Raw genomic sequence first — 72,089 nt, 5'->3', positions numbered from 1 at the left:
TTATAGCTCACCACAAAAATTCAAGCCAAAGGATTAACATCTTCTCCTTTCTCACTTAGGTAACTGCGCATGATGCCTTAGACTGGACCGGATAGGACGCGACGGGTGCAGGAACTACGTCGGCTGGACCGGAGGGGACGCGACCAGGACCGTACAGCGCAACAAATATTGTCATATTTAATCAAATGTACATGTAATTTATTGTAAAAGGCATACTTGTATGTCTTCTAGGAATATGGGTAGAGACCCAAACAAGATGTATTTCTTGTAAATCAATAAATCTAAAATAAAAAAAACACTAGGCACTTCTCTTTGCGTTGGGATCCACAGACTTCAGTTTTCTTCAGAACGTCATCCAAGCCGTCCATTCGCTGAAGTGTGTGTGTGTGTGTGTGTGTGTGTGTGTGTGTGTGTGTGTTGTGCCGCCCCTTAACATTGCTAAAATATCTACGTCAAGTAGTATTCGACCAACCCAGTTTACCACCCCATTGAAGACCCTGCAACCAATAAAGAATTCAACAAACATCTACGTGATTCCCATCCACAAGACAAAATTACAGCAGAATTGCTATCCACTCTGGAGGTAGTCGACAAACTCCTGTAATTATATCATATGATTGAAGTGTGTAGTTGTGCGCACATTTCATATACGCATTTCTGCAAATACGTCAGTGCCACGTGACTCGTTGTCATGTCACATGTATTGGATCAAATGTAAAATTCGAACTTCAGGGCTTATCGGAGCCTGAATTCTACATTTGAAAGAAATTATGGTCTTAATTCTACATAAAAATAATATAACCAATCAAATCTATTTGTATATTTGCATAGAAAAGTTCATCAAATTAAATGTTGTTAAGGACGTCAGTCCATTTTATACATACATATACCAAAGGCTTTTCCCCCTTACAAGAGAGGTAGCAAAAAAATAAAAAAAAATAAAAAAAAAAATCCACCCATTCCATCCCTCACATACTCCACTCCCATCCACCCCCACTTCCCTCCCTCTTATCTTGGCACCTGGATGACGGGTCATCCCTGCATCTTGTCTACTGCCCTGGGCCAGAAGCAGTGTCGCAAGACACAGCACATCTACAACAAGGCCGCTTCATTAAATCGGCGACCCCACCTCTCCGTCCACTCATGCAGAAATGGGGAAGACGGGGAGAAATCACTTCGGGCTGCGTCAATTTATTTTTCACACATACTCACTCCACCCCCCATCCCCCACCCACTCCCCCTCATTTATCACAGCATCATCCATACACAACCATTCTCACTGTTTCCATGTATTCTATGGCAGAAGTGGCGCTTGTGTCAACCAAACCAAAAACCCATACTGGCAGTGTGAAAAGTATAATTAATCTATTCCAACAAGTGTCAGGACCTCCAAGTTCTACTGGATTCTGTACAAAATAATTGAAACATACCTCACAAAAAAACTATATACATCCACAACAGTCTTTTCTGAAATATTTGGCTGACTCATAGCTAGTTTTTGAGAGATGTGTTTACTCCAAAGTGTACATTCAACACCATAGTCTTTTCTACGGAACAAAGAAACAAGCAAAGATTCTGGTGCCCAGGTACTAATGGTAAAGATTGTTGTCTTGAGTTTCCCAGACTGGATTCCTGGAGCGCCACAGCGGATGGAAATGGTCCTAGGGTCTCCCATAGATCTCCCTGAGAACAGAATTTGGATTCTTGTCTGGATTGTAATAATGTAGGTGGGGCAATTTCTATGGCACCGATTTATAGAATAAGGAGGAGGGGAGCAGTCGATGCCTGTCAGTTCTCCTTACGTGAGAAGGTGGATTATATACAGTTGAAACTGATAGATTTTTGTCCCATTGTCAGCCCACAGGGGTTGCGCCTTCAAAAGGACGTGAGGGTGTTGACGGATTTTGGAGAAGTGCAAGGAGGGAGGTGATCCTCTTTGACGTCTATCTCGTACGGCCACCACTTGCAAGTATCACCCATCCAGGTGTGAAGGGGTCAGCAAAGGATTTCCTTGCAAGGAGGTTCATTGTCAGTGAGAGGGAAATAAAGACCAGAGCAAATGAATTCCACTAAACACCTAGAAAGGCTTTGAAAACAGATTGGATTATATTTAAGCAGATCATTCCCTGGTGAGAAATATAAATTAGTTACCAAATATATTATTTACCTGGATGGTATCAAGTAAGAAAATTAAAGGATATCGTAAGGTAGTTTTGTAAATAAGCCTTCAGCAGAACCCTGCAGGAATCGTAAGTTCGAGAAAAAAGGGAATCCTTAAGAATGTGTACGATTATGCTAATGAATTTACCTGTAACATGGAATTACTCGTTCCCAAGAAAGTTTTATCATTGAAGTGCAGTAGAAGTTGAAATATATGACTGAAATAAGTCTGATTATATGTGGATTTGCATTTTCTTTTCGTCGGATTCCAATTCTATTCAAGTAACTGAACAGGGTAACAGATAAAATTCAATGTCAAGTGATAGAAATGTAGTACAAACGTCACAATTTGTTGGTCCGTCACTGAGTTTCAGGTGATCTGAAAGACTAGCTGACGACTGCATGTGGATGTTAGGGGTCTGTCTACTCAAATGCCCTTTAAAATGATCTCTCTCTCCACACGAACAACAGGTTGGTCTGTTCCACTTTAATTTCGTGATTGTCGTCTCGCCAGACTGCTCGCAGAATCGAATCCGGCCATTGACTTTCCCGCCATCAGAATACTGGTTTGCCCTAACGTCATCTTCAGTCTACTCTCGCACACCATGAGACACTAATGAACCAGAGAGATTTTCTGCAGACGTGAGCAGGGGAGGAAGGAAGCCCTTAGTGGGAGGTCCTTCTGCCGCTGGCAGCAACATATAATGGCTAGTTGTGCATCGCAAACGTTCAAACGAAAGTGAATGTCATTATGGAGATTGGAGAACATACACATGGGCGAATGGCAGGAAGAACACAGTAAGCCTTCGGGGCGAACAAGGAGCGGGGGATCCCTGCCTCTGCGTGGGTTTGGTGCAGAAAGAAGAGTAGGAGGACGAGGACGAAGAGGAAGAGGAGGAGAAGGCGAGTGTGTGGGTATCGATGCTCTCCCCATGCGCGACCCACAGCTGCCCCCCGCTGCGGCTGCGACCCCTCCAAATGGAGTGAGGGCGGTTTCCCTTAGCTTAGATCAGTGGTTCTTAAACCTTTTCAACGCCCGTACCCCTTGATAATTCAGAGGAAAAAAATTCTCGTAACCCCATCCAATAAAAATACAATGCAAAAATATGAAAAGGGTTAGTGATACAAACCTTTCTTTGCTTTCTCATTGTAAATATACAGTACCATGCACTGGCTATCATGTCTCGTACCCCCCAAGATTGAGATTTCGTGCCTCTTTGGGGTACAGGGACTCCAGGATAAGAACCACTGCCTTAGATCAATGAAGCCAACTAATGATGGGCAGAGTGATATATACGACACGATACTGAGGGGGAGGCTACCGCTTGGCTGAGTGAGATCACCCGACCAGTCAGTCACATGATTCAGCCATGAATTATCATTAACCCTTCTGCTGGACTGGGCTTTTCCATCGGCAGAATGCAGATCACTTAGTGGTATCCAGAACAAACGCACGTATGCCGTAAACAACATTGTGTGAGACTGAGAAATAAAGTTGACGGTACCCAAAAGTTTCCCCCAGCGAAACGACCGCTCCTCCTCACTCACTCTCCTTGTCGGCGTCGTAGCTTCTTGTCCTCAGATCGGAGCAGTTCATCTGCCACGGTCACAGTGGCGGCGCCAGGGGAGGGGGCTTAGGGGGGCTTTAGCCCCCCAAAAAGTGGCCAGCCCCCCCATTAGCCCCCCCAACTGAAATGAGCAAATTGAACATTTAAAACACTCATTGAAATAATTTTATTAAGTGGAATTTTTAATTGCCAGGGCTAAAGATTTGTCAGCCATCAGTGCTAGCCCTACCATTAACCCCCTCCCCTTCTGAAATGAGGATAATATATGTGTATTATCATATTACTATTAGCCCCCCAAAAATTTGCTCAGTCCCCCCTTAGCCTCCCCAACTAAAAATTCCTGGCGCCGCCGCTGCACGGTCACGGTCTAATATTAATAAGCCAGCAATAAATTAATCAAATATGTCATCTTGATTAAATAACTCAGCCGCTATACTAGTGACAGAGGCTGGGATCTACTTGCCTTGACCCCGATGACCCGTACAATTCTCAGACAACTCACAGGTCAAAGGTGAATTGGTGCGATTAACACAACTGACGCATACTGCAGGGATTATTTCATTCCTAACTTTAATTGGCCTGTATATATAGATTACCAATTATATTTGTGAGATGCTTTTCCGTCCCCACTTATCAAACACTAGATTCATTTAGGTAGTTGGCCTGGACTTTCCTTCTAATATGCTGTGTGTGTGTGTATATATATATATATATATATATATATATATATATATATATATATATATATATATATATATAATATATATATATATATATATATATATATATATATATATATATATATATATATATATATTGTGATGGCCCACCATACTCCATGTATTTAAAATGTCTGTATATGTATCATACTCTGTACTTATTGGATAATTATGTATGTACTGTAAATTGCTTGTATACGTGTTGTCGTTTCTACTCATTACTCGTCCGACAGACTTAAACTAGTTCTGTCCGGTTCATCTTTCTCCTTCCTCCCGTCCTCGCCAACACTATATATAATACGTTCCGCCAGCTTCCAGGGCCAGTGGTGGCGCCAGTGGGGGTCTTGGGGAGGCATTAGCCCCCCCAACTGAAATGAGCAAATTGAAAATTTAAAACACTCATTGAAATAATTTTATAAAGTGGAATTTTTAATTGCCAGGGCTAGAGATTTGTCAGCCATCAGTGCTAGCCCTACCATTAACCCCCTCCCTTTCTGAAGTGAGGATAATATATGTGTATTATCATATTACTATTAGCCCCCCCAAAAAATTGTTCAGCCCCCCCTTAGCCTCCCTAACTAAAAATTCCTGGCGCCGCCGCTGTTCCAGGCGGACAATTTTCGTTGGCTATCGAGGCGTAACTACCCTCCCACATCGCTTTCGCTCTAATCCCGTTGTGTTCCCACGTAACTGTAATCCCATGACTTGGTTTCGGTTCAGGTTGAGGAATTAATTGTCTATTGATTAATTTTGTTGTTGTAAAGATATTATATTTGTTTTGTTGACTTTTTGTTATAAATTAAATTAGTTATTTTTGTAAACTTCCTTTTGGATTTGCCTTAACCACATTAAGGCCACAACGTGCGAACCCCTCCTAGACATAATTCCTTATATCCTTGCGGAAGGCATAACATGGAATGGGGGCCCGTCGGAATCCTCTTACCCGAACAAAAACTATGAAGGTGTGAGATATACGAGCGGAACGTAATACATAAGTTACACTTGCATTCCCACAACCATCGAAATTGTCCATCTGTTCGGTAAACTTGTAACTCAGTACTCAAGTAAAGTAATAATTGGTCCAAGAGTGATCAGTCAGTTAATCGTAAATACGCCATTGCACATGACCACGTTAAACTCTTTCAGCTGTAAATTTCGTAAGAGTACTGAAGTACGATCCGTTTAGGATACGTGTGGCAACGATAATTCTATCCTACTTACGGCATGTAGTTTTGGTTAATGTATTCTGTCCTAAAGATTTATGATATTCGTGGGAGTCGAGTATTATAATTCTATTTGTATTTCTTGTCCGGTATATGTTAGCGAACCACGCGCAGTACCTTGCTTAGTAGCAACTGTTAGCGAGTAAAAATTTCGCGATGTCAGAACTGAATATCGAAAACTTTGTTGAGAACCCCTCGGTGGAAGAACTGATAATTCAGAACCCAAATAAAGAATGTCTGAAAGAAATAGCAACAAGATGGGACTTAACTTATCCAGCGAACATTAGTAGAACTGAATTAATCCAAGTAATATCGAGTCATATAGATCAGTTAAAGAAAACGGAAGACGAAGGCAGAGAATTTGAACTTTTAGAACAAACAGTTGCAGCCAAATTAGACAGTAGTCCCACGAAGGAGATTCAATAAGACCAACTAGAATATCAGATACTTGAAAGGATGATGAAGCATGAAATTCAAATTAAGAAACTCGAAGTGCAGCGTGAAAGAGAGCAAAGACAGCATGATAAAGACCAAAAACAGTTTCAAAGACAGCACGAACTCGAACTAAAAAGGTTCTAACTATCGACCCCAAGTCAACAAGTGGTTTCAAATTCAAGAAAGTTAGATCTCTTACAGTACACCAAACATATTCCCTCCTTCTCAGACAAGAATCCAACCTTATTTTTTCGAGAATTTGAGGAAGCAAGTAAACATTTTGCAATTCCCCAAGCAGACTGGATATGGCTCATTAAGCCAAAGCTGTCACCTAAAGGGTTACAAGTATGTAACAATCTGGAAAATAACACTGACTACGAAACGGTCAAACAGACAATTCTTTCCGCTTATGAAATTTTCACCGAAGGTTATCGACAAGCCTTTCGAAATTCTAACAAACTTAACTATCAGATATATATGGAATTCGCGTCAGAGAAACTCCGAGCATTAAGAAAGTGGATTAAATCAGCATCAGCCGATAATCTTGAGAAAGTAGTAAACTTGATCGCGTTAGAAGAATTCGTGCGTAAAATTCCTCACTACTTAAAAATTAACATTGTTGACAGGGAGGAATTTGACCTTATGAAAGCAGCCAAATTGATACCCTCTCATTGATTCACAAAAATGTCGGAAAGGACAGTAACCGCCAACAATCTCATGTAAAACTAACTAGTGGTAGTAAAGAGGGGAAAATTGATAACTCTAGTTTCCCTGTTTGTTTCTTCTGTAAGAAACCAGGACACATACTTAAAAATTGCCCAGACCCAAAATATAAAGTAGCTCAAAAGAATATAAAATCAGTAGCTTCCTTTAACCATTCTACTGCCAATTCTGTATATCCTTTTCAGCCTTTCCGTTCAACGGGAACAGTATCGCTTGGTCCAGACCACGTAGAACACCACCTCCGAATAGTACGGGACACAGAAGCAGCACAGTCATTGCTACTTCAGTCAGCGCTGCCGGGAGTCCAACGTAATTATACAGGAGAACATGTATACTTGCAGGACTTCCACAACCCCTTCTCAGTACCTCTGGCAAAGGTGCACCTGAACTGTGGACTCATCAAGGATACTGTCTCCGTAGGAGTAAGTGAAACGGCAACCCTACCTGTCCCTGAAGCAGATTTTATACTAGGTAACGATCTAGCAGGAGAACTAGTCCATCCTCCTTTAATTGTTTCTACTTCTCCTCTACCATATAACCCAACTTCTACCATAGAGCAAACCCAACCCATCCTATTTCCAACCTGTGTTATTACACGATCCCAAGCAAAAGTTAACCAACCAACTCTTACCTCTCCAACCACCCCAACCACCCTGCTTACTCTACCCTCTGAGCTGAGCATCAAAGAGGCTCAACAGAACGACCCTTCCTTAGCTCCCTTGTTTAACAGAGCTATTCCCAAGGAGGATATCCTACATACTCCCTCCTTTTATTTGCACGAAGGGATACTTATGAGATTGTATAAACCTCGTCACCTTTCTGATGATGATACCTGGGCAGAGTGTCACCAAATTGTTCTACCTGTTAACTTGAGGACTCGGGTAATAAAGATTGCTCATACAGGACACTCAGGACACTTAGGTATTAAGAAAAATTATTTACGACTCTTGTCAGAATTCTTTTGGCCTGGTATGAAAACAGAGGTAAGTAGATTCGTTAAATGTTGCCACACTTGCCAACTAGTAGGCAAGTCAAACGAGTCTATTCCTCCATATCCCCTTCAACCCATTAAAGTACCTAGTGAACCTTTTCAGAAATTAGTGATTGACATAGTAGGCCCGTTGCCCAAGACCAAGAAGGGTTACCAGTACAATTTAACAGTTCTTTGTCCCACTACCAGGTACCCTGAAGCTTTTCCTTTAAAGAATATTTCTGCTAAGAGTGTAATTAAGTGTTTAACTCACATGTTTACTTCTTTTGGTATTCCTCAGGAAATAGTCAGATAGAGGTTCCAATTTCACTAGCAAACTCTTTACCCAAGTTCTCAAGGAACTAAATGTTAAACAGTCTCTGTCTACAGCGTACCACCCCGCCAGTCAGGGAGTTCTAGAACGATGTCATCAAACGTTAAAGAATATGCTACGTAAGTTCTGTTACGAGGAAGACCGTGACTGGGATGAGGGATTGCCTTTCCTCCTATTTACGCTCCGTGAAACACCATCCGAAGCTCTGGGTGTTTCTCCCTTTGAATTGTTATATGGAAGGAAGGTAAGGGGACCCCTCAAGGTAATCAAGGACCATATCATATCTTCTTCTACCTCACCTTTACAGTCTGTTGACCAGTATATTGTTTCCCTTAAGGATAACCTAGCCAGAATTCATTCCTTTGCCCTGAAGAACCTTGAGCATGCACAGAGTAAAATGAAGGTTAATTTTGATCAGAAATCTCGTAAGAGAGAATTCAAGGAAGGAGATATGGCTCTTGCGTACATTCCCATCTCTGGACAACCTCTTCAAGCTAAATACCATGGTCCTTATAAAGTTCAGAAAAAGATGTCAGAATATAATTACGTACTAGAAACCCCTGACAGACGCAAAACTACTCAACTTGTTCATGTTAACTTGCTCAAGCCATACCTTGCCAAAATACCACTAGACAGTTCAGTCAAACCATTGCTTTCGCTAAATCACGGTACCAATAAAATACCTATGTCAACCGACCGTCCACTGGTCCAAGAACCGACGTTGCCACATTTCGATCCTCCCACAGTCGGCAACAACAGCGACATCTTGAACAACCTACTTTTGTACCTTAACCACTTGAATCCTGACCAAGCTAAGGAGATTTCTGAAATTATTTCTAGTCACAGATCCTTGTTCCGAGATAATCCTGGCCGTTGTAACCTGACGTCCCATGAGATTCAACTGTATCCAGGAACTTCTCCCAGCCACCAACACCCGTACCGACTACATCCCCAGAAGAAGATGATAATGAAGAAAGAGGTCGAATATCTCGTGCAGCACGGCTTAGCAGTTCCAAGTAATTCTCCGTGGGCTGCTCCGTGTGTCCTAGTCCCCAAAGAAAACGGACAAACTCGACTGTGCACGGACTACCGACGAGTGAATGCAGTTACCGTCCGTGACGCCTATCCTCTTCCCCGCGTCGACGATTTAAGTGACAAGGTGGGACAGTCCAAGTTTATTACTAAAATTGACCTCACTAAAGGGTATTACCAAATTCCTTTGGCTCGACAAGCTCGTCCCATCTCTGCATTCATCACTCCCTTTGGACTCTATGAATACACCGTCATGCCGTTTGGGTACGGCTACGTTCCAACGTACCATGAGTTGCCTATTACAGGACATTGATGGGGTAGCTGTATATTTAGATGATATAATAATATATTCTCCTAATTGGCAGAACCATGTACAACTACTAGATGTCGTAATGTCCCGAATGGAAGAAGCCAACCTCACCGTCCAACTTCCCAAAACCATCTTCGCCCAAGCTACAGTGACGTACTTGGGACACGAGGTGGGACAAGGCGTCGTCCGGCCGAAACGAGCCAACATCTCGGCCATTCTCGACTACCCGGCTCCCGCTACTCGAAAAGCACTTAGGCGTTTTTTTGGGTATGGCCGGATACTATAGGAAGTTCTGTCCAAACTTAGAGGGAGCCTTACCCCTTACCGAATGACAAGCTGCTCCATACCTTACTCCTGGACTCCGGAATGTCAGAACGCTTTCCTGCTCCTAAAAACCTTCCTCACACATGATCCAGTTCTGTGTTCACCTAACTTCGACGTCCCCTTCGTTCTACAGACGGACGCAAGTGATCAAGCCGTCGGAGCTGTTCTTCTCCAAGAAAATGATAGGATATTGCATCCTGTCGCGTACCACTCGGCTCAACTAGATCAACACCAAAGGCGGTATTCGACCACCGAGAAGGAGCTACTGTCCATCATCTCTGCCCTGCGGATGTTCGAATGCTACGTACCACCCAGCTCGATCCCTTTACGGATATTCACGGACCACAATCCATTAATATTCCTTGAACGGAACAAGAACAGTAATAGGAGGCTGTTACGTTGGTCCTTGTTCCTCCAACAATACCTCCTCGACATAAAATATGTCAAGGGTTCTGAGAATATTCTTGCTGATACCCTTAGCCGTCCTGATTAGAACTCCCAACTCATCTGTTCTCCTGAGTTGATGAGTTCTAGGGGATGTGTGTGATGGCCCACCATCCTCCATGTATTTAAAATGTCTGTATATGTATAATACTCTGTACTTATTGGATAATTATGTATGTACTGTAAATTGCTTGTATACGTGTGGTCGTTTCTACTCATTACTCTTCCGACAGACTTAAACTAGTTCTGTCCGGCTCATCCTTCTCCTTCCTCCCGTCCTCGCCAACACTATATATAATACGTTCCGCCGGCTTCCAGGCGGACAATTTTCGTTGGCTATCGAGGCGTAACTTCCCTCCCACATCGCTTTCGCTCTAATCCCGTTGTGTACCCACGTAACTGTAATCTCATGACTTGGTTTCGGTTCAGGTTGAGGAATTAATTGTCTATTGATTAATTTTGTTGTAAAGATATTATATTTGTTTTGTTGACTTTTTGTTATAAATTAAATTAGTTATTTATGTAAACTTCCGTTTGGATTTGCCTTAACCACATCAAGGCCACAAAGTACGAACCCCTCCTAGACATAATTCCTTATATCCTTGCGGAGGGCATAACAATATATATATATATATACATTTACCAAAGACTTTTTCCTCTTCATAAGAGAGGTAGCCGAAAAAAAGCAAAAACCACTCCCATCTACCCCCACTCCCCTCCCTCTTATCTTGACTTCTCCTGGATGACGGGTCATCCCTACATCTCGTCCACTGCCCTGGGTCAGAAGCAGTGTCGCAAGACACAGCACATCTACAGCAAGGCCGCTTCATTAAATCGGCGACCCCACTTCTCCATCCCCTCATACAGAAATGGGGAAGACGGGGAGAAATCACTTCGGGCTGCGTCAATTTATTTTTCACACACACTCCTTCACCCCCCACCCCCACCCACTCCCCCTCATTTATCACAGCATCATCCATGCACAACAATTCTCCATTCACCCCTATCTTTTGTCCTCTCCCATCCTTCCTCAACAGACATTCCCCCTTTTTTCCAACGCCCCTTGTACCCCCATCCATCTATCCATCTCATCCTTGGTCGCCCCCACATGTTCACTCCTTCCACCTCTCCCTTCCATACTTGCTTTTCTCAATCTACATTCTACCTCCACCTCCACTCTTTCCCGAAACATTCGCACCTAGTTATCTAAAACTGCCTACTTCCTCAGTCTCTCTCCCATAACACTCACTTCCAGTCTGCTGCCACTTTCTCCCCTTGTACATCTCATAACCTTACTTTTACCCGCATTTATCTTCAACTTCCTTCTTTCACACACCCTCCCAATCTCTGTCACTAACTTCCTCAGTCCCTCCTCTGTTCCTGCTACAAGCGCAGTGTCGTCTGCAAACAACAACTGACTTATCTTCCACTTTTCTCCATTTTCTTTAACCATCTCCAATCCTGGACCCACTTGAACTTGACTCAGTGTTGGGCTATATTGAACGAGCACAGCTAAGATGGTATGGGCATGTAAAAATAATGGAACCAGAAAAATAGTCCTGTAGGAAAACCGCGAATGAGGTGCAGGACAAACATAGAGAGGGCCATCGAGAAGAGAGACACCACCATGGAAGAAGTTGAGAGAACAAACGCATACGAAGACAGAACCCAATGGAGAAGATTCCTCTGGCGCAATAACTGACAGATCGTAGCAGTCTAACAGGAGGAGGGTGAGAGGTGAGATATATATGTGTATACATACATACATACATATATATATATATATATATATATATATATATATATATATATATATATGTATATATTGTCTGTAATGCAACTGGGAGAGGACCTTGGAGGTAATCACACTACATTAATCATGACAAATTGTCAAACGTGCACAATCTAACAAGCAAAAATGTAAGAGGAGATTGTATGAAGGAGTGATTGTGCCGACAGCATTGTCCAGGGCAGAAACATGAAACATAAGAGAGGAAGAGAGAAGGAGTCTGAATGCGATTGAGATGAGATGTCTGAGAAGTAAGATAGGGGTTACTAGGCTGGATAGAGTGAGAAATGAGGAGGTGAGGAGGAGAACGGGGGTGGAAAGGGAGTTGGGAGATAGGGTTGATGAACGAGTATTGGTATGGTTTGAACACATGGAAAGAATGAGTGAAGAAAGATTAGTAAAAGAGATATGGAAGGCAAATGTGGAAGGAGTGAACATGAGGGGGTGACCTAAGAGGAGATGGATGGATGGATGGGGTAAAAGGGGCTTTGGGGAAGAGGGGAATGTCTGTTGAGGAAGGACGGGAGAGGACAGAAGACAGGGGTGAATGGAGAATGGTTGTATATGGATGATGTTGTGATGCATGAGGTGGAATGGGTGGGGGATGGGGGGTGAGGGAGTATGTGTGAGAAAAAATTGACGCAGCCCGAAGGGATTTCTCCCCGTCTTCTCCTTTTCTGCATGAGGGGACGGAGAGGGGGGGTCGCCGATTTAATGAAGCGGCCTTGCTGTGGATGTGCTGTGTCTTGCAACACTGCTTCTGACCCAGGGCAGTGGACAAGATGCAGGGATGACCCGTCATCCAGGAGGTGCCAAGATAAGAGGGAGGGAAGAGGGTGGAGGGGAGTGGAGTGTGATAGGAATGGAATGGGTGGGAGTGGTTTTTATGCCTTTGTTTTTTGGCTACCTCCCTTATAAGGGGGAAAAGCCTTTGGTATATGTATATGTATATATATATATATATATATATATATATATATATATAAATATAAATATATATATATAAATATATATATATATATATATATATATATATATATATATATATATATATATATATATATATATATATGTATGTATGTATGTATATAAACCTGACCGGTCAGGAATAAACTCGGCCCTGATCCCGTGTCTTTCTCTTTCTCCTTCCTCAAACCTGTCACAATGTCTCTCTCTCTCTCTCTCTCTCTCTCTCTCTCTCTCTATATATATATATATATATATATATATATATATATATATATATATATATATATAAACACAACATAACGTGCAGAATAACACTGCGCAAGTCATCGCTGGATGTTTCAACAAAGTCGGTTACCCCGAGTTTCCCCGAACCAGGCCAAATGGATCACGTTAGATTACATATACTATAGCTCTTATCATTCTGAGTACTTTTTTAACTCCACATATAAGTACCCCAAATTAATAGTGATGGAGTGTAAGAGGCTTTGGACATGTGGGGAATGTCTGTTGAGCAAGTAAGGGAGAAGGTGAGTGGAGGATGGCTGTGTATAGATGATACTTTGATGCAAGGATGGGGGCGGGTGTGGGGGATGTGTGAATAGTATTTTGACGCAGACCTAAAGGGACTTCTCCCCGTCTTCTCTATTTTCCACATGAGGGGACGGGGAGGGGGGTCGCCGATTAAGTGGCCTGACTGTGGATGCACTCTGTCTTGCTGCATTACTTCTGACCCAGGACAGTGGGCGGGATGCAGGAATGACCCGTCATCCATGAGAAGCTAAGATGAGAGGAAGGAAAGGGTGATTGATGGGAGTGGAATAAGTGGGAGTGTGTATGTGCATTTTGACTAGGCTACCTCCCTTTTAAATGAAAAAAGCTTGGTGTGTATATATGTATATATATATATATATATATATATATATATATATATATATATATATATACACACATATTCCTCATTTATGGTAAGTTCCTTTGATCTAATTTTTATACATTTGTTGGCCAATTTATACGCGCATGTTGACAGATTACAAAATAATAACGCAAATTTTGAACTGTACTTAAAAATATGTGTGGGGCGTGATTTCCCAGAAAGCTAAAAGCGGGCGTCATGAAAATCTTGTGAACCATTGATCTAGGGTATTCTAAGAGTTTTTTCTTCTGTGTGAAAAAGCGCATTTCTTCACACTCTGTAGATTTGTTTCTATTTGTTACCGTAACCGCATAGATCCCTCCCATTACAAACCAAATCTATCCACTCGTCTTCAGTGACTTCAACACCGTAATCGTGTCACCTCTCTTCGATCCTTTGGTTGACCTCTTCGATCGTTAACTCACTTGGCCTGCCAATCCGCTACGCATCACGTCAGTAAAAAATGTAATAACATTCTCCAGTTACATGAAAATTAATGTTTATTTAATTGTATATCTAATAGTATAAAGTCTTTCTTCGTGCGGCTTATGCGTGTGTGTGTTACATTGTGTATTCAGAAGAAAACATCCACTTCTTCATTTTTGTTGAGGGAGTTACTATGTAGATAGCGGAGAAACGTTTTCATAATTTTTAGATTTCAGTTGAATGTGGGTGAGCCATCGATGTGCCGTTGGCAAGAAAACACCATTAAGCGAAACAAAGCAATGCACCCTTACCGAAGATGTAGTTTCATTGTATGCGAGTACAGTTGAACAAAGGCTTTCGACTGTTTTATTGTCGGCCGTAATTATGACATGCACTTCAAGTCAGTGGCAATAAAACGACATTAAAGCATCGCATCTTTAATTGAAGTGTCTGTTTACTATATAGGTAGTGTAATATAAATTTTGATTGCTGGGATATTTATTTCAAAACAATCACAGCATACATAGTAAGAGTAGAACAATGAAGTACCATCCACACCCACTTATGGGTACTTTATTCAATATTATTCAGTTCTTCAATACTTTGTTTTATGTGAAGTCATACAGGTGGATAGAATACGAACAATTCGATCTCTTTCGTACATTTGTAGCATTTACTAACAAAGGGAAGCATGGCTAACGTAGAGCGTAGTGTTGTTATGCGTGTGCGTCGTCTGCTTCATTCACAAGTTGCTTCAGGCCGCTACCGTTCCAATAATCTTGTGACTCATTGGTGAACCACCGGAAATGTGCTGTAGCATATGTTTAAGGAAAAATATATGCATATCATAAAATTAGAGCATTTGCAGAGCTATAACGTTTTTATTTATTTATAAATAACTTCACTTTAATGAGAAAAATTAAGATTGGATGACAGTTATATTGACAGGCCAAAAATTCAACACGAATGTGGAAAGTGTTTACAGTAGCCACCATGGCAGAGCTCGCATTCGGAAGCTCGCGCGGTGTGTCTGTAAGACCAAAGGAAAAATTACATGCTTCCCCAAGTACTGGGAGTGATGAAGGACATGAAGTAGGTTTCGGGGATGATTTTGACCCATTTCACGACGACCCAGATGAACCTGATGAGGTAGACTCATCATTATCGGCGCCCCCCGAAGAGAGGTAAGTCTGCACAAGGAGGAGGAGACTTTTAGGACTTATCACTGAGGGCGCGGTCTCCAAGCTACCTCAGATCTCGCATACAGTCCGTTCTGGAACATACATTATGCTATAACTTCTTGGCAGCTATTGGCAAATAAACCATAGTGTTTTGAATGTGTAACGCTACAGATGCTTTTAACATGATAAGCTGAATGCAAGGGTTTACCCACAGTGTATACCATGTCTTCAGAGACAGGTAGGCACAGGCAGCAAAAACTTGATCATTATTAGGTCTTCGTTCAAACAAGAGTATTCTGGAGTAACATTGAGGGTTTGAAGGCATGAGGAGCATGAGACTGAAAAAAAAATTCTGTTCAAACATGGTTCTTGGTGTTATCAGTGCCAGCATGGGCTGGCCTCCAGAAACAAAGTTTGGTATAAGTACTGCATAGAAATAGGATGGCTACAGTTACCTTGTTCTGGTATATTAACTGTAAACACTTATTTCTTGTCTCTATTTTCTTGATTCTTGTAAAAAAAATATTGTTCTACTACTGATGAAATAGCATTTGGCACCACTGTTGCAATATCCATAGGTTGTCACATAGCCAGGGAATAATTCAGTTTGTACCCACTGCAAGGTGCAGCAGTGTAGCAAACAATCTTGCAGTGGATTGTTTCTGATCCAGGCAGGGGACAGGGGTGACCCTTTATCCACAAAGAGTTGAGATAAAAGGGAAACAAATGGTTGATGGATGGGTACAGTATTTGCCTATATGCAGCATATAGACTCAGGGAAGGAGCAATGCATGTTTGGTTTCATTTTCTTCTCACCAGTTTATCATGCCTAACCTCAAGCTTATGTATGGCTGCCACTTGGTGGTTGTGGGTGTGTGTATTGGCTGGCTGCCTCCCTTATGATGGCTTTTGGTATATAGAATGATAGAATATTATCTATTGCACATGGTTTTATTATGGAGATGTTCATGGTTGATGTTTCATTATAGGATTCAAGACTGATTAACACCAGCTATTAGTAAATAGAAGGTAAACTTTAAAGTGTATCAAGAAATTAATTGACCTGTTTTGTAAATATTTAGAGGGATATAATATGAGTTTGATTATAAAATGCTAAGGGTTGTTTGAACTTATTTTAACTATGGATAATGTATTAGATAACTTATTTTATATAAGATTAATTTACTCCTAGTGGCTGAAAGATAGCTGATCATAATTTTGGTAAAACAATCTTCGTATTTCTCGACCCTCACCCAAAATATGGATACACATACATGCTGCAATACCTGTAGTGATTGCTTATAGTGATTTTGGCGCTGTGGACTATGCTCCGAGGAATCCATTGAGGGTGTGGCATACATCTCTCTCTCTCTCTCTCTCTCTCTTATTTCCTATCTGTGTGTGATATTTTGATATTTGTTCTATATTATGTATATAGTAAAGGAGGCTATATAGTACAATGATTGCCAGTCACTACGGCCCTCAACCACTATGGCCCCAGTCATTTCGGCCTCTGACCCTAGTCACTACGGCCCCAACATGAGTCACTACGGCACCAACCCCTAGTCACTCCGGCCGACTCAGACCAACCACACTAGTCACTTCGGCCATCATTAGAAAGTATTTTTAATGAAAACTGGTATGCAATAATAGGAAATAATTACAGTAAGATTGGGATAAAAGAAAACTATATTTAACACAGAAATAGCTATATAACCAGAATGTATATGGTTCATACAAACTGTACAAATCCTAGTCGTACAACATATAAGTGAATCTGATAAAGTTGTACATATATTAAGATTTAAAATGTGTGATGTAAAATCTAATATATGGTATGTATAAAACAGCATTTTAAAACCTATGATATAATATCTAAAACACCATTTATTGGGAAGGTCCATTTGTACATAACTTCGAACATGCTTTTAAGAGGTGATTTGTGGTAATTTCATGGTCTTCATACCGTTTCCATAGGGCAAATATTTTGCCTTGCACTGTTCTAAATTGACGGCGCTGGCGACGTGTGTGTTTACCATCCTTGACAAGACGGACCTCTACAGTTACATTTTTTGCTTCTTTGTACAGTAATGGCACTAAAACAATTTGCTCTCTGTTTCTTAGAGAGAGAGGGAGACAACATGTCAATATTTAAGTTAACATCTTGGGAGGCCGTAGTGCCTGGGGCCGCAGTGACTAGGGTTGACGGTAAGAGAGGCCGGAGTGACTAGGGCCGTAGTGACTAGGGCCGAAATGACTGGGGCCGTAGTGGTTTAGGGCCGTAGTGACTGGTTCCCAGTACAATGAGTATCACTTCAGAATTATAACAATAATTTGAATAGATTCTATGACACGTTGCAGTGTTTTTTTCCCATGTTGCCATACTGAGGTGTCACATTTTAGACAGGTGGGATGGGGTGGATAATTGTTGTTATAATCCTAAGAAATTATACTCATTGTACTGTAGAACTTCCTTTACTATGCACAGAATAAATTAAGAAATAATCAAATAGCACTTAGATGAGAATTAAGAGAGAGAGGCATGTACTAAGGTTGATTTGACATGGTGTATATTCCACATCTTGAACAGACTCTTTGGAGCACACGGACTATAGTTTAGTAGTGGGTAGAGATAGTCAGTCTGTTGCCTCAGGTCTCATGTCCATGAGACCCATGGCCTCCAGGTAACAACTAGCAATGTCGCTGGGCAGGCCCATAAGTTACTTGGGGAAGAAATATTATGTTGTTGTTAAGAAGTGGGTACAATGTAAGAGTGGTCACTGACAAACTGCATCTTAAATTGCTAAAAGAGTGTACAAATGAATTGGTTAAATCATTGTGTTTATTATTTAGAAAATCTTGAGTGAGAGCAGATTGCCAAGTGATTGGAAAAGTGCTTTGGTAACGCTCATCTTCAAGTGAGGAAGCAGAACAAATTCAGGGAACTATAGGCCAGTGTTTCTAACAAGGAACTTAAATCAACACTCCTGGTATATAGTGGTCCTATCTGGCAGCATGAATTCTGTCTACCAAAGCTATCTATTCTGTATACCAAGGGCTTTTTCCCCCTTATAATGGAGGTAGCCAAGTCAAAAGCACGTACCTACTCTCACCCATTTCACTCCCATCCACCACCCTTTCCTCCCTCTCATCTTAGCTCCTCATGGATGATGGGTCATCCCTCTATCCGTCCACTGCCCTGGGTAAGAAGCAGTACAGCAAGACACAGAACACCATTATCGTTTATTTTATTTTTATGTATTTTTTTAAGTAAGTAAAACAAAATGTTTTTCACATGCATGCCTTGCCTGGCTACCTTCCATATAAAGGGGAAAATGCCCTTGGTATATAGAAAATATGGTTTCTATTGTCAATCAATCCATTGCCCTAGATCTCTTCCAGGAGACTCGGCTCCCACGTAACAGGCAACAACCACTGAATTTGCCTGTAAATCACTCAAGGAAGAAATATTGTACAGTATTGTTGTCTGGGTATGGCTAAGTTTAAGATGATGTGGTTAATGTCTTCTGTGTGATGGCTGCATCTGGGGAAGTTTGTTTCTGAGGCCAGGCCTATTCTGCATTGATATTGTCTTAGTGATGGGTGGTGACCTGAACATAATGGTACTAGTTTGGATCTTGCTATTCTGGGGAGGGATTTTTTTTTTCGTGTGGCTAATGTCTGGAGAGGTTCAGTGGAATAGGGGGTTTGGTGGTCATTTGTATATTACTTGTTTTGTTATCTGAGTGTGAATGTATTTTGTTTGGATGTATTTTGTGGTGTAGGTGATAAGATATTTGAGTATTATGTTCCTGGTTTAGTTTGTTGGGTAATGTAATAGAAGGTGAGTAGGTTCGAGGGCTCTTGTAGAAAACTATTTACTTATCATTATCATATGATGTTCTGGAAGAGGGGTATTGGTGATATAGATGTGCATTGGCCTCCAATTTGCTTAGTTGTGGGTTCAGATACTGCACTTTTCTCCAATTCCTGGTAGTGACTGTTACCTACCCCAACAGTCCAGGCACATAGGGCAAAAGTACTGTAGTGGTTTCATGTAAGGTGAGGGAAGCAAAGAGGAGAGCAAATGTAAAATATTGTAGGAGATTGACAGAACTCTTTTTGAATTATAAAAAAAAAATGTATGTACGGTAGCCCAGTGGATGCTGTCTTAACTTGTGAGCAGGTGGTCATGAGTTTGATTCTTAGGACCTGCTGCAGGCTTTTTGCATTGGTTGTTGGCAGAAAAAACCCCCAGCAGGTTGCCGGAACTGACAGGGCTTTGCCTATCAGGGGTTTCTCACTTTCCACTGTGTGAGAGTGGGATGGTGAGGTGAAGGAGGAAGAGAAGAGAGTGATGGGATAAGTCAAATAGAGAGGAAAAGGCAGTGGGTGCAGTTGAACAGATGTTAATGTAAGTCAAGGTAAAGGAGGAAGATGTGTAGGGTATTTTAGAGAGATGTTGAATGTGGAGGAGGTTAGGGAGGAATTATTGATGTGGGAGGAGCTAGGAAGATGACTGTGATGGGAGATGAAAATGACAGGGTTATAGGAAAAGGGGAAAAATGAAAATAATGAACACTGGCAAGGGACCTGCATTGGATGGGTGTCATGTGGAGTGTGTGACAAAGGGATGGCCAGTGACAATTAGGTTTAACCTCTTGCATACGATGATGTTTATTTATGCATCATAAGCCACAAGTGGGGTATACAAGGATGCCAGCATCAGCTTCCTGATTGTATTTATTTTGTAGTTGTAGCTGACCCCTGTATTCTGTGAACAGGCCTGTTCACTTTTCCTGTATTGTTATATTTATTCAGGGTGAAAGAGAACAAATATAACAGCAGTAATTTGATATTTTGTGATGCGCATATCTTGATGCATCATTGTACATCAGACAACTTGATCTGGGTGCAAATATTTGACTCATATTGAAGAGGCTAATGTGTGCCTAAGGAAAGGGAGTGTGCTGAAGGAGTGCATGCATAGTCCCACTTTACAGAGGAAAAGGTAACACATGTTAATGTAGCAGTTATTGAGGGATCAGTTTGTTTAGTGGAGCTGGAAATGTATAAGGGTGAGTGTTAATGAGTGTTAATTGAGAGGATTAGGAGAGGAGCAGAGAGAGTAATTGGTAAGGAAAAGTGTGGGTTTAGGAAAAGTAAAGGGTATGGAAATAATTTTTTTTGTGGTAAGGCAGATTTATGAGAAGTTTTTGGATTAAGGATGTTTTTTGGGCTTTTATGGTTTTAGAGAAAGATTATGGCATGTAAACCAGCTCTGTAGGAGGAAAACAATGCAGAGTAACCCAAAACAACCAAATCTCAGGTACAAAATGGCTATACAATGGAAACCCTCTGGGTACAATACTTACACCATTGCTGTTCAGCCTCTGTATGTGTTATCTCCCAGCTCCAGAATTTGAACAACAAAGTTCTCTCATATACAGATGACTTGAAAATGATAACCCAGCATATTAGATATAAAGTAGCAGCAAAGAACACTCAAACATACTTTAACAAACTGGAACAATTGGTCAAATTGTTAAATGTATTTGAGTAGTAAGCTGCTTGTTTTATACAACGTTCAGCTGGTGGTGTTTGTGATAGGTGAGTGGGGTTAGGGGCTGTAGCATAGAACTGTGTACTTATCATTGTCATACAATATTTACTAGGGGAATTTTAATTTGTGTGTGCAGGTGTCCTATTGGGATGGTTTTAGTGTATCCTGTTAGTAGTCACAATGCTTTATTTTGTATAATTTGTAAAGTGTCTATGTTTTGATGATTGTTGGGAATCATCTTGCGAAATAGAATTGCATAACAAGAAAGGTTGTTTGCAAAGGTTGAATAATATGATTGTGTTATGTACAGGGCTGTGGAGTTGGAGTCGGAAACAATTACGGTGTCACTGGAGTCAGAGTTGGTAAAAATACACCGACTCCAACTCTAGTTAAATTTACACTTTATAAGGCCTTCGTTTAGTCTGTAGAGTTATGCAGTACACACTCCTTATAAGTAGATTATATAATTTATATGTATATATATAAAATGTAATAAATCTCATTGTCTTTGCAAAACTATATATGTAAAAAAAATCTTACATTATATATTTTCTATTATTAGGTTTGTATATCCTTTACAAAGGTTATATTTCAACTTTTGTTATAAAGTACAGTATTTTTGCTTTTGAACACTTGTCACTTATTTGTAAAGATATATATTATGCCAAATGTCTTACTTAGAATTTTTTTTTTTTTTCTTTTTTACTGAATTTTCTTCAATATCCCTTCAAAAATTTTGTCTCTACTTCAGTTATAAAGTATTAACGAAGAGGTCACACATAGGAAAGCCACACTATAACATATATCTTTATTCTTTGATATAAACCAGTTATAATGATATAAGTCTACTCAAGATTGGAGCGTATGTGTGTTTTATAGGCTTTATAAAATATATAGGCCATAATCAGTTAATTACATGAAGAGTCGGAGTTGGTGGTGCCAAAAATAGAGGAGTCGGAGTCAGAGGTATTGTGTTCCGACTCCACAGCCCTGGTTATGTAACATCTTAAGATCAGTAGTGTTATGAGTTATTATGTATATATATATATATATATATATATATATATATATATATATTGTACTGTGTCTACAAAGGTGGGAATATGTGTTTATGTAAAGAATAAAGAGAACAGGCCCATCTATGAATCTCAGTGAGTATACTTTATATGGAGATGTTCCACCTATACAAATTTACAAATTATTTAATTAACTTGTTGCAGTAACTAATTTATTGCTTGTTGCAGCTGGTACCATGGTCGGCTTGATAGAGCACAAAGCGAGGAAAGGCTGCGCCAATTTGGTAAATTAGGAAGTTATCTGGTACGGGAATCAGATCGGAGACCTGGTTCCTATGTGCTCTCCTATTTGGGGAGATCAGGGGTTTCACACTTCAAGTAAGTAGACAGTTTCTCAGAAGACAGGTCTGGGATCAGTTATGATGGTTAATTGTGTATCTGAAAGGTTGCCTATCAACATGCTTTTTCATGGTTATCTTTTATAACTTCAGAATCACAGCAGTATGTGGTGACTTCTATATTGGAGGTCGTCAGTTCAATGCCTTAAGTGATCTGGTTGGCTATTATACAAGTGTCTCTGATCTGCTCAAACGGGAACGTCTTGTCCACCCTGTACCCCCACCGGAACCAGTTAATGATCTTCGGAAAGTGGTTGCAATTCTTCCTTATACAAAAATGGCAGATACCGATGAACTTTCGTAAGTAATATATTTGATTATGCTGGTTAGATTGTGATTTTGTATATGTGTGAATTAGTTCATGGTAAAGGGAATGGTGGTAGCATACAGATTGTTTTATTTTTCCCATACTAGTGCTTACATGTAGAATTTACCTTAAGTGTTCAAGATATATTTATTTTATTTTATTTTTTCCCTATTTACTTATTTATTAAGTATTTTACTATTTCATGGGTCAGATATGAGCTTGGAGCTCTTATCCAGCAGGATGATAAATGTCAATCATGAGTCTAAGATGTGGTCCAAGACCATGATGAATCACACACAGACAGTTTGGCTTCAGATCTGAAAGGTCATTTGTGTCAAACCTTTTACTTGAGATTGTTGTGCTGCAAAAGAGGGTTAGGTGAACTGTGTGTACCTGGACCTAGAGAAGGCATTTGATAAAAAACCTCACACTCAACTTGTGTGGAAATTGGAACATGATGGAGGACTGAGAGGCAAACTATTAGAATGTATTAAAGACTTTTTGAAGGAAAGATACATAAGGACAGTAGTAAAGGTTAAGATGTCAAGCTGGAGAGCAGTAACGAATGGAGTTCTACAAGGTTCAGTGCTTGCACCAATAACGTTTCTTGTCTATGTTAATGAAATGATGGAAGGAACAAGGTATGCTAACATGTTTGCAGACAATGCAAAAATCACGAGAAGACTGAAAAATGAGGAGGACAGTAGAATATTGCAAAAAGACTTGGACACTATTTTTCATGGAGCCAAGAATGGGAAAAAATTCAATACCGAAAAATGTAAAGTAGTGGAAACGGGCAATAGCGGCAAAAGGCCATCCTTAAACGAATCCTTGTGAAGCAAACACATTACAAAAGCAAAAGAGGATAACTTGATAAAAGAGAACCTGTCACCTGACAGACATATGAGCAGGATTGTGGGAGAGACATATGGACTACTGCAGAAGATTATAATGGAGTTCCATTATATCGATGAGGAGATGATGAAAAAACTCATGAAAACCCTGATACGTCCAAGACTGGAATATCCATCAGTAGTATGAGGAACTAGAATATCCATCAGTAGTATGAGGAAAGACTAAAAGTATTGGATCAACAAACTTTGAAAGATCAAAGAGAAAGAGGTGACATGATTACAGTGTTCAGGTCACTAAAAAGAATATATTGCATTTATAGAGGAGATCTCCTGATTAAAGATGGGATGGCTTTAAGAGGTCATGGAAGTAAATTAACAAAGACCACATGTCGAAAGGATTTGAAGAAATACATTTTTCCATATATATGTAAAAATATGTGGAATAGCATAGAAGGTGATATTGCCCAAGCTCAGACAATACTTGAGTTCAAATCAAACTATGATCATTGTAATTGGAAATCAGAGATATAGAATAAGTTGGAACCATACATGAATTTGAGTCTATGTTAGAAAATTAGAGAATAGGAGGCAGGACCAATGAATATTGCTGCTTCCTGTATATTACAATTAGGTAAAATTTATGCTCACACACCTGCACACTGGCTCCATGGTGCAATGGTACTGCTGTCCACCATTAATTCAGTGATCTAAGTTAAAGTCCCACCCAGGGCTGAAAAAAAAAGTCAGCATGGCTGCACTACAAGCTGGAACTCCTTTGGGAGGGTAATAGCTGTTGATCATGAGTCCAACATACAATCAATGACTATAATGAATTGCTCATACACACAGACACACACATTTTGTTATAGAAGGAGAGATAGCAACTTCCTTCTCATATTATCTATTTTATCTTTATTGTAATTTTTTTTAACATAAGAGAGGAAGAGAGAAGGAGTTTGAATGTGTTTGAGATTAAATGTCTGAGAAGTATGATAGGGGTTACTAGGCTAAATGAAGTGAGAATTGAGGAGGTGAGGAGAACAGGGGTGGAAAGGGAGTTGGGAGATAGAGTTGATGAAAGAGTGTTAGGATGGTTTGGACACATGGAAAGAATGAGTGAAGAAAGATTAGTAAAAGAGGTGTGGAAGGAGTGAATATGAGGGGGCGTCCTAGGATGAGATGGATGGTTGAGGTAAAAGGGGCATTACAAAAGAGAGGAATGTCTGTTGAAGAAGGACAAGAGAGGACAGAAGATATGGGGTGAATGGAGAAGGGTAGTGTATGTATGATGCATGAGATGGAGTGGGTGGGGGATTGGGGTGAGGAAGTATGTATGAGAAATAATTTGACGCAGCCCGAAAGGATTTCTCCCCATCTTCTCCTTTTCTTCATGAGGGGACGGAGAATGGCCTTGCTGTGGATGTGCTGTGTCTTGCGACACTGCTTCTGACCCAGGGCAGTGGACAGGATGCAGAGATGACCCATCATCCAAGAGGTGCCAAGATGAGAGGGAGGGTGGAGGGGAGTGGAGTATGTAGGGGATGGAATGGGTGGGAGTGGTTTCTATGCCTTTTTCTTTTTGGCTACCCCCCCCCCCCATGTAAGGGGGGGAAAAGCCTTTGGAGGTGCTCAGATAAGAGGGAGGATGGGAGGGGTGTGGAGTGTATTCAGGGATGGAATGGCTGGGAATGATTTTATGCCTTTCCCTTTTTGGCTACCTCCCTTGTAAGGGGGAAAAGCCTTGGTATATGTATGTAAATGTTGGAAAAAGTTATATATAGTTAGACAAAATCAAACTTTATCCCTGTTTTGTTTTTTTCTTTACAGATTCCAAAAAGGAGACATATTTTTTGTGCACAATGAACTAAGTGATGGTTGGGTCTGGGTGACAGCACATCGTACTGGGGAACAGGGGACCATATTCTCAGACCTTGTGGAAACCCTGGATGATGATATAGATCCTAATGTAGTTTTTGCCTGGTTTCACCCGGATATCACAAAAAATGATGCAATAGATATGTTAATCAAAGGTAGGGGAAAAAAGACCATGTAGAGCATGCATAGTGCCATCTTGGATGTCTGAGCTATACTGTAACACTGAAATGAATGGGAATATTTAATTGTTAGAGCAGTGAGACCAATGAAGACTGAGAAAGGAAAATTACTGCGCTCATATATATTGTGTTTATTTTATTTCTGTATTTTGTGGTCACCTAATTTCTTACAGAAGTGTAGAAATTACTGATCACATCTTACAAGTCTTCTGCTATCTCTGAAATGGAAATAATGCTATTCACAATTTTCAGATGTCTAACATATTTTCTACTAATGTTTAAATATTGTCTTTCCAAATTCTACCCTGAAAATCCCTTGAAGACAAGTTTTATATAGCTCGTCCTTGGTCACCCCCTCATGTTCACTCCCTCCACATCTGCCTTCCACACCTCTTTTACTAATCTTTCTTCGTTCATTCTTTCCATGTGTCCAAACCATCACAACACTCTTTCATTAACCCTATCTCCCAACTCCCTTTCCACCCCTGTTCTCCTCCTCATCTCGTTTCTCACTCTATCCAGCTTAGTAACTCCTACTACACTTCTCAGGCACCTCATCTCAAACACATTCAAATTCCTCCTCTTTTATATTCCATGTTTCTGCCCCATACAGTACTGCTGGCACAATCACTCCTTTGTATAATCTCCTCTTAGCATCCATTCCATTGTACAGGACAGTTTTAAGAGAGAACAGCATAATGGAGGGATAGTCATAGTACAAAATTATATGTATGTAAGTATTGGTCTTCTGTCAAATTTCACCCATATGGTCAAAGGCACAATTTTTTTCTTCTCATGTCTTTGCAGTTGTTCAGATGTCCAAGTTGGTTTCACTGCTCTACTATTTTTTATTTATTTATGTATTTATTTATTATTATTTTTTGTATGGATAGGATTGCTTTTTCATTAATGTTTTTGAAAAATGATGATGTAAACTTGCAAATATTCATTGTTTTATTTATTTATTTATTTATTTATTTATTTCTACTGCTTATTCATTCCTATTTAATTTTCTCATTTACACTTTCAGCAGGCCAGGGAAGTTTTCTAGTGAGACCTAGTGACAACTCTCCCGGAGATTATACACTTTTCTTCCTTACCAACAATATAATCCAGAGGTTTAGGATAGAAAAAAGAGGGGTCAAGTATGTAATATGGTTATTTAGAAATGATTATTTAAGTATTTCACATATGAGAAATGTAAACATGAAATATTATAGATTAATCTGTTTGTAATTTTGGATTCATCACTACTGTTTCAGGTACTTAATGGGTGGTAGAACATTTTCTTGCTTAGATGCTGTGATTAATCGATATAAGACCGAGCAAATATTAGAAGGTCATACTCTTGGTAATCCAGTAAGCAAAGTAAGCATTGTAGAAGTGCTTATATTTCTTATGAAAAGAATTCAGTGTATACTGAATAGATAAAATTTGTTTGTTGCATGAAATCACTTGAAAATAAACAATAAAGTCTTCAGTTTTTATGAGGGATTTTTTGTCTTGTTCTAATTCTTCTTCAATTTCTTCCTCTGGAGCAGCAAGGTAGTGGAGAAAGACCCGGCCTTCCTTTGATGCCCGTTAAAGAAGTTGAACAACCAGAAAAGATCTATGCCACCCTCAACGAGATTCGAGAAAAGCTGGGTGTCACCAAATTTAAAGGTATAATCCAAGCACCATATTTGAAGTTCAGTACCATTAACAGTCTGTGTATTTGTACTAATCCTGGAGAATAGGGGAGGTCTTGCAAATTCAGTTGTGTTCCTGATGCCCATGTTTTGATTCAGGTATCCAGAAGCAAGGATGGTTGTACAAAAAGAGTAAAAAGAACAAGAAGTGGAAGTGTCTATACTTTGTACTGACGGACATACTCTACTTTTATGACAATCCAAAGGTACTACTCATGTGTTATTTGATTTGGTTCATGGTTATATGAGGCATGCACTGTAGTAAGGTCATAAGCACCACAGAGTTATCAGTTAGGCATTTTCCCTCCCATCTCCCTCAATGCATTAGTAAGTTGTATACACCTTTTTACATATTTTCTTATGGTCTAGTGAACCTTGAAACACCAGTGAGTTTTCAGCTTTATGCACTGTCAATGTTTTATGCTGCAGCAAAGGTGTAAAGCAAAATGATGAAATCATTTTGTGTTAAGTATTAGAGAGATAAATTCCTTTTAAAATTGTGTAAATTAGATGAAATTGATATGGTTGCATTTGGAGATATTGTTGAAAACTTTAAATGCACTTTTCTCTCAATTTTAAAAAGGGTGTTTTTGACATTAATACAGGTTGTGCCTCATTTATATATATATATATATATATATATATATATATATATATATATATATATATATATATATATATATATATATATATAAATAATTGTAGGATCTATAGTTAAATTGTCTATAAGAATGGTTTGTATCAAGTCTAGCAAGAAATTTCAAGTTATTGTTCATGAAAGAGGGTTTGTAAAACTTGGAAGCAAAAGGTGAAAGAAGCATATAATTGTTTGGGTGGAATGAAAAGTGTTATAAGAGGGAAATGTCTGGGAATGAATGCAAAGAGAAGGTTGTCTGAAGTAGTGATTGTAACCATGGCACTGTATGGGATAGACTTGGAATTAAAGGAGGCAGAAAAGAAGAGTCGTAATTTGTTTTAAAAAGTGTGGGATGTGTAAAAATGATGGAAAAAGTAAGAAAAGTGGAGGTGAGGCAGAATACAAGGGTGGGAAGATAACTCAGATAGTGAGGAAAGACTAGTAAAATGGACTTGGAAAGCAGAAGTGGATAGGGAACATGAGAGGAAGATCAAGAATGAGGTGGCTATTGGGTAAATGGGGCATTGGATACACAAGGATTGTCTGTTGAGCCAGGAAGAGAAAGCACAAAAGATAAGAGTTAATGGGTGAAGAAATTATGCATTTTAAAGGGATATTTTTTCTTGTTTGCTCTATATATATATATATATATATATACATATATATATATATATATATATATATATATATTTTTTTTTTTTTTTTTTTTTGAGTGAGTGAGTGAGTGGATGGATAAAGAGGAGTTGCCATGTGATAAAACAGAAGGGGTTAAACCAGCTCTAGCTGTCAGACCTTGCTATGGAGTAGCTATGTCAATATGAATAGTATGGTAGGGGACGGGGACCCTTAATCATTGAGGTGCTGAGATGGAAGGTGATGATGAATGGGTTTAGATGGGTGGATGTGCTTTGACTTGGCCACTCCCCTTATAAGGGGATAAGGCCATTTAGCATGCATGTATGGATAAATAATTTTGGAAAGAATGTTCACTAGAAAATGTAGGGGAAGAATGTAGGTAAACAGATGTACACTCAGCCATTGATATAACGGACCCCCATTTAATAAATATCGGAGGCAGTAGACAAAATTCAGTGACTCAGAATAAATTTCCACATCCAATTTCCACATCCCCACACAAGACAATCATGGCATATCAAGAACCTGTCTTCTCAGTCCTTGGTAAGTGATATTAAATTACACTTAACATGTTAATTTATTATATTTATTGTACCTTTGTTCCCTCCTATTGTCTGTTAAATGGAGGGGTGGGCATATTGCTCTACATGTCTGTTCTGTTGGCTGTAGGATTACAGGATCTTTGAACATTATCTCACTTTTACATTTTCATGGATATAATGTTTTTTTCAGCGCACAAAGCCGAGAGGATTGATAGACCTCAATTGTTCCTACCTCTATCAAGTGCACGATAGCTTCTTTGAAAGACCAAACTGCTTTCAACTTGTAGAAAGAGAATTGCCATGTTTGGCAACTGTCACATACCTTTGCTCAGATTCACAGGTAAAATACTTAAAAGTTCTTGTGTGTGTGTTTTTCAGGCTGCTTTATGAAGTGTTCCTGAATGTATGGTTCTCTCAGGTGAAAAATGTTGGTATATGTCACCTGATGTAATTGAGTGATAAAACCAAAATGCCTATCCTTAAAATCTTAGGAAAAGATGGTAAAGTTTGCTGGCATACAACCATAAGTATGTCAAACATTCTTTGTAGAAACAGACTTCTCACTCAGTGCTGGCTAATGTATGCTAAATCATAGATTATTGTCCATGATCACTCTGAACTCCGTGGTATTACCCTCTACCCTTCAGTTTGCATTAATGTTGTTGACTATGAGCAAGAATAAGATATTGACAATTGATTGTATCTATACCAAGGGGTTCTTCCCCCTCAAGGGAGGCAGTGTAGTCAAAGGCATGTCCCCACTCCCACCCATTCTACTCCTACCCACCACCCTTGTTTCTCTCTCATGTTAGCTCCTTGTGAATGAAGGGTCATTCCTTTCTCCTACCCACTGCCTGGGTCAGAAATAATGCAGCAAGACACAGCACATCCACAGCCAGGCTGCTTCTCTTACACTGTGACCCACCCCCCGCACCATCCTCTCATGTGGAAATTCGAGAATATACATACATCTTGGCTCCAGGAGGAGCCAAGATAATAGGGAGGGAGGGAGGTGAATGGGAGTGGAGTATGTGGGGATGGAATGGGTGGGAGTTGATTTTATGCCTTTGTTTTTTTGCTACCTCCCTTGTAAGGGGGAAGAAGATGTTGGTATATGTATGTATGTACATACATACATATACCAAGGGTTTTTTCCTCCTTACAAAGGAGGTAGCCAAAATCAAATTCATAAATCCACTCCCACCCATGTCATCCCCACATACAGCACTCCCATTCACCACCTCTCTTTCCTTGGCTTCTAGATGACGGGTCATCCCTGCATCTCGCCCATTGCCCTGGGTCAGAAGCAATGCAGCAAGACACAGTACATCCACATCAAGGCTGCTTTACTTTATTGGCAGCCCCCTCTTGTGCAGAAAAAAAGAAGACGGAAATCCCTTCAGGCTGTATCAAAATGTCATCCATACACAACTGCCCCCCCACTCCTCTCCATCCTCTGCCATCACCCTTCCTTGCTCTGACTGACACAGAAAAGAGAAAATGTAGGGAGAAAATCCCTTTGGGCCGTGTCCAGATATCATCCATACACAGCCATTCTCCAGTCATCCCTATCCCTTGCTTTTTCCCTTTCTTGCCCAATAAACATTCCCTTCTTGCTCAAAGCTTCTTTCACCCCATCCATCCATCTCATCCTTAGTTGTCCTCACAAGTTCACTCCATCCATCTCTGCCTTCCACACCTTTCCCATCCTCCTCATCCCATATACTGTATTTGTGCATTTTAACATTTCCTCCAAGAAACATATCAATTCTTCCTCTAGTTTTGTTCCCCTTTTATTTTTACTACATTGGATATTAGAGGGAGTGGAATGTATGGGGGTGAAATGGGTGGTAGTGGGTTTATGCATTTTTACTTGAGTTACCTACCTTTTAAAGGGGCGGAAAACCTTGGTATATGTATGTATGTACATTGCATATTTCTCTCAGTTTTGCCTGGTATTCTCTCTCTCTCCTCTCCTCTCTCTCTCTCCACACTCTCTCTCTCTCTATCTTTTTTCTTTCATAATTATTTCATTTGCTCAAGTTCAATGCTGTAATGCCTTCACACCTAACAATTTATACAGTTGCCTAAATCATTAGTCGGTATAAAAAAGACCATGCAATTGAAGAAATAGTAAGTGTTCATTTTGGAACTGGGTAAAACTTGTAAGAAAGAACTAGACTGACCACCTATCCTTGACCAGGGGAAAACAAAACAACCTCTCTTTGCTTCAATAGAAAGAAATTGAGGCCATTTCGTGGATAACTACTCAGGAGATGAAGGGACAAAATCCAAAACTTCATGCAAATGTGTCTTGTAGGATTGTAAGCTGACAAGTGTGAACTTACTGCAGCTGCTCTGTACTAAAATGAAAATTTTGACCAGTTAGCAAAGCCATATTAGTTTTATTGGACTAAGATGAAACTAGTTTTCTCTCTCTCTCACTCTCTCTCTCTCTCTCTCTCTCTCTCTCTCTCTCTCTCTCTCTCTCTCTCTCTCTCTCTCTCTCTCTCTCTCTCTCTCTCTCTCTCTCTCTCTCTCTCTCTCTCTCTCTCTCTCTCTCTCTCTCTCTCTCTCTCTCTCTCTCTCTCTCTCTCTCTCTCTCTCTCTCTCTCTCTCTCTCTCTCTCTCTCTCTCTCTCTCTCTCTCTCTCTCTCTCTCTCTCTCTCTCTCTCTCTCTCTCTCTCTTTCTCAAAATGTCAGTTCATAGGGAAGCTTTCATATTGCTTAAGGTCAGTTAGTACCATTTCATTTTAATATTTCATAATGTTACATGTTTAGTACTCTCTTGTAGTGTGATTGCTTTTAACTTTGGAACAATTTATAAATAATTGTTAGATATGTACCTTTCTTTTGAGCAGGAGACTACGAATGACTGGATGGCTGTGCTGCGTCCACTCTGTGTTCCGCAGATGGTTGGGGCACCCAAACTTCAGACGCTTAAGTTCATGAAGTCCTTACAACTCACTATCATGCAGGCCACCAGGCTTCCAACCAAGATTGTGCCTAGCCCTTACTGCCTTGTAACTCTTAATCAGGTAAGAAGTTAAAGATTAATAAAAGAAATGTGGAAGGCAGAGGTGGATGGAGTGAATATGAGGGAGCAACCAAGGATGAGATGGATGGGTGGGGTAAAAGGGGCGTCGAGGAAAAAAGAGAGAAGGCAGAAGATAGGGGTGAGTAGAGAATGGATGATACTGTGAAGCATGAAAGGAAGTGGGTGGGGTATAGGGAATGGCTATGTATGAATGATATTTTGATGCAGCCCGAAGGGATTTCTCCCCGTCTTTAATGTTTCTGCATGAGGGGACGGAGAGGGAGGTCGCTGATTAAATGATGCAGTCTTGCTGTGTCTTGCTGCATTGCTTCTGACTCAGGGCGGTGGACGACATGCAGGGATGATACATCATCCAGGAGGAGCTAAGAAAAAAGGGAGGGAGGGGTGGTGAATGGGAGTGGAATGGGTCGGGATGAAATGGGTGGGAGTGGTATTGTGCCTTTTGAATTTGGCTACCTCCCTTGTAAGGGGAAAAAGCCCTTGGTATATGTATGTATAAATTTTTGTTTTTTATTTATTTATTTATTATTATTATTTTTGTTTTTATCTATTTCCTTGCTCTGGATGTGCTCTGTCTTGTGACACTGCTTCTGACCCAGGGCAGTGGACAAGATGCAGGGATGACCCATCATCCAGGAGGTGCCAAGATAAGAGGGAGGGGAGGGGAGTATGTAGGGAATGGAATGGGTGGGAGTGGTTTCTATGCATTGTCTTTTGGCTACCTCCCATGTAAGGGAGGAAAAAGCCTTTTGGTATATGTATGTAAGTATTTTTTTTTTTTTTTTTTTCCAAACCTCTTCTCATGAGTGGGAGTGGAATTATGCCTTTTGCCTTGGGATACCTCCCTTGTTATGGGGAAAAAGCCACTGGTATATGTATATATGCATTTTTTCTAATATGTACCTCTCATGAAAATTTATTCCAATTGCTTTAAAGGTAAAAGTGTGCCGAACCCGTGTAAAACCAGGACCTGACCCAGTATGGGAGGAGGAGTTCATTCTTGATGACATATCCTCAGATGTTATCATGTTCACCATAATTGTATACAATAAAGGCAAAAGAAGTAAAGACACAGAGGTAAGTAGGTATTTTGTGTGTGTTTATATTGTTCTTATATAGGGTTGAAACTGTGTTCTTCCTCCACTTATCAAACTTTACCCTAAAGTTGTTTATGGTGTTGTCTGAGAAATATTTCCATCCAACCTGTTCCATAAATACCTTTTTAGAAGGTTGTACTTCCTATTATCTTTTAATCAGTCTTGCTTTTTCAACTCTTTACTATGATATGTTTCATCTTATACCATTAGGTCCTCTCTCTCCATTTATTTTATAGCTTTTTTTTATTTAGATATAATCGTGTTGTTCTGTCTCTTCAATGAAAGCATTTCAGTTTGCTCTTTTGTAATTAGTGTGTGTATGTGTGTGTCTATGGCCAACCAGGGTGTATTGTGTTATGATGGTGATTATGATTGGAAGATGGTCAGATGCAAGGGCTCTGACCACCTTTCAAGAAAGAAGATGTTGGAGTTATACAGGGGTAACAGAAAGTTAGAGGAGTGGGTGTAGATGGTTTGATAGGGGATATGTGTGTGATTATTGGGGGGGCATGGGTATCTTGCAAGTGAACTTGACCAACAGATTGATTGATTGATATATGAATCAGTCTCCCAGATATCAGTAACTCTATACTTTGCTTGTTCATTTCTTTTTCCATTCATCTGGCTGTCAGCCTTGTGCCTTCCACTCCCAAATATCACTTGCTGTACTCAACTTAAACTTAATTTTTCTCCAACAGCTTAACTTCTCAAACTTACACAATCCTCAGTTAACATTCCTCTAGTTCTTCTTATACAGTGCTGTTTATCAACCATTCTTACACATTTTTATCCAACGTTACTCCCCAACTCATAATTTATGTTCACTTGTCTCTTTATACTAACAAGGAATAACCGTGCCTTTCTCAACATTCTCACCATACACCAGATAGGGCTGGTGCCCTGTCAGTGGTGATGCCCTATGAATTTTCTACACCAAACCTGATCTGCATACAGTTGCTCTCTCCATTTCCTTCATAGTTTTTCCTCTTGAATCTATGGCTTTTTTCCTTGGTTGGTTTGCCTGATGTCATTTTCCTTATGGCTGCCATCAGTAGTATTTGGTTGGGTGCTGTTGTTCATGATGTGACTGAACCATTTTCTCTGATTTCTTTCTACAAAACTTGTTATAGACTCAATTTCCAGTTCTCTCCTTATATCTTCGTTTCTAATTTTATCACATCTTGTTACACCTTTTATAATTTGCTGTACATGCATCTCTTTTACTTGAATTTTGCTCTTCATATTTTCATTCAATGTCCAGGTTTCTGAGCCATTGGTCTCAGTATGGTTTTGTATATCATAGTTTTAACTTGCCTGGGTATGAGTTTTTCTTTCATCAGTGAGTAAAGTGTTCGAAATTTTTTTGTCTAGCTTTGTAACCTATTTACTATTCCTTTTTCCATTTGGCATTTCTCATCTATTTTCACTCCTAGTTATTTAAATTCTTTGACTAATTTTAGCTTTTTACTTTCTAACCACATTTCTATCTTTTCCTTTTGCCTTGCTGCCATCATTACTTCTGTTTTATCTATGTTGATCATCAGTTTTGCCCTTCTTAATGCTCTGTTCTAATCATTCAGTGCATTTTGAAGTTTGACAGGTTTATTTGCAACCAGTGAATAACTTTGCCTAATAACTTAATTTATTACAGGTTGCAGAAGTAACGATTGAACTCAATAATCTTAGAAATGGCGAAGAAGTAGAGGAATGGCACAATTTGTCTGGCATCACTCCTGTTGGTGATTGGGGTACAATCAGACTACGATATCGGTAGGTCTTTTATGCCTCTTGTGATATCCAGACTTTGAATTGAAATCTGGTGTTTATTTTGATAAGCTTGCCAGCAACTGCCACTTTCATACAAACGTGTCTACCAATGTATATACCAGGAGCATTTTCCACCTTATAAGGGTGGTAGCCAAGTCAGAATCACATACCTACTCCCACCCATTCCACCCCTGTCCACCACCCTTTCTTCTCTCTCTTCTTTGCTTCTCATGGATGATCACTCAAGTGATCATTCTTTCACAGCATTGTGTTTATATGGAGGCTACCTGCCTTATAGGGGGAAAAAGCTGTTGGTATATACATAGATAGGATGTATATGGAGCATTTTATGAGGGTCATGGGCCTTTTTTAGAGTGAACTCTCTGGTGGCTATGAAGCCTGAATGTGTCCTATTTCCAGCTGATTGAAGTAACTGTAATTTGGCTAATATTTTGTTGATGCAGCATTGTACTATTGTTGTTGGGTTATGTGAAACAAGTTATATATATATATATATATATATATATATATATATATATATATATATATATATATATATATATATATATTAAACTTTGCACTCATTTTCCCTTGTTTTTTGTAGGTATTTCCATGACCTCATTATGCCAAGTGAGGAATACAACAGTCTGAAGGAATTGCTTTTGGACCCAAGGCTGGAGGCTGTGCAAGCTCTTGCAGATGTGTGCCATTTAGATAGGAACCCACTTGCCACATCTCTACTTCGAGTCTTCAGGTAAAGAAAAAGCCTTTGGAATATATATGTATGTAATGAGTAATAGACATTTGGGAATGGATTCTAAGAGGAGATTGTATGAAGGAGTGATTGTACCAACAGTACTATCTCCCAGCTCCATTGTTACTCCAAATCTGGGTCTTATCTTCTCATTTCTCTGTACCCATCCTTGTAACTCCCACCATACTTCTCAAACACCTAATCTCAGTCACATTCAAATATCTTGTTTTTATCTCCCTTACATTCGATGTCTCTGCCGTGTAGTGTTATAGGCACAATCATCACCCCCATATAATCTTTTTGTATCCATCCCCAGATTTATTCATTTATTTATTACTTTTTATTTATTTATTTATTTTTGGTGTATAACTTCATTCCCCCAAGACATTTACTTGCTACCTTCACTGTGTAGTGTACCTCCACGCCCTACTCCTCCATTCCCCTGCTATATGTGACCCTTGGTCAAATGAATATGCACACTACCTACCACATCAACACACTGAGGATACACACTCCCACCTCCAACCACTCAGTGATGCAAATACATACACCTGAATGCACACCAGTCCACATGGCTATACATAGTAGACCAAAAAGGAAACAAGTCCTAGATCAGCTCCTCTACTTCAACATACTGTCAATAAACTTCACAAGACAACCTTCACCCCCTACACAACTAACAAGACCACTGCCTTTCAGTGGGTCTTTAAATGTTTCAGTAAACAGAAGATTCATCAGCATTAATCATAAAGGTTGACCCAGATATATTTTTACTTTTCAGAAATGAAAGACGGGAACATGATCTCCTTCAGCGTCTCACCGAACACGAAATTGAAAGTGAGGTAGAAACAAGCACTTTATTCCGAGCAGCGTCTCTTACAACAACCTTGCTGGACCTCTACATGAAGTCCACCTGTACACAGTTCCTCAGTGTTGCTATTGCCGACACGATGTACAAGATTTTAGAGTCTAAGCAATCTTGTGAAGTAAGTAATAGAAATACACATGCTGAGTTTACATTAAGGATTGTTAATAATGATAATAATGATTTATCTGTGGAGGAAGGACAGGAGAGGACAGAAGACAGGGGTGAATGGAGAATGGTTGTATATGGATGAGGTTGTGATGCATGAGGTGGAATGGGTGGGGGATGGGGGGGTGAGGTAGTATGTGTGAGAAAAATTTGATGTAGCCCGAAGGGATTTCTCCCTTTCTGCTTGGGGGGACGGAGAGGGGGGTCGCTGATTTTATGAAGTGGCCTTGCTGTGGATGTGCTGTGTCTTGCGACACTGCTTCTGACCCAGGGCAGTGGACAAGGTACAGGGATGACCCGTCATCCAGGAGGTGCCAAGATAAGAGGGAGGGGAGTAGGAGTGGAGTGTATTAGGGATGGAATGGGTGGGAATGGTCTTGATGCTTTTGATTTTTTGGCTACCTCCCTTGTAAGGGGGAAATACCCTTTGGTATGCGTATGTATGATATATATATATATATATATATACATACACATACGTACATATGCCAAGGCTTTTTCCCCCTTACAAGGGAGATAGCCAAAAAGAAAAAAGGCATAAAATCATTCCCACCCATTTCATCCCTGAATACACTCCACACCCCTCCACCCTCCCTCTTCTCTTAGCACCTCCTGGATGACAGGTCATCCCTGCACCTTGTCCACTGCCCTGGGTCAGAAGCAGTGTCACAAGACAGAGCACATTCACAGCAAGGCCGCTTCATTAAATTGGCGACCCCCCCCCCCTCTCCATCCCCCCATGCATAAAAGGAGAAGACGGGGAGAAATCCCTTTGGGCTGCATCAAATTTTGCTCACACATACTACCTTACCCCCCATCCCCCGGCCCATTCCACCTCATGCATCACAACATCATCCATATACAACCATTCTCCATTCACCCCTGTCTTCTGTCATCTCCCATCCTTCCTCAACAGACATTCCTCTCTTCCCCAAAGCCCCCTCACCCCATTCATCCACCTCATCCTAGGACATCCCCTCATGTTCACTCCCTCCACATCTGCCTTCCATACTTCTTTTACTAGTCTTTCTTCACTCATTCTTTCCATGTGTCCAAACCATCCTAATACTCTTTCATCAACCCTATCTCCCAACTCCCTTTCCACCCCTGTTCTCCTCCTCACCTCCTCATTTCTCACTCTATCTAGCCTAGTAACCCCCATCATACTTCTCAGACACCTCATCTCAAACACATTCAAACTCCTTCTCTCTTCCTCTCTCATGTTCCATGTTTCTGCCCCATACAGTGCTGTTGGCACAATCACTCCTTCATACAGTCTCCTCTTAGCATCCATTCCCAAATGTCTATTCCTCATTACACTTTTTAATCCACCAAGGCATTTACTCGCTTCTCTCAATCTACATTCTACCTCCACTCCACCTTTTCCTGCCACATTTGCACCCAAGTATCTAAAACTATCCACTTCCTCCAGTCGCTCTCCCTTAATGCTCACTTCCAGTCTGCTGCCACTTTCACCCCTTGAACATCTCACCTTACTTTTACCCACATTTACCTTTAGCTTTCTTCTATCACATACTCTCCCAAACTCTGTCACCAACTTCCTCAATCCCTCCTTCAATCCTGCCACAAGCGTAGTGTCGTCAGCAAACAACAGCTGGCTCACCTCCCACTTTTCTCCATTTTCTTTAACCATCTCCAATCCCTGACCCACCACCCTTGCATTTACCTGTCGCACTACCCCATCCATGTACAAGTTGAACAGCCAGGGCAACATAACACATCCCTGACGAAGTCCCACCTTTACCTCAAATTACTCACTCTCTCCATTTCTAATCCTGACACAAGCTCTACTACTCTCATAAAAACTCTTGACAGCTCCTAGAAGCTTTCCTCCTATCCCGTATATCCGCAAAACCTCCCATAGTGCCTTTCTGTCTACCCTATCATAAGCCTTTTCCAGATCCATAAAAGCCCAAAAAACATCCTTCCCCTTTCCTATAGCTTTCTCACATATCTGTCTTACCACAAAAATCTGATCTTCATAACCTCTACCTGTCCTAAATCCACACTGTTCCTCACCAATTACTCCCTCTGTTCCTCTCCTAATCCTCTCAATCAAGATCCTCCCATAAGCCTTCCCAACTACACTTAACAAGCTAATCCCTCTGAAACTACTGCATTCACACTTTTTTCCCTTTTCCCTTGTAAAGTGGAACTATACAGGCACTCCTCCAATCCTCCGGCACTCTACCCTCTCTCCAGCAAACATTAAATAACCTCACCAGCCAGTCTACCATCACTGTACCTCCTTTTTTAAGACATTCTACATGGCATCCATCCAGACCAGGTGCCTTACCTGCTTTCATCATCTTAACAACTGCCTTCACTTCATCCTTCCTTATTTCTCCTCCATTTCCCTCACTCATCATGGTCTTTTTCTTAGCACTCCACACTACAGCTATCTTTCTCTCCCTATCCTCCTTCACATTTAGCAACTCCCTAAAATATTCTGCCCATCTTCCCCTTACTGCCTTCTCTTCCATGATCATCTCTCCATCTTCACCTTTTACCTTTTCTTCTCTACTTGATTTGCCTCCTCTTTCTCTCTTAATTTCTTTCCAAAACATCTTTATATATACTATGAATAGAAGTGAGTGGTGAGTGAGTGGAAAATGGTTGTATATGGATGATGTTGTGACTGCATGAGGAGGAATGGGTGGGGAGGTGGGGGGTGGGGTAGTATGTGTGAGTAAATTTTTGACGCAGCCCGAAGGGATTTCTCCCCGTCCTCGCCTTATATGCAAAGGGGGACGGAGAGGGGGGGTCGCCGATTAAATGAAGCGGCCTTGCTGTGGATGTACTGTGTCTTGCGACACTGCTTCTGACCCAGGGCGGTGGGCAGGGTGCAGGGATGACCCGTCATCCAGGAGGTGCTCAGATGAGAGGAAGGGTGGGAGGGGTGTGGAGTGTATTTAGGGATGAAATGGGTGGGAGTGTTTTTATGCCTTTCCCTTTTTGGCTACCTCCCTTGGAAGGGGGAAAAAGCCTTGGTATATGTATGTATGTATGAATAGAAGTGGCCCAAGAATGGAACCCTGAGGAACTCCAACCATAAAATTTTCCTTCTAGAAGTTTTGCCATTTAGAACAACTCTATTTTCAATCATTTAACCAATTACTAGTCCAATTTAATAGGCTACCACTTATTCCATGTGAAGCTAATTTGGTAAGTAATCTTTCATGGAGGACTGCATCAAAAGCTTTTGCAAGTCTAGATATATCAAATCTATATTGTTCCTTTTGTCATAATTCGAGATGACTGTGTTGCAGAATTTGAGTAAGTTAGTCACACAAGAATGTTTCCATCTGAATCCATGTTGGCAATCATTTATCAAACAGTTACTTTTTAAATGATGTTCGATAGCATCTCTGATGATCATTTCCATCATTTTTCCTATGACTGAAGTCAAGCTTATAGGCCTGTAGCTATTTAGTTTCTTTTTGTCACCTTTTTTGAATATGGGAATAACTTTAGCTAGCTTCCATTCTCTTGGGACATCTCCGGATTTGATGGATTTCTTGAAAATAATTTTTGATGAACAGTAATCTCATTTTTCATTTCCTTTAAGATTCTTGGATGCCAGCCATCAGGCCCTGGTGTTTTATTAACTTTGAATTTTTCTATACACTTTTTCTTTTTTTCTTTTGTTATATTTACTGAAGTAAGTTCACCCTAGACTTTTCACAGGTTACAGTTGTGTGATGTTGTAGGTGTTTTGTATATTTTAGACAATAAGAATCTTAAATGATACTAGCTTTTATTGTTTCAGCTGAATCCCAACAAGATGGACAACCCCAATGATGCCTGTGCCAATGCTGAATTTTTACTAAGAATTTTAGATGAGATTACACAAAGTATCTTTTCTTCAGCAACAGCATGCCCAATGTAAGTCAGATATAAATGGTTTCTTTCTCCTCTTCTTCTGTCTCTCCCCCCCCTCCACACACACCTTGTATTCAATTGTCATATGACCTTCAGCCCACATGTCAAAGATCTGTTAATGAAAATCAACAAAAAAAATGTCCATTGAAAAACCTGACTTTCAACAACAGAAAGAAACGTACAAGTACAGTAATCTCTTGGTATATCAAGCCTCATTATTATGATTTTTTTTTTTTTTTTTTTTTTTATGATGACCACCATTTTCCATCTGAAATACCCACTAATGTAACAAATGTAGTTTGTTGTATAAGATGGAACTTTCCAAAGAATGATGCATACATTCATGTACCAAAGGATTTTTCCCCCTTACAAGAGAGGTAGCCAAAAAACAAAGGCATAAAATTGACTCCCACTCATCCCATTCCCACATACTCCACTTGCCTCTACCTGATTCCCTACCTCTTGGAACCTCTTGGATGATGGGTCATCTCTGCATCTCACCCACTGCCCTGGGTCAGAAGCAATGTAGGAAGAGACAGCACATCCACAACAAGGCCATTTCATTAAATTGTCCCCTCATGCAGAAAAAGAGAAGATGGGGAGAAATCCATTTGGGATGTGTCAAATTAATTTTTCACACGTGCTCCCTCACCCCCCATCCCCCACCCACTCCCTTCACAGCATCATCCATACACAACCATTCTCCATTCACTCCTATCTTCTGTCTTCTCCTGTCCTTTCCTAATGCCCCTTGTACCCCTTCCATCCATCTCATCCTTGGTCGCCCCCTCATGTTCATTCCCTCCACATCTGCCTTCCACACCTCTTTTACTACAAAGGATTACAAAGGCAAAGCATGCCGACAGGAGACCTTTTGATCCATATCTAGGTCGGATGCACAAAAAAAAAAAAAAAAAAAAAAAAAAAAAAAAAAAAAAAAAAAAAATCATATTAATAATAAATTAAAACTATAACAATGTAAATAACAATTAAAATACATAAATAAATGCATTGGTATAGTTGCATAACAAACAAACAGGTGAATAGTAATTGATAATAAATTGACATATAACTAATAATAAATGAAAATCAGACAGACAAATTATAACAAAACAAAAACAAATAATATAACATCAATTATAATAATTACAGCATCTTACTTAGGTATTTATCTAAATGATTCTTAAAGCTTCGAACTGAACTACATTGCACTACCTGTGCAGGAAGTTTATTCCATTCATTAACTACACGGTTGGCAAAGTTGTTTCTACCTACTTCCAAATTGAATCTATTTCCGGACAGTTTGAGACCATTGTTTCTTGTCTGATTCTCATTCAATGTGAAAATTTGGTCACTTTTGATGTTGTCAATTCCCTTTAAAATCTTAAAGACCTGTATCAAGTCACCTCTGAGTCTACGCTTTTTTAGGGAAAACAGATTCATGTGCTTAAGTCGATTTTCGTATGATTTATTTTTGATATTTGGAATCAGTTTTGTGGCTCGCCGTTGTACTTTTTCCAGTCTGTCAATGTCTTTAATGAGATTCGGTGACCATACGGAAACAGCATATTCCAAATGTGGACGAACTAACGATTTATATATAGCTTGTTAATGAGTGATGGACTTTTGAAATCAAAAGATCGCGCAATCAATCCCAGAATCTTATTTGCTTTCTCAGAGGCTGAAATACACTGCTTGGATGATTTGAGGTCGTTACTGATAATTACGCCGAGATCTTTTTCACTATCCACTTTTGTTAACGAATTTCCAAATAACTTGTAATCGTACTTGCTGTTATTTTTACCTATGTGCATTACCTTGCATTTACTTGTGTTAAATTTCATTAGCCACTTTTCAGACCATTGCTGTAATTGATCTAAATCTTCTTGAATATCTAATTGGTTTGAGTGATCATTTGCCACTCCGCACAGTTTTGTATCATCAGCAAATTTGGAAACAGTAGATTTTAGTCCATGGTCTATATCATTTATATATACTATGAATAGAAGTGGCCCAAGAACGGAACCCTGAGGAACTCCACTTGCAACACTTTTCCATCCAGAAGTTTTTCCATTTAAAACAACTCTCTGTTTTCGACCTTTCAACCAATTACTAGTCCAACCTAATAGGCTACCACTTATTCCATGCAAAGCTAATTTAGTAAGTAGTCTTTCGTGTGGGACGGTATCAAAAGCTTTTGCAAAGTCTAGATATATTAAATCTATATTGTTTCTTTTGTCATAATTCGAGACAACTGTGTTGTAGAATTCGAGTAAGTTAGTCACGCAAGAACGTTTCCGTCTGAAACCATGTTGGCTATCATTTATCAAACGATTACTTTCTAAATGATATTCGATAGCATCTCTGATGATAGTTTCCATTATTTTTCCTACGATCGAAGTCAAACTAATAGGCCTATAGTTATTTGGTTTCTTTTTGTCACCTTTTTTGAATATGGGAGTAACGTTAGCTAGCTTCCATTCTCTTGGGACATCTCCGGATATGATGGATTTCTTGAAAATAATTTCTAATGGAACAACAATCTCATTTTTCATTTCCTTTAAGATTCTTGGATGCCAACCGTCAGGCCCTGGTGTTTTATTAACTTTGAGTTTGTCTATACACCTTTTAATTGTTTCTTTTGTTATATTTACCGTAGTGAGTAAGTTTACCCCAGACTTTTCACAGGTTTCAGTTTGGAATTCACTTTGAGGTGTTTCGTTTACGAATACCGAGCTAAAATAATTGTTTAAGAGATTACACATTCCTTCATTTGAATATTCAAGTTGACCGTCAGCAGATAATAGTGGACCAATGTGATTCCTAACAACCTTTTTATCTCTAATGTAACTATAGAATTCTTTGGGATTCTCTTTGGATTTCTCAGCGATGTTCATTTCGTATTGTCGTTTTCTTTTTCTTATTGTCTTTTTTAAATCTCTCTGTATTGATACATAACTTTCATAGTCATTAGATGCACCCGAGCACTTATATTTCTTATAAGCCTGTCTCTTTTTAGCAATACTTTTTTCAGTTTCTTTGTCGAGCCACCTTGGGCGAGCCTGATTTGGGGGACGTCTGTCCTTAAAAGGAATGTAAGTTTGAATCATCTTAGTGAGCGTATTTTGAAATATTTCCCACATCTGATCTACAGGCCTTTCGTTTAATTTTTCCTCCCAATCTGTAAGCTGAAGCTCCTGACGTAGTTCTATGAACTGAGCTTTACTGAAATCGGGTATTTTAGAAGCACAAGTATCTATTCTAAAATTGTTTAGGAGTTTGAATCTGACTAAGTTGTGATCGCTATTTGCAACAGATTCACCGACTTCTACATCAGTTGCCATGCTTTCGCGGCTAGTGATCAATAAATCGAGTAAGTTTCCATATCTTGTGGGCTCTTTTACATGCTGAATTAAGTAATTGTCACCAAGAAAATCAATCAAGCGACTACCTATATGGCCATGTTCAAGGGTCATCCAATCAATGTCAGTAAAATTGAAATCACCCATTATCAATAAATCCCGGTTGCAGAAACTAGACAGTTCTTGAAATAACAGTTTGTCGTCTGCTAATGATAATGTCTTTGGCCTATATATTACACCTATATTCATTTTTTGTCCATTTGTTTGGGTTAACTCAACCCACAAACTGTCATATGCATCCTGTTTCACTTTCTCTAAAACACAAGCATGAACATTGTTTTTAACGTACAATAGAACACCCCCACCTTTCTTGTGGTTTCTATCCTGATGAAAGTGTTTAAATCCCGCAATATTAAATTCAGCTTCGAACTCTGTACCATTTAACCATGTCTCAGTTATTCCTATCATATCGAGATTTTCGCTTTTGACATACGCCTGTATTTCTTGAAATTTGTTCCTAATACTACGAGCATTAAAGTACATAGTTTTAAGAAACTCCTGATTATTTCTTTTTGACACATTTTGAGTTTCAATATCATGTCTTATATTATCATTTTGTTTTTTATTTATGTCTTGCTCTATATTATTATTATTTGGTCCTTCATTGACATTCAATGCCTCATTAACATTTCTCCTATCAAAATTAACATTTCCCCCATCACGGACATCTGGTCGATTACGGTCATCCGATCTATTTTGTACATTTTGTCCCCCTACGTCACCGTGATTCACGCCGGCCTCCCGTCGTTCAGTGACATTATGTCCGGCATCCCTTTCTAAAATTATATTTTGTCCTCCAGTGACATTATATCCTACCGTGATATTTTTTCCTCCACTATAATTACATCCCATCGTGATCTTTTGTCTTCCACTGTCATTACATCCTATCTTGATATTTTGGCCTTCATTGACATTCTGTCCGGTATCTCTTCGTTCATTCTTTCCATATGTCCAAACCATTCCAATACTCTTTCATTAACCCTATCTCCCAACACCCTTTCCACCCCCATTCTCCTCCTCACCTCCTCATTTTTCACTCTCCAGCCTAGTAACCCCTATCATACTTTTCAGGCACCTCATCTCACACTCAAACTCCTCTTTTCCTCTCTCATGTTCCATGTTGTTTCTACCCTGTACAGTGGTGTCAGCACAATCACCTTTTTATACAATCTCTTCTTAACATCCATTTCCAAATGTTTATTTCTCATTACACTTTTTAATCCCCCAAGGCATTTACTTGCTTTTTTTTCTGTCAACATTTTACCTCCACCTCCACTCCTCCCTTTCCCACCACATTCACACCCAAGTACAGTAAGTCCTCTTTATATGGTACATATGCGTTCCTGAAAACCTTACCGTAAATTGAATTTACCGTATACCGAACCCATTATAACATATAATGATAGAATATGGCAGACGTACCTTCTCCCTGCTCTTTCCTCTTCAAAATATCTAGTGGATACCATATTTGTGAATTTTTCTTACTGTAAATAGAATCAAGGATAGTAATTACCAAATACTGTAACTGTGAATTTACCAGGTAAAGAATTACCGTATAAGGAGGACTCACTGTACCTAAAACTATCCACTTCGTCCAGTCTCTCTCCCTTAATACTCACTTCCAGTCTGCTGCCACTTTCTCTCCTTGTACATCTCATCACCTTACTTTTACATACATGTATCTTTAACTTCCTTCTTTCACACACCTTCCCAAACTCTGTCACTAACTTCCTCAATCCTTCCTCTGATCCTGCCACAAGTGCAGTGTCGTCACCAAACAACAGCTGGATTATCTCCCACTATTCTCCATTTCCTTTAACCATCTCCAATCCCCGACCCATTACTCTTGCATTTACTTCTCACACCATCCCAGCCATATATAAATTGAACAGCTAAGACAATATAACACATCCTTGGCAAAGTTCCAACTTTACCTCAAACCACTCACTCTCCATTTTTTACTCTAACCCAAACTCTACTACATACATACATATACCAAAGGCTCTTTCCCCCTTACAAGGGAGGTAGTCAAAAAACAAAGGTATAAAAACCACTCCCACCTATTCCATCCCCAACATACTTCACTCCTAAGATCCTCCTAACTACACTTGCAAACTCAAACTCACCCCTCCCTTTCATCTTAGTTTTATTCAATACCAACACATCCATTTTTCTTCTCACAAACATATTGCTTATCTCTTCCCTTTTGCTCTTATCTGTACCACATAAAATTCCCAGATCCTCATGCCTTTATTTTATTTTTATTTTTTTTATTTATTTATGTATTTTATTTATTTATTAAATTATTATTATTATTATTATTATTATTATTATTATTATTTTTTTTTTTTTAGGAATTTCCCCTTTGGGGCCACAGGGAGATGGATGCCTAGTATCCCAGTCCCATTTTTGTAGCCTTATATGACATGTGGAAAACCTTGGTGGCAATGTTCTTTTCCCCCACCACAGTGTTTGGCGAATCAAGAAAATGAATATTCTGAGAAATGGTACAGGAAAGTAACAAGTGGGGGGGACAGCAAAACAGAGGGACAGTCGCAGTATAATAAAGGATCATCATTTCTCTATGAATAGAGATTTCCTCTACCACAGACAAAATGATGTGTAGTTCTGGTCCATAGGGGCACCCCATATAGACCATAAAGTATCAGCTGCATGCTACTGAAGAGCTTTTAATCCCACAAAATCATGGAGCCAATACCCCAGATGGGGAATAAATATATATGTGTGTATGTATGTATATATGTATATATATATATATATATATATATATATATTAATATATATATATATTTGGATGTATATATATGTATATATATATAATATATACATATATATACATAAATATATATATATATGTATATATATATATATATATATATATGTGCAGAAAGATCACTAAAAACAACACGTGATCCACAAATTTTGCTGGTAACCACTAAGGAAATCGGAAGAAAACAGTAATTCCCAAGCGCTTTTGTGTAATTCTTATACATGCATCCCTTGTAAGGGGAAGCCTTGTGTATATGTATGTATGTACATAGATACATATACCAAGGCTTTTTCCCCCTTACAAGGGAGGTAGACAAAAAGAAAAAGGCATAAAAACATTCCCACCCATTCCATCCCTAAATACACTCCCCTCCACCCTCCCTCCCATCTTAGCACCTCCTGGATGATGGATCATCCATGCACCTTGTCCACTGCCTTGGGTCAGAGGCGGTGTCGCAAGGCACAGCACATCCACAGCACGGCCAATATATATATGTATATGTATATATATATATATATATATATATATATATGTATATATATATATATATATATATATATATATACACATACATACATACATACATACATATATATACATACATACATATATATATACATACATATATATATATATATGTGTATATATATATATATATATATATATATATATATATATATATATATTGGTGGTGGGCAGGAAGCTTTGTGTCACAGGCAACACATCAGGCTTATCCAGGGCAGTCACGAGGAGCTCAATCTTAAGGTCTTTCAACTTCTGCTTGACCAGTGATCTGTGATGGGACTCATCCATTGGAGCCCCTTGCTCCTTGAAGAGTTGCAAGAAAGTTTCCATTCATACATATACTATTCACTGCCCTCCTCAGTTTTTCTTTCCATGCATGTCTAAAATTCATTGTGTTGGTCTGTCTACTTCCTTGTCTGCCTTTGCCCATAAACATGTAAATTTGTTTTGCAAAGGTGAATAACTGGATTCTCATAAATTGTTTTTGTTAATAGTAACATTGTTCCACAAAGGTGTTCTTCTGTTTGAGGTAGATAATCTAACTTTTCTGTGGTACCGTTGATAATGAAATCATTCTACAGAGGATTCCATCTGATCTTCTTTTCAGGCCCCTTCGTTATATTTGTGGCTGCTTGCAAAGAAAAGTTTTGAAAAAGTGGCCTCAGGACCGTTTAGTTAAAACCAGGGTGGTTTCGGGCTTCATCTTCCTTCGCCTTCTGTGCCCGGCAATCCTTAACCCAAGACAGTTTAACCTATTACAAGGTAAGTCCTTACAAGTTTGTAGTTTTATGTTTTTTAGGATATACATAGGTTTCTACAACCCTTTTGAAGCTGTGATGAGTGACTTGACATTTCAGCAGGTTCCATCTCATGGATAGCTATGTTTATATAATGTCTGGACATTTTCTTTCAATTGTTATGAGATGTATTTGCTATCAGTTCTGTTTTCAATATGTAACTCCAACATTTTCTTTCCACATTTGTTCCTTCCTAGCACACCATACAGTAAACACTTGATACTTATGGGGGTTTGGGACCAAACACCCCCACAAGGATTAGAATTCTGAAATTATCAATACACAAGTAGATGGTTTATATTGCATAAATGATGCTGGTAATGATAAATATTAAAAAAAAAATAATGAAAAATTAAATTTATTGTAAAATAAAAGATATTAAAAACATACAATACATTCCCATTAATTAGCCAAAGGAAAGTACTACATCCAAATTGGTGCTCACTGAGTATCATCTGCTGCCACATTAACATCAGAGAAGAAGGGAGGGTTATCAAGTCTCAGCTGGTGAGGTTTGTGAGCAGGTTGTTGGTGTTAATCTGTCAGTCAATCCTGGGACCAGTGACAGGTACCTACCTGCATGTGGTGATCCTGCAAGATGGACAGCAAAGTTGTCCATCTTCTTAATTTTTCAACCCCCTCACCTCCATCAGGAGGCATGTCTCAGTCTGTCTCCAGACTAGGCCCTACATATATATATATATATATCTCTCTGTCTCTCTCTCTCTCTCTCTCTCTCTGTCTCTCTCTCTCTCTCTCTCTCTCTCTCTCTCTCTCTCTCTCTCTCTCTCTCTCCCTCCATCAACTTTAGCTGTATCTTGTACACTTTTTCATATGTGGAAAGCAGACGCTGTTGACTGCTCTCCTCCTACCAGTTTTAGCTGGTGATGTAGAAACAGTCCGACACTAATACATCACGGGCAACAGTCCAAAATTTCTTCCCGGAGAGATCTGTGGGAGTGCCCAAGGACTGTTTTTTTACTTTGTGAAATACAGGGATGACCCATCATCCAGGAGGTGCCAGGATAAGAGGGTGGGTAGAGGGTGGAGGGGAGTAGAGTGTATTAGGGATGGAATGGGTGGGGATGGTTTTTATGCCTTTGTTTTTTTTGCTACCTCCCTTGTAATGGGGAAAAAGCCTTTGGTATATGTATGTATGTGAAAGTCAAGACAAATTTAATTATTTATATAATCTATTGCCCCAGGTTTCTTTCAGGGGACCTATGGCTGTGAGGTAACCAGCAGTGGTCACTGGACTGGCCCTCAGGTCCCTCAAAAAAGAACTGTGTTGTTGTCTAGGGAGCTTGAGATCAGAACAGTGTAGGATTAAGTGGTCTGTGTCCTCTGTGTAGTGATTGCAGTCATGGCAGTTTGAATCTGTGGCTAGACCTATTCTATATTGATACTGTTTCAATATTGGGGGATGACATGAACAGTCATGCCAGTGTGGATTTTATTTGTAAGGATTTCTGAGAAGGGCAACCCTGGGGGAGTCAGGTGAAGAATAGAGCCTGATGGTTGGTCTTGGAATGTTTGTTTTGTGATCTGCATGTGTGTGTGTTTTTGTAAGGATGTGTTTTGGGGAACAGGTGGTAGGTTGTTGAAGATGTTTAAGTAGTAGCGTTTTGGAATATATATCTTACTGGCCTATTGAATGTTTCATAGCTCTCTCTTTGACTGCTCTGTGTATGGATAGGAATTGATATGCAGCAAAGGTCTCCAAGTTGTTTTCAATTTCCTCTGTGTTCTTGCCAATTTGCTTTTTTGTAGTTTATGGTGGGTAGGTTGTGTATCCCTGTCCCTATATGATTGCTTCTTCTCTTCTGCTATTATCTTCTCTTCATCATCCCACCACTCACTACCCCTCCTTTTATTCCCTCCATCCTCCTCATTCCATGTACCATCTTTGCACACCATGTCACTTCCTTCTTGAAACAAACCCATTCCTCTTCTACTCCCACATCTACTCTATTCTTCACCACCTTCCACTTCTCTCAGCTTCTTCAGGTATTCCTTCTCATTTACATTGCTTACTCAAAGGACGACCTCTATACTATCTACCTTTTTCCTTTTTCTCCACCTATCCTCCACTCTCAGCTTCCTTTCCACCAAAAATTAATTGATATTCCTCCACTCTCTCCTTTAAGAACATGGATATCCAGAACTCCCAATGTCTTTATCAATTGAAATGGACTAATAAAGGTTCTGTCCTCATGTGATGTTTCTTTGGATAGACTTGTCAGCAACTGCCACTTACATATGGATTGAAAAGTGTCATGAGAAATAGGCTGTTGGGAATGAATGCTAAGAGAAGCGTATATGAAGGGGTGATTATGCCTAATGACACTATATGGGGCAGAGAATTGGAATTTAAGAGGGGTAGAAAGAAGTTCAAATGTGTTTGAGATGAAGTGTGAGAAGTTTGGTAGTGGTCACAAGGTTAGATAGAATGGGAAATAAGGAAGTGAGGAGGAGAGTAGGGGTGGAAAGGGAGCTGGCAGATAGAGTTGTTGAAAGATTATTGGGATGATTTGGGCATGTGAAAAGTGAATGAAGAAATATTGGCAAAAAGAATGTGGAAAACAGAGGTGGATGGAGTGACCTTGAAAGGACAACTGAGGATGAGATGGATGGATGGGGTGAAAGGGACTTTAAGCAAGAGGATGAGTAAGACAGGGGAGTGCAGAATAGTTGTGTATGGATGACATTTTGATGCAACCCAAAGGGAAATTTCCCCCATTGAGGAAAGAATGAGGAAGGAAGGGAGAAGACAGAAGATAGGGGTGAGTGGAGAATGGTTGTGTATGAATGATGCTATGCTGCATGAAATGGTGTGGGTGGGGGATTGGGGCCTGAGGGAGTATGTGTGAATGATATTTTGACGCAGCCTGAAGGGATTTCACTCAGTCTTCTCTTTTTCTGCATGAGGGGAAAGAGAGGGTGGTTGCCAATTTAATGAAGCGGCCTTGCTGTGGGTGTGCTGTGTCTTGGTACATCGCTTCTGACCCAGGGCAGTGGGCAAGATGCAGGGATGACCCATCATTCAGGAGGAGCCAAGAAAAGAGGGAGGGAGGGGTAGTGAATGGGATTAGAGTATATGGGGATGAAATGGGTGGGAATGGATTTATGCCTTTGACTTTGGCTACCTCCCTTGTAAGGTGGAAAAAGCCATTGGTATATGTATGTATGTATGTATGTTCTCTGTTTTCCACTTCAGGGGATGAGGAATGAGGGTCACTGTGTAAATGAAGTGGCCATGCTGTGGATGTGCTATGTTATGCTGCATTGCCTCTGACCCAGGCAATGTCCAAGAGACAGGGATGACCCTTTATCCACGAGGAACTAAGATAAGAGGGAAACAATGGTGGTTAATGGGAGTGGAATGGATGAGAATGGCTGCCTCCTTTATAAGGGGGAAGAAGCCTGTGGTATATAGATACATAGGTCATGTATAGTTTATCATGTTCTTTGTATTTGGAGGGAAGGTGAGCACATTTTTACACTGGGAAACTGCTTATTAAGTCATGCTGAGGAGGTTGTTGGGTAGGGTTAATGCTGGAATTTAATATGTTGAAAGTTGGGGAGTTGCTCTTGAATTTTGTCTCTGTTCTGGTCTGCTGTTTGTGTTTATCTAAACTAGGTAATTGGCTGGTGTGCATTCATGTCACCTGCCAATATATGGTTTGTTCATGAGATGAGAATTGGAGTTGACGGATGTTGTTGGAGTTAGGGGGGTTGGTGGATTTTGATGTGGTAGGCAGTATATAATGTGATTTTGTAAGATCTTTTCTTTATTTGTTTTTGGGTTGTGAATATTTCAGTGTCTATATGTCTACTTATACACCAAGAACTTCTTTCCCCTTAAATGGGAGGTTACCCACTCCCATCCACCCCCCTTGTTTCCGTCTTATCTTAGCTCCTCGTGGATGAAGGGTCATCCCTGTCTCCTGCCCACTGCCCATGTCAGAAGCAATGTAGTAAGGCACAGCACGTCCACAGTAGGGCCACTTTACTTTCAGTTATCCCCCTCCCCTCTCCATCCCCTTATGCAGAAAATAGAGAAGACGGAGAAATCCCTATGGGATGTGTCAAAATATCCATACACAACCATCCTTTACTCACCCCTATCCTCTGCCTTCTCTTTTCCTTGCTGAACAGAAATTCTCCTGTTGCTTAAAGTCCCTTTTACCTTATCCATCCATCCCGTCCTTGGTCGTCCCCTCAAGTTTACTCCATCCACCTCTGCTTTCCACACCTCTTTTGCTAATCTTTGCTGTGCATGGCATACCTGCAGGGCCTGGAGACTGGAGTCCTGGAGGCTGAGTGATGTCCCAGTGCTGTGGTTGCACTGAGGTGCCCCCCTGGGACTAGCAACATGCCTCATTGGTCCTCTGTTCAGGCCAGGACAGGTAGTGCCTCATGGCTCAGAGTCAAATAGGCTGGGCTTGAATCTGTGGGTCAGGCATGCCTTTAGTCAAGCAGCTACTGCCTGGGCTGACTCCACATGGTCCATGGCTGTCATCCCCTAGTGTCAAGGTGGTGGGTGCGTATACTTTCCCATGATCCCTAGGACTTCTGGGTTAAAATGTATACCCAAATCCTGGTCTCAATGGTGGGTGGGGGCATGGAAGGGCGAATCACAGGTTTATGTTCATGGCAACCATACTAGACACATGGTGGGCACAGGCTTCAAACCTGTTCCCTTCAAAATCACCAAACTCACTGTACGAGGTGTTGGGTGTTGCATATGAGGCACAAACATATCAAGCCAGGCCTAGAGTGAACCTCCTGTAGCCTCTGGGCACCTGAAAAATTCTTTCTCCCAGGACAACCAACTATACTTTTTATCGGCAGAACTCAGGAAGCTTAGATTGGATATAGTGGCTCTCTCAGAGGCATTGGTGAGATCTGTAGTGAGGTTTACACCTACCTCTGGTCAGGCTGAACCGATGGGTCCCACCACATGGGAGTAGCTGTAGGCATATCTAGTCAACTACAGCATGTCATTGTAAAAGTTATTTAGGTTGATGAGCATATAATACTGGTGAAGCTGAAGCACACCTTGGGCTTCATCAATCTTATTGCAGTATATGCTCCTGTTGAGGCATATAAACTTGAAGAGAAAGATGTTCTATGCCAAGCTTGAATCTATAGTATGTGTATTGGTTCCCATGGTTCTGGAACCAGTGACAGAACTCTCCTTCTGAACTTTGCAAAGTCCAAAAGAATCATGATTTCTGGGTTCCTGGTTCCAAAGATGAGAGCCATACTGATGGACATGGTATAATAATGCCTGAGGATTGGCAAAGGAGATCAATCACTTGTAAGCACCCATGGGAAGATCCTACAGAACTGCAGGGTTAATCAAAGTGCCGAATTCTTTGGGACCAATTGTAGACTTGTGGTCACAACACTCAGGCTACGTATCTAATTGAAGAGAATCCCGAGATGTAACCTATTTGGGTTTCATCTGGAAAAACTCAGGGATGATGTATGTGCCTAGGAATACACAGTTTGAAGAACTTGGCTCTCTAGAAGATCCTGAAAAACTGGGACACTTTTTAATGTGAAACACTGAAAGCTGTCATGAAGTACATTGGAGAACACCCAAGGTTAAGGAGGGGTGTGGCATTATGGGAGATGCTGGAGAGTATAGAGTTGGGCTGTGCTGCCAGAATGAGACCTAGATCAATACAGGACTCAGAAATGGCATACTAGAGCTCTCATGAGAGTGGATAAGGAGAGGTATGCCATGCGAATTTCTGGAGATGTTGAGGGCCATTTTAATGCAAATGACCTTAGGCCTGCTTACTGAGCCATGAAAAAAATCCACTCTAAATCTGTGACCCAGGTGATCACAATACAAACAGCTGATGGCGAGCCAGTGTCAAATGTGGAGGGGTGAAGCTCCTTTGCCAAGTACTTTGAACAGTTGCTCATGGGTGACCTTCAAAGCAGACAGGTTCCCTTTGATGGTGTTCAGGTGCCAGTTCCTGATCCACTGATAGACGAATCTCAGCCCTCTCTGACAGAGGTCAAAGAGGCTAAGTAAGTTGAAGGGTGGAAAGGTAGCTGGCATCTGCAACATCATTGCAGTTGCTGAAAGCTGGTGGTGAGGCCATGATCTGCAGGTTGCATGTGGTACTGTGCTCTCTGGCAGTCCAGTAACATTCCCTCTGACTGAAAAAGGATGTGGTCATCCCTATCTGCAAGGGGAAAGGGGACCAGCAGGACTGCAACAACTAGTGTGGCATTACACTACTCAGTGTGCCAGATAAGATGCTTACCCATATATAGCTGATACAGGCTCATTCACATGTGCTAAAGTTTCAGAGGCCTGAACAGTCTGGGTTCATTCCAAGTAAGTCAACAAATGATTGGATCCTAGCACTTCATGTTTTTATGGAGTGCCAATGCAAGTTTCAACAGGTTTTTTGTGTATCCTATGATAATCTTAAGATGTTTGACTAGGTGCATTGTGGAGTGCTCTGGACTCTTCAGCAGATCCGTAGGATTCCTGCAAAGATTATTGACTTGATATCTGCTTATACTCTGGGACAGAGAATGCTGTAAAGTATGGAGAGATGTGTTTAGCTTCTACCCTATTAATTCAAGAGTGAAACAGGTGTGTCATCACCCCAACACTTTTCAACACCTGCATGGACTGGGTATTGGGTTGTTGATCAACATCATTTTGGAGCATCTATTGGCAACACCAAGGTCACTGACCTTGTTTCTCTGATGATGCTATCCTTCTTGTGGAGTCATCAGAGGTCGTTGCAGCCCTTGAGTCACTGCACAAGGAGGCACGATTGCTTGGACTTGAGGTCTCCTGGATCAAGACCAAGGTCCAGGAGTTTGGGGATTTATTGTATGACAGATCAGTCTGTTCATCCATTTGGTGAGGACATTGATGTCTTGGAAAACTTTACTTACCTTGGTAGTATAGTGCATAACAGTGGTTGGTTATATCAAGAAGTACTTAAAAAGATTGCCATAGCCCATGTTGTTATGGAGTTGCTCAACCAGAGCATATGGTGTTATTTATGCTGGAGAAATAAGATTCAGATCTTCAAATCACTTGTGCATCTTGTCCTGTTGTATGGCTTTGAGACATTGCCATTGAATGCTGACTTCAAGAGGTGTCTTGATATCTTTGGTACTAAGTGCTTTCAGAGAATCGTAGGGTATCATTGAAATGACTTTGTATCAAACCATGGACTGTACTGTAAGACCCAATCTAGGCCAGTTACCAGCATAATTCTTGAACATCGGCTTCAACTATATAGGCATGTGGCATGTTTCCCTAATGTTGATCCTACTCACAGGGCTGTCTCTAGAAGAGAGAACTCTCTATGAAAGAGACAAGGGGACGCCCACAGAATTCATGGCTGAGGCAATTTGATTAAACTTGTCGAGAGTTGTTTGGAATGGGAAGGGTGGGTGCATGGGAGATCGTGTGGTGAGACTAGAGATTGGTGTTGGCATGTGAGTGAAGCAACACACCCCCTGGCATAATGCCCCAGATTGATGATGATGAGCCCAATTTGCCAGCTCCCTTTCTACCCTAACTCTCCTCATTTCCCCAGTTTTCACTATATTCAACCCTGTAACCCCTACCATGTTTCTCAGACACTTCATCTCAAACACATTTAAATATCTTTCTGCCTATCTTAAATTCCAAGTTTCCACCCATTACAGTGTTGTAGGCACAATCACATAATCTTCTCTTTGCATTAATCCCCAGATGCCTATTTCTCATGACACTTTTCAATCTTCCAAGATATCTACTTGCTTCTCTCAATCTACAGTTCACCTCCACCTCCATTCTTCCATTTCCTCCCACATATGACCCCAAATACTTAAAAGTATCCACATCTTCGAGCCTCTCTCCGTTAAGACTTACTTTCAACTCAGCCATCCTTTCCCCTTGTACATTTCATCACCTAATTTTACCTATACTTACCTTCAATTTTCTTCTATTGCATACCTTCCTAAACTCCATCACTAACTGCCTTAATCCCTCCTCTGATTCTGCCACAAGTGCAGTGTCACCCACAAACAACAACAATAACTAGCACATTTCCTACTTTTCTCCACTATAACTATCTCCAGTCCCCAACAATTCAATTATGATGACGATGAAGTGTTTGTGTAGTTTCTTTTGCTTTGTTGGAGAAGGGTTGTAATCTCCCCCTGTCATGTATTTATCTACAAGAAGGTAAGATAAAAGGGGAAAATAAGTGAGTATTGGATTGGTTTGGGATGGGTAGAAGATGGGTGTATGCTTTAGCTGGCCACCTTCCTTCTAAGGTAGAAAAATTCTTTTTGTATTTAGATAGACAGATTTGTATTTACTAAGCCATTTCAGATGGTATTCTTTAATTTTTTACATTTTCTTTCTTTTCCAGAACCTCCCCCACCCATGGCATCCCGTTCCCTCATCATGATCGCCAAGTGCCTTCAGAACCTGGCCAATCTTGTAGAGTTTGGTGGCAAGGAGCCATATATGGAAGTGGTCAATCCATTTATCCTTAAAAACAAAGAGCGAATGATAAGCTTCTTAGATTCTGTATCAGTAAGTTGTTTAGTTTTCATTTGTAAATGAAAATTATCATGCAGCTGGTTCTAGGGGTTATGGAACCAGTGACAAGTATTTGCAAATGGTGGTCCTGCAAGATGGACAACAAAGAGAATCATATTCATTCTTCCCATCATCAAAGCTCAACACTCATCTTCATTTGGAAACACATGGTGGGGATGGGCTTATATCCGGTCCCTGTCAAAATAACCAAACCTGCTGTGTGGGGTGGAGTGTTGCAAATGAGGCACAGACACATCGAACCAGGCCTAGGGTGAATCTTGTGCAGGCTGTCTGTGTGGGCACCCAGAATATTTTTTATCTCTCCCAGGACAACTGACTACCTTTTTTATTGGTGGAGCTCAGGAAGCATAGATGTAGTGGCTCTCTCAGAGGTGAGAAGGCCAGGCAATGGCAAGATCAGTAGTGAGGGTTACAGCTACTTCTGGTCAGGCCAAACCCATGGGAGTAGCTGTAGGTATATCTAGCCGACTAAAGCACACCATTGTAAAGGTTACTCTAGTTGGTGAGTGTATGGTGCTGGTGATGCTGAAGCACACCTTGGGCTTAATCATGTTTATTGCAGTATATGCTCCTACTGAGTTATATAACCATGAAGAGAAGGAGATGTTCTCTGTCAAGCTTGAACCTATAGTTGACCAGTGCCCACTACAAGACACATTTATTGTTTTGGGGAACTTAAATGTGGCTACTGGCACCAACAGAGCTGGCTATGAAGTATGTATTGGTCTCCCATGGTCCTGGAACCAGGCACATCAACAGTTCTTTCCTTCTGAACTTTGCAAAGTCTAGAAGGCTGAGGATTGCTGGTTCCTGATTCCAGGGATGAGAGCCTAACCAATGGATTTGGTATAGCAATGTTGGAGGATTGGCAAAGGAGATTGAACTCATATTACTCATTGGAAGATTGTACAGAACTGCAGGGTTTATCAAAGTGCTGAATTCTTTAGGACTGATCATAGATTTGTGGTCGCAACACTCAGCCTGTGTGGATGTGGTGTCTTGCTCCATTGCTTCTGACCTGGACAGTGGGCAGGAGGCAGGAGGAGCTAAGATAGGAGGGAAACAAGGGTGGTAGATAGGAGTGGGATGGGTGGGAGTAGATGGGTTCTTATGACTTGGCAACCTCCCTAATAATGGGGAAGAAGCCCTTGGTACATAATAATTATTATTGTTATTATTATCACTAATTATTATCATAGGGTTAATGAAATAGTATTGGGATGGTTTGGACATATGGAAAGAATGAGTGAAGAAAGATTAGTAAAAGAGGTGGGGGGAGTGAGCATGAGGGGGCAACCAAGGATGAGATGGATGGATGGGGTAAAAGGGGTGGCATTAGGAAAGAGGGGAATGTCTGTTGAGGAAAGAAGGGAGAAGACAGAAGATAAGGGTGAGTGGAGAAATTTTATGTATGGATGATGCTGTGATGCATGGAAAGGAATGGGTGGGTGGTGAGGGAGTATGTGTGAATAATATCTTAATGCAACCTGAAGGGATTTCTCCCCATTTCTCTTAGTGCATAAAAGGGCAGGTGGGGGGGGGGGGGTTGCAGATTAAATGAAGCAGCCTTGCTGTGGATGTGCTGTCTTGCTACATTGCTTCTGACCCAGGCCAGTGGGCAAGATGCAGGGATGACCCATCAACCAGGAGGAGCCAAGAGAAGAGGGAGGGAGGGATGGATGGTGAATGGGAGTAGAGTATGTGGAGATAGAATGGATGGGAGTGGATTTATGCCTTTGACTTTGGCTTCCTCCCTTGTTAGGGAGGAAAAGCCCTTAGTATATGGGAGGTGAGCCAGCTGTTGTTTGCAGACAACACTGCTCTTGTAGCAGGATCAGAGGAGGGATTGAGGAGGTTAGTGACAGAGTTTGGGAGAGTATGTGAAAGAAGAAAGTTGAAGATAAATGTGGGTAAAAGTAAGGTGATGAGATGTGCAAGGGGTGAAAGTGGCAGCAGACTGGAAGTGAGCATTAAGGGAGAGAGACTGGAGGAAGTGGATAGTTTTAGATACTTGGGTGTGAATGTGGCAGGAAAGGGAGGAGTGGAGGTGGAGGTAGAATATAGATTGAAAATTGCAAGTAAATGCCTTGGTGGATTAAAAAGTGTAATTAGAAATAGACATTTAGGGATGAAATGGGTGGGAGTGTTTTTATGCCTTTCCCTTTTTGGCTACCTCCCTTGAAAGGGGGAAAAAGCCTTGGTATATGTATGTATGTATGTATGTAGAAATAGACATTTGGGAATAGATGCTAAGAGGAGATTGTATGGAGTGATTGTGCCAACAGCACTGTATGGGGCAGAAACATGGAACATAAGAGAGGAAGAGAGGAGTTTGAATGTGTTTGAGATGAGGTGTCTGAGAAATATGATAGGGGTTACTAGGCTGGATAGAGTGAGAAATGAGGTGAGGAGGAGAACGGGAGTGATAAGGGAGTTGCGAGATAGGGTGGATAAAAGAGTATTGGGATGGTTTGGACACGTGGAAAGAATGAGTGAAGAAAGACTAGTAAAAGAGGTATGGAAGGCAGATGTGGAGGGGGTGAACATGAGGGGGCAACCTAGGATGAGATGGATGGATGGGGTGAAAGGGGCTTTGGGGAAGAGGGGAATGTCTGTTGAGGAAAGATGGGAGAGGACAGAAGACAGGGGTGAATGGAAAATGGTTGTATACAGATGATGTTGTGATGCATGATGTGGAATGAATGGGGGGTGAGGTAGTATATATGAGAAAAATTTGACGCAGCCCAAAGGGATTTCTCCCTGTCTTCTCCCTTTCTGCATGAGGGGACAGAGAGGGGGGGGTCACCAATTTAGTGAAGTGGCCTTGCTATGGATGTGCTGTGTCTTGAATCACTGCTTCTGACCCAGGGCAGTGGACAAGATGCAGGGATGACCCGTCATCCAGGATGTGCCAAGATTAGAGGGTGGAGGAGAGTGGAGTGTATTTAGCGATGGAATGGGTGGGAATGGTTTTTATGCCTATTTCTTTTTGGCTACCTCCCTTGTAAGGGGAAAAAAGCATTTGGTATATGTATGTATGTATATTATTGTTATTGGGATGTAACCCAGTGTTCAAGCACAAAGTATCCATACTGGACTCAGGAATAATTTTGTAGACCTTTGATGTCGGGTAGTCACTGTTGCCAACTTTCAAGTTCTTATAATGAGGACTCATTGAGTAGAGATTAACTATTATTTCTAGAAATACAAATCCATTTTATCAAATTAATTTTTTTGGTGGTATTTTATCTACCTGTACTTTTGACTAAAGGATGATTTTGTTTGTTGTAGAATGTGGCAGAGCGGCCAGAAATAGATGAAGTACGTATAAAGAGTGACCCCTCCAGGGACCTTGCTCAGCTTCATCACATTTGTGTCACACATATGTCAGACCTCACTGCCAAGGCTAAAAGTCAGGTAATACAGAGGAACGTGTGCATTTCATAGGTTGGGAGTAGCTTTATATAAGCAACACTTGTATAACTTTCATGACATATCAAGGGTATGTATATAATGTGAATTGACATCTGCAAACAGTAGCTAATAAATTCCTTCTTTCTCCTATTCAAGCAGCCTACTTTGAAGAAGTTGGTAACTGTTACGGAAATGTTAAAAAAGCACAAGGAAAAATATCAAGAGATGATGAGGTGATGACCCATAGCTTCCATAGTTGATGGTGATGATATAGATTGATGAAGCCTGCATGTACACAGCTGAGTCAACACTGCTCTGCAAATCAAAGACAGTCGCAGCAGCACGTGCAATCTGTTGGCAGACAATAACAGACACCTCTTCACATCAAATTGTGGTGTAACAAAATAAAAAGAAAACTCAAATCCAGGCCCAGCCAGAATGGTCACATTTTGGGATTAAGATAGTAACACATGTGGTGTCTTTGTTTTATAAGCTGAGCAAATTTGATAATGGTGAATGTGACTGGCTCACTGTGTGCAGTATGTGCTCATTAATGCCTTTTGACCATGTTAGTGGACAGTAATACTAATGGGTACTAATGATTTTTCTAAGAATGTATGTGTGTGTCTAATCACAGGTTATTTTTACTTGAAGAGTGGGTAACATTGCCATTGCCGAGATACACAGATTTGTTAGTAGAGATGTCTTGGTGCCATGTGTGTGTTGGACAGTGACTAGGTGGCAAGGAGGAGGAGGTCAGGAGGATAACTGGCTGAGGAGAAGAAGAAGAAGAAGAAGTGGGTGAAGAAATCACAGTGAAATTTGTGCATCTGTAAAGACTGACTAAGGTGGATAATGCTGCTGCTGCTGCTGTGCCAAAAGGAGAGGATTGGCCTCGACTGACATCTGTATGTGGAATACTCATCTGGTCCCATTGTGCCATTTCCAAACTACTTTTCCTAGTTGGGCTTTCAGACTTATGGATGGCTCGTGTTTAAAGTGCCACAGGATTTGTGTAACAAAGGAGAAGGTTTTTGGAAAATATCTGCAGTAGAAAAAGGACTTAGGAAATGGATATGAATGTGGAAGTGACAAGGAAATTGCTTTCTAAAAAGCAGGAACCTAAGTGTGCAAAATGGATGATAAATTTGGTTGATATACTAATATGAGAAAGTAATGGACTGTCGTCTGCTGTTGGAGTAGGTTTGAACATTGATTGATCCTAAAGTGGGAGTTCGTTGGACTTTGTACTAGGGTGGGTCAAGGCGGTGGCAGAGCCCCTGCCCAGCCCAGCCACCCACCCCTACCCTGCCCAACCTTTGTGCTGAATCAGAATGCCTGTCTGGTGTCCTTCTAGACTGGAGGGAGGGCAGTGGCTGGAAGAGAAACACTAGTCTGCACTATTTCAGCTGTTGTTGTTGTTTGTTATTGCAAGTTATAGTGAAAAGTACTGTGAGAGCTGGTGTAGGTGGCACAAACTTAATGGTGCATGATTGACCTCCTGATCCTTGTCCTATGGGGTGATGGTGCTCGGCCATGATAAAATATCTCAGGTGGCCTCTGATAGCCAAATTACTTACCCTGTAGCTCTTTACTGCATGAAAACCTGCAACATAATTACTTAAAGCAATACAGGTCATTTGCAGTGATTTTTGTTCTGACATTTTCAATTTGATATCCATACATCTAGTCCTCCACACCTTATAAGCAATTTTGTGAATGGAAATGAAAATGGAAAGTGAGGTGTTAAAGAAGCAGATGCAGTGCATTGTGTAGCATAGTGGTAGTTTATGTGTTTATGTAAATAGAAGGATTTTTTTATAACCTCAATTTACAGTGTGTCAGCCTCCTCGCAAGTTCCTTCATTTTGAAACATTGATGTGTGTAGTAGTAGGGGATCAATCAATTTCTTCTGTAGTCCTTGTTGGGCAGATTTGTGTAATGCTGTTTCCACAACTAATACTATACTGTTACTGTTGCTATTATTATGATTATTATTATCATCACTATTATGATTATTGTTATTATGGCTTGTGTTGCTGCCCTGCTACTACAGCAACTATTGTTACTACTACTACTACTACTACAACTATTACTGCTACTTCTACCACTACTACTGTTACTGCTATTACTACTATTACAACTACTTAAAACTACTACTAATATTGTTGCCACTAACACTAATACTCTTGATAGTTTTCCTTAAACTTTTTCCTTTTTTTGTTTGATGATAAATAACTTGAGTTTCTTGCTAAAAGAATGTTTGTACCTCTTGTGTCCTCTTATGCTGTAACACTGCCTTTGGCAACCAACCAACCAACCAAACCAGCCACCAACAACCAGGGGACATTTGCTACCACAAAGAATTTGAAGACCACTGTTACTGCTGGACTTCCACAGGACCATTACTAGTAGTAGTTCCACTACCATATTAGGGTACTTGAATGACTATTACCGTTGTTATATATTTTGCTACTGCAACTACTACCCTTCTTGTTTATACTAATCCTTCTATTGCAATCAGTCTGTTATCACTATTAACAAATGTAATTTAGCACAATTTTCTTCAAACAACTTGAACAATCACATCTACTTTTCATGGTATGACTCTCACACCATATTAAGTACAGCTATTCATGCTGATGTTTCCATTACCATTGGTACATTGCTAATTTATGTATTGGTAAATAACATTTCTCATCTGTCCATTATACTTGCAGAAGTAATCAATCTGTTGCCCTTGGCGTGTCTTACAGAATATCCATAGCCTTCAGGTAACTGACAATGCTTGCAGAAGCAACCATAATACAGTGAATTTCCCTAATAGGGATCAGACCACTCTCAACAATTGTAACATGAGACTTCACTTATACAATGCGGGCAAACATGAAAAGATGAGATGAACAATGTAATGATGGTGGCATTGAGATATATTTTTGCTGCCACATTATTCAATATAATATACTCCTATCTGGGGGTATTGGCTGCATATTATTGTGGGGGGTTAAAAGCTGCTAAGTAGCATGCAGCTGATACTATAGGATCTATATGGGGCACTCCTACAGACCAGAGCCTTACATCATTTTGTCTGTGGTAAAGGAAATCTCTTCATAGAGAAATAATGATACTTTATTATACTGCAACTGTCCCTCTGTTATGCTGTCCCCCCTACTCTTGTTACTGACCTGTTCCACTTCTCTGAATATTCATTTTCTCATTTTGCCGAACCTTGTGGTGGGGAAAAAAGAATACTGCCACCAAGTATTTCCACTTGAGTTATGTAAAGCGACAAAAACGGGACAGGGATAGGACTAGGCATCCTTCTCCCTGTAGCCCCAAAGAGGACATTCCTAAAAAAGACAAAGGTATAAGAGGGTCTGGGAGGAGTTTTCCAACAAGTACCTAGGTTTAGGTCTTTTGATGTGCATGGATGTAGTACAGACAAGAGTAAAAGGGAAGAGATAGGTAGTATGTTTGTGAGAAGAAAGATGGATGTGTTGGCATTGAGTGAAACTAAGTTGTAAGGGAGGGGCAAGTTTGAGTTTGGGAGGATCTCAGGAGAGAAGGGGTGGCTATACTAGTAAGGAAAGAGATAAGTAAGCATGTGGTAGAGTGCAAGGTTTCTTCAAGGTTAACAATGATGAAGGTGAAACTGGGAAGGGAGATGTATTTACCTAGTTGTATTGTACGGGAAGGGAAGCTAAGCTCATGGTGTCCCGTCTTTGTATATCTCCATATCCAGTTTGCTATTAAATTCTTGTGCTGTTTTTGTACACACTGTTTTTTCATCTAATTTGTTTCATATATCCACCACTCTGGGGAGAAAGCTGTTCTTTTTCAGGTCTCATCTGTAATTGTCCTTTTCAAGCTTCTTTACATGTCCTCTTATGTTTCTCTTATCCCAATTTAATAAGTCTTCTCTATCAAGGACGTCCATGCCTTTCATAATTCTGTAGATGGTCAACAATTCACCTCTTTCCCTTCTCTGTTCCAGGGTCAGGAACTTCAATTTTAAAAAATTTTCCTCATATGATAGTTTTGTTAGTTCTGGGGCCATCTTTGTAGCTGCTCTCTGGATTCTCTCAATCTTCCTTTTATTTTTGGTACTGGGTGACCATAGTGTCACTGCGTACTCCAATTTATGCCTGATCAATGTGACTAGTATTTTCTGTACCATTTCTTCATCCAAGTAGGTAAAAGCCACTTTTATTGATCTCTGTAAGTTACAGGTTTTGCCAACAATTTTGTTTTTATGTTTGTCAGGGGACATATCTTTGATGATCACTCCCTTGTCTTTTTCAGATCCCTCTTTCTTTACTACGTTTTCACCAATTTATTATTTTCCTGATGTCCTTTTTTTAACTTTTTCCAAACTCCATTTACTTGCTTCTTGCAATCTACATTCTACCTCCACCTTCACTCCTCCCTTTCCTGTCACATTCACTATCCATTTCCTCCAGTCTTTCTTCCTTAATACTCACTTCCAGTCTGTTGCCACTTTCTCCCCTTGTACATCACATTATCTTACTTTTACCCACATTTATCTTCAACTTCCTTCTTTTACACACCCTCCCAAACTCTGTCACTAACTTCCTCAATCCCTCCTCTGATCCTGCTATAAGTGCAGTGTCATCTGCAAACAAATGGCTTATCTCCCACTTTTCTCCATTTTCTTTAAAGATCTCCAATCCCTGACCCATTACCCCATCCATGCATGAATTGAACAACCAAGGTGACATAATACATTCCTGACAAAGTCCCACCTTTACCTCAAACCACTCACTCTCTCCATTTCTGATTCTAACACAAGCTCTTGTGCCTTTAATTTTTTTAGGAATATCCCCTTTGGGGCTACAGGGAGAAGGATGCCCAGTCCTATCCTCATCTCTTTTTTGTCACTTTATACAACTTAAGTTGAAATACTTGGTGGTAATATTCTTTTCCCCCACAGGGTTCAGCGAAATGAGAAAATGAATATTCATAGAAGTGGAACAGGACAGTAGGGGGACAGCATAATGGAGAGACAGTCACAGTATAACAAAGTATTATCATTACTCTATTAATAGAGATTTCCTCTACGACAGACAAAATGATGTATGGCTCTGGTCCATAGGGGCACCCCATACAGTAGCTGCATGCTACTTAGCAGCTTTTAACTCCACAATAACATACAGCCAATATCCCTGACAGGGAATAACATACAGCCAATATCCCTGACAGGATATATTGTGCATATATATATATATATAATTATATATGCACACACACGAAGTCTGTCCAGAAAATATCCAGCCAATATGAATATTTGCACAACTGGTACGATCATAATAGAACTTGGCGGACACTGACAGAAGACCCTACTACATATGTGAGAGAGGCCATACTCCCATGTGACGATTTATTTACCCTCCAGACATAGTTGAGTGCAGATGTGTACTCTTTGACCATTGCATTGACAATAACTGGGCAAGTAGCTTTTGTTTCTAGCTCATAGCCATAGACCTATGATTTATCTCTGGTTATAACTTGTTTCAGGAAATATGGGTAATTTGTAGCAGCTTGAAGCAAGTCCTGTGAATTTTCAGCATGAAATTACTTCTGCTCATGGGTCAGGAGACGCATGACGAAGTGACGATCAAACAGTACACATCCTTACTAAACTATGTCTGGTGGGTAAATGAAGTGTCATGTCACATGGGAGTATGGCCACACAGGCATATGCAATAGGGTCTTCTGTCAGTGTCCAAGTTCTGTTAGGATTGTAGAGCCAGTTCTGCAAATATTCATAATGGTTGGATACTTTCAGGACAGACCTTGTGTGTGTGTGTGTATATATATATATATATATATATATATATATATATATATATATATATATATATATACATACACACACACGAGTCCAACACGTGACCCAAAGACCAAGTGAATACATACATACACATAATTGAAATTTCTATATGCAAAATGAAATAAAAGGTCCTCATAGCATTTTGGCTGAACACTTTGACTAATTCATTGCACCCCAAAAGAAGAGGAGCTAGTGATGATATGTGTGATTGGTACCTGTGTCTGGCTGACAGACATAATGCGAGTTGAGCATCAGTGAACTGCGTTTCCTTATCAGGAAAGGTTGCTTGTTGTACCCCTATCAGCCATCATTCTCTCCGATATGCCAAGTTTGTCATCCTGTAACTCTGCTTCCACTTCACCAAAATTGGTCAGACCCAGCTTACATTACAGGAAAAAGTATGTGCTAGCTTTATTAGAATGAGGAATGTTTGCCATCAGTGTAGCAAGAGAAATTATGGTATGCAGACAGACAAGCTGTTTACAAGCCTAAACATAGGGGCAGTGTTACCAGTCAGCTTAGTGCTAGCAAGGATACAAAGATTGGGAGCAGCATGGAAGACTACACCGAGGACTGACAACATTCTGAAAAGAGAAGTAATGCATGGTTCATCTATAATAGCTTCTACATTGAGTGGAAAGCACCCAGACCTTTTGAAAGACATGTTGATTAGAACCATCCAGCATTGTCTGCAGAAAGACCGTAGCTTCCCTCTTGGTGGGCTGCCAAAAAAAAAAGAAAAATCTTTGCTAACATTGGCTCTGAAGAAATAAATGTTGTTAATGTTCTGCAAGAAATCAGAAAAATGGAAGAGAGTAATGCTTAGTGATGAAAGCACCTTCAGGCTGGTGAGGGGAGCCTCAAAGGTTGTGCATCAGCCCAAAGGTCATGCTATGACCTTAGTTATACAATTAAGATGGTAAAACATCCTCATATATGTGCCAGCCAGACACAGGTACCAACCACATATATTATTGCTACACCCTGTGAGTGCAACAAATTACAATTAATGTGTTTAGCCAAAATGCTGTGGATATATGTATTGCATTTTGCACATAGACATTTCAATTGCAGCCACTTTATATATATGTATATTCATAAATATAGAGCTTGCATCGAGCAGTGGGTAATGTTCTTGCTTAAGAATGCGGAATGTCCTGGTTGAATCCCTGGTAAAAGTAAAACACTTTTGTGGCATTCCAACCCCTTTCCACAATGGCAGACATCAGAGGTATGGTAGATCAGTGTCACATATATATGTTAACACCAAATCAGTATGAGCCGATTACATCGACTTCAGACTTCATTTCCAACAACAGCCATTCCAACATACCAAAAATTTCCCATGAACTTTTCACCAAACATACAACCTTACCAAGCCAGATTAAGCCACTACGGTTAGGTACAGTAGCTGTATCATCCTACAGGAGATAGGCCAGTCCTACAGTGGACCATTAAGCTTGAACTACACATTTATAAATGTATGCTTGTGTATTTATATATAATTATATATATATATATATACCAATAGCTTTTTCCCCCATATAAGGGAGGTAGCTAAGTCAGAGGCATGTACCTATTCCCACTCATTTCACTCCTCTCCACTACCCTTTCCACCCCTCCCATCTCAGCTCTTCATGGATGACGGTCATCCCTGTATCCGCCAACTGCTGTGAGTCAAACGCAATGCAGCAAAACACGTTACATTCACAGGAAGGCCGTTTCACTTAATTGGCGAATCCCCTCTCCATCCTCTCATGCAGAAAAAGAGAAGACTGGGAGAAATCCCTTTGGATTGCATCAAAATATCATTCACACATAAGCACCTCTATCCCCCATCCCCCAGTCTTCCCTTCCTTGCATAACAGTATAGATAATACACAGTCATTCTCCATTCATCACTATCTCTTGCCTGCTCCCTTCCTTCCTTCCTCAACAGACATTACCCTCTATCTCATTGTCCCCTTCACCCTATCTGTCCATCTCATTCTCAGTCATCCCCACAAGTTCACTCCCACCACCTCTACCTTACACACTTCTTTTACTAATCTCTCATCACTCTGTGTGTCCAAACCATCTCAATAATCTTTCATCACCCCTATCTGCCATCTCCTTTTCCACTCCCACCCTCCTCAACTTGTTTCTCACTATCCAAAATTGAAACCCCATACATCTCAGACATTTCATCTCAAACACTTTTCCTCTCTGCCTCTCTTAAATTCCAAGTCTCTGTTCCATGTAATATTGTCTGCACAACCAACCCTTCATACAAACTCCTCTTTGCATCCATTCCCACTTACCTATATCTCATTACACTTTTAATCCCCCAAGGCACTTGCATATGTCAATATAAATTTACTTCCATTCCTCCCTTTCCTGCCACATGCAAACCCAAATACCTAAAGCTATCCACTTCCTCCAGCCTCCTTGTAGACTTACTTCCAACTCACTGCCATCCTCTACCTTGTACATCTCATCACCTTACTTTTACACGTATTTACCTTCAAATTTCTCCTATCTCATACCTTCCCGAACTCGGTCACTGACTTCCTTAATCCCTCCTTTGACCCTACTACAAGTGCAGTATCATCAGTAAACAACAACTGGCTCACCTCCCACTTTTCTCCATTTTCTTTAACAATCTTCACTCCCCTACCTATTGCCCTCACCTGTACCTCTGGCACCATCCCCATCCATGTACACAATGAACAGCCATGGCAACATGGCACAGCCCTGACGCAGTCCCATCTTTACCTCAAACCACTTGCTCTCTCAATCCCTTTCTAACACAGGCTCTACTACTCTTGTAAAAACTTTTGACTGCCCTTAACAGCTTTCCCCCAATCCCATATATCTGCAAATTTCCCACGGTGCCTTCCTGTCTACCCTGTCATAAGCCTTTTCCAAATCCATAAAGGCCCAGAAAACACCCATACCTTTTCCTAAAGCTGTCTCACATATATGCCTTACCACAAAAATTTGATCCACACAACCCCTACCTGTCCTAAATCCACACTGTTCCTCACCAATTATTCCCTCTGTTCCTTTCCTAAACCTCTCAGTCAAAACCCTCCCATAAGAATTCACAACTACATTCAAGAAACTGATCCCTCTGAAACTACTGCACTCACATTTGTCCCTTTTTTCCTTGTAAAGTGGAACTATACAGGCAGTCCTCCGGCACTCTACCCACTTTTAGAACAACCTCACCAGCCAGTCCACTATTAGTGTACCTTCCTTCTTCAGACACTCCACATGACATCCATCTAACCCAGGAGCTTTACCTGTTCTCATAATTTTCAGAACTACTTGCACCTCATTTTTTCTTATTTCTCCTCCATTTTCCTCTCCCATCACCATCATTTTCTTAGTGCCTCCCATGGCTGTGCCTTCCTGCATTGCTCCTGACCCAGGGCAATGGGCAGGAGACAGAGATGACCCTTCATCCATGAGGAGCTAAGATCATAGGGAGGAATGGGTGGTGGATGGGAGTGGGTACATATCTTTTGATTTGGATACTTCCCTTATAAGGGTGAAAAAGCCTGCAGTAGACCATTAAACCTAAACTACACACATGCATAAATGTATACATATGTATAAATATGTATATCTATATGTATGTAATCCTACACATGTATAAATGTATAAATATGTGTGTATGTGTATATATATATATATATATATATATATATATGTGTGTAATCCTTGGTGGTTAAAAAGTGTCATGAGAAATAGGCATCTGGAAGTGGATGCAAAGAGGAGATTGTATGAAGGGATGATTGTGCAGATGGCTTTGTATGGGGCAGAGACTTGGAACTGAAGAGGCAGAGAGGACAAATTTGAATATATTTGAGATTAAATGTCTGATGGTAGAGGTTACTAGGTTGGATAGAGTGAGAAATGAGGAAGTGAGGAGGAGAGCAGGAGTGGAAAAGGAGATGACAGATAGGGCCGACGAAAGAGTATTGGGATGGTTTGGACATGTGGAAAGAACGAGTGAAGAAAAATTAGTAAAAGAGTTGTGGAAGGCAGAGGTAGCCAGAGTGAATTTGAGGGGACAACCAAGGATGAGATTTGATGGACTGGGTGAAGGGGAGCAAGAAGTGAACGTCTATTGAGCAAGGAGGAGAGAATGTGTATAGATGATACTGTTATGCAAGGAAGTGGGGGTAGGGGGGGTTTATGTGCAAATGATATTTGACGCAGCCCAAAAGGATTTTTCCCCGTCTTCTCTTTTTCAGCGTGCGGGATGGGGGATAGATAGGGGAGGGGATTGCAGATTGATTGAAGTGGCCTTACTGTGGATGCACTGTGTATTGCTGCTTTGCTTCTGACCCAGGGCAGTGGGCAGGATACAGGGACAACCCATCATCCACCAGAAGCTGAGGTGGGAGGGAGGAAGCGGTGATGGTGGGTGAGAGGAATTGGTGGGAGTGGGTACATGTCTGTGACTTGGCTACCTCCCCTGAAAGGGGGAAAAAGCTCTTAGTATATAGATGTATGTGTTTATACATATATATATATATATATATATATATATATAGACATTCTGACAGGTTGACGTAAGTGGAGTAGGAAACACAGGAGTCTTAGTCTGAGTTTATTCCTGACTAGTTTTGCAGGTATGCTTTTTCAAAGGAATGAAAAAGTATACATGCAAAACTAGTCAGGAATAAACTCAGATTAAGACTCCTGTGTTTCCTACTCCACTTATATAAGGAGTAGAAGGAAACACACAAGTAGAACAAGAGTTTATTCTTTGACTAGTTTCGGATAGTTGTGCTTCCTTTTCTTTCTGTGGAAGCACCACTGTGCGAAACTAGTCAAAGAATAAAATCTTATTCTACTTGTGTGTTTCCCTCAACTCCTCTCACAACCTGTCAGGATGTCTTCAGACACACACACACACACACATATATATATGTATATATATACACATATATATGTATATATATATATATATTTATACACACACACATATATACTGTGTCTTGCTGCTTTGTTTCTGACCCAGGGCAGTGAACAGGAAACAGAGATGACCCTTCATCCACGAGGAGCTAAGATGAGAGGAGGAAAGGATGGTGGATGGGAGTGGAATGGGTAGGAGTGGGTACGTGCATTTTGACGTGGATACCTCTGTTATAAGGGGGTGGGGGGAAACCCTAACATATATATGTATATGATATATATATATATACGTATATATAATTGTGGTTATGTGTATGTATGTGTATATAGATGTGTGTATAAATATTTATATGTGTGTGTATGAAGGTATAATTATATGTATGTATGCAGGGGGCCCGCGAGTTACGTCGGAGATATTTCGCTACGGAACGCCGTTAGGTGATTTTCGATATAACTCGGAATTACTATAGCCTAAGTCGCACCCCTAAAATCATGCGTTGATATCAAGAAACAGAAATAGCCAATAGGCCATAGGAAAATGAAAAGGGGAACATGGTTATAATCCAGAGAAAACGACAAAAATTAAAAGGTAATAAAAATGAGAACAATACCCAAATGTCAAAATCAATGAAATTGTATAGTGCACCGCCGTAAAGTCGAAATGACGCGTGTAGAGGACTACGTAGGTTGAATACCCCCATGGTTGTGTGTGTGAATGGTAGGGGGTGAGGTAAACACAACTATTGGAGTTTTATTTAAATTATTTCTGACGTTTTGTCCTCACCAGGGTTTCTTCAGAGAACATACAAATAGAGGGAAATCAACATCGTATACACCAGCCGAAGATTACATTGTTTCTCCGCGGTCAACCTACTCCCATCCCTCTGTTTAGCTTCGCGAAGTACCTCTTAGCGCTTTTGCCAATTTAATTAACTCATCCCGATGCTTG

At 40.4% G+C, this 72,089-nt stretch overlaps 2 protein-coding genes across 4 annotated transcripts in view; both read left to right on the top strand.

The window, feature by feature from the left end:
- Window positions 1-287, top strand: part of LOC143020951 (uncharacterized) — a 1,434-nt gene extending 1,147 nt beyond the window's left edge. Inside the window, exon 2 of the mRNA XM_076177970.1 lies at window positions 1-287. This exon is cut by the window's left edge and continues 145 nt beyond it. The gene's annotated coding sequence lies outside the window, so the exon portion shown is untranslated.
- A 15,007-nt stretch (window positions 288-15,294) lies between these two features.
- vap (RAS p21 protein activator vap) lies at window positions 15,295-62,366 on the top strand. Of its 3 annotated transcripts, none has more exons than XM_076177968.1 (19): window positions 15,295-15,523; window positions 22,328-22,477; window positions 22,591-22,797; window positions 25,486-25,688; window positions 26,746-26,857; window positions 26,975-27,080; window positions 27,254-27,374; window positions 27,500-27,606; window positions 29,406-29,555; window positions 32,077-32,253; window positions 33,210-33,350; window positions 35,022-35,140; window positions 35,742-35,891; window positions 36,673-36,877; window positions 40,715-40,830; window positions 48,173-48,327; window positions 56,774-56,940; window positions 60,259-60,384; window positions 60,538-62,366. In XM_076177968.1, exons 1-19 carry the CDS (start codon window positions 15,306-15,308, stop codon window positions 60,616-60,618), a joined length of 2,811 nt encoding a protein of 936 aa, XP_076034083.1. In that variant the 5' UTR covers window positions 15,295-15,305; the 3' UTR covers window positions 60,619-62,366. The 3 variants fall into 3 exon arrangements, with proteins under 3 accessions (XP_076034083.1, XP_076034082.1, XP_076034081.1); XM_076177967.1 differs by having other exon boundaries at window positions 15,298-15,523; window positions 26,743-26,857; window positions 60,541-62,366; XM_076177966.1 differs by having other exon boundaries at window positions 15,298-15,523; window positions 26,743-26,857.
- The last annotated feature ends 9,723 nt before the right edge of the window (window positions 62,367-72,089 follow it).

This window comes from Oratosquilla oratoria, chromosome 41 (assembly GCF_046742065.1).
Source record: "Oratosquilla oratoria isolate Oo_2021 chromosome 41, ASM4674206v1, whole genome shotgun sequence".
In the NCBI taxonomy this organism is placed as follows: domain Eukaryota; kingdom Metazoa; phylum Arthropoda; class Malacostraca; order Stomatopoda; family Squillidae; genus Oratosquilla; species Oratosquilla oratoria.
This window is presented reverse-complemented; position numbering and strand designations above follow the sequence as displayed.

Bases quoted from the DNA above. Each gene is read 5' to 3' on its own strand.
- vap (XM_076177966.1), top strand. From the start codon at position 15,306: ATGTGGAAAGTGTTTACAGTAGCCACCATGGCAGAGCTCGCATTCGGA. The intron at 26,858-26,974 runs GTATGTAATATG...CTACTGTTTCAG, and splicing joins ATAGAAAAAAGAGGGGTCAA to GTACTTAATGGGTGGTAGAA. The intron at 40,831-48,172 runs GTAAGTCAGATA...TCTTCTTTTCAG, and splicing joins TCAGCAACAGCATGCCCAAT to GCCCCTTCGTTATATTTGTG.